At 37.6% G+C, this 72,089-nt stretch overlaps 3 protein-coding genes across 8 annotated transcripts in view; all 3 read right to left on the bottom strand.

Annotated features, from left to right (window-relative positions):
• RBP2 (retinol binding protein 2) overlaps positions 1–5,570 on the bottom strand; it is a 9,789-nt gene extending 4,219 nt beyond the window's left edge. Inside the window, exons 1-2 of the mRNA XM_042821188.1 lie at positions 5,442–5,570; positions 1,127–1,305 (exon numbers count right to left, since the gene is read on the bottom strand). Coding sequence (XP_042677122.1) covers positions 1,127–1,305; positions 5,442–5,514 — 252 coding nt within the window. The 5' untranslated portion in view covers positions 5,515–5,570. The remainder of the gene's footprint in view (positions 1–1,126; positions 1,306–5,441) is intronic.
• Positions 5,571–19,359: 13,789 nt separating this feature from the next.
• RBP1 (retinol binding protein 1) lies at positions 19,360–38,408 on the bottom strand. The gene is made up of 4 exons (XM_042821105.1): positions 37,454–38,408; positions 35,714–35,892; positions 23,535–23,636; positions 19,360–19,931 (listed from the first exon to the last, which is right to left on the bottom strand). Exons 1-4 carry the CDS (start codon positions 37,524–37,526, stop codon positions 19,878–19,880), a joined length of 408 nt encoding a protein of 135 aa, XP_042677039.1. The 5' UTR covers positions 37,527–38,408; the 3' UTR covers positions 19,360–19,877.
• On the bottom strand, positions 35,804–64,220 carry NMNAT3 (nicotinamide nucleotide adenylyltransferase 3). 6 transcript variants are annotated; one of them, XR_006169215.1, is made up of 7 exons: positions 64,135–64,220; positions 63,413–63,619; positions 48,257–48,440; positions 45,107–45,216; positions 41,626–42,014; positions 38,982–39,093; positions 35,824–35,892 (listed from the first exon to the last, which is right to left on the bottom strand). XR_006169215.1 is itself a non-coding variant. In XM_042821102.1 (6 exons), the coding sequence occupies exons 1-6, from the start codon at positions 64,148–64,150 to the stop codon at positions 35,887–35,889; spliced, it is 912 nt and encodes a 303-aa protein (XP_042677036.1). In that variant the 5' UTR covers positions 64,151–64,220; the 3' UTR covers positions 35,804–35,886. The 6 variants fall into 6 exon arrangements, 4 of the variants coding, with proteins under 4 accessions (XP_042677036.1, XP_042677035.1, XP_042677038.1 ...); XM_042821102.1 differs by lacking the exon at positions 38,982–39,093 and having other exon boundaries at positions 35,804–35,892; XR_006169214.1 differs by lacking the exon at positions 38,982–39,093 and having other exon boundaries at positions 41,194–42,014.
• Positions 64,221–72,089: the final 7,869 nt, after the last annotated feature.

Raw genomic sequence — 72,089 nt, 5'->3', positions numbered from 1 at the left:
AGATAATGAGGCAAAGGACAGCATCATTTTGAGAATAGCAGGAGAGATGTGAGCTGAGAGAAAAATGAAACTATGATAATTGTCAGATGAGTTGATAGAGCTAGATTCAGGGAGTGATAGCCAAGATAGGCAATTGATGCAAGATTTTCAAGACACTGAATGGGTGAGAAGCTGTCACCCTTTCTACCTTTGAAAATATTGCTTCTGTATTTTAGGGGTGAGAAGAGAATAAAACAGAAGTAGTATCAATACAGAAACATGAAGCTGAATTCAGTAAATGAATTTAATCAGTGATTATACTTTTTTTCCTCACTAACTTTCCTGACATGGTCTGGTCTGAAGGCCACACAAGAATTTCTAGCTGAATCTGTTGTAAGAGGTAGGAGATGTGCCAATACACAATATGGTCCTTGATCCAAACATCACTTGTCCGCTCACTGAAGGCGTCTGAAGGTATGTCCAGAGTTTCCTCTGGGAACCTCGAGCACGAATCTTTAAGAAATTAAAGCTTGCATTACAAGGCCTTCTTGCCTGTGGCTGTCTGTAGGCCTGCGTTTGCGTCTGTATCAATAATAACATGGGCTCACATTTTCTTCTTATCTCTTCTAAAAGCTCACGTCTAATAGCTGAGTGTAGGCTTCCTTTAAATAGTATTCACATTTTAAACTGTCCACTTGAGGCTGAGCAGCATAAATCCAGTATAAACCTACTGATTCAGAGCTTAAAATGTTTATGCAGAGAAGATCCTAAAATTAGAATGATAGATTTACAATCTATTTAAGGAGATTACACAGGTAAAAATAAACTTATTTTGTTACTTTCTAAATAAACAAAGGCACATCAGAGAAAACCTGAAAAAATCCCCTATTAGGAAAAACATGTAGTTAAAGACTACCCTCATTTACGTGAGCATCCATCCCGATTATTTTGTGTAAGTGATTGGAGCAGGAAAGGAATCTCAAGACACAAACTGTTTCTGCTTCATAAAAATCCTCAAGTATCTGTAAAGTTTTGGTGATTTCCCCCCGCCACCACCCCCCCTTTTTTTTAACCATATTCAGCTGGTTTTTGGAGCTGCTACGGCTGATACTGACTGTAGTGTAAAGAGAAATGAGACAGTGTGTACCTTAACCACCCGGTTATCGAGTCCTTTGGTATGTTCTTCAAACTCCACTCCCACAGTGTAGTTCAGCTCATAGTTTCTCAAAGTACTGAGTGTTTTTGTTTTAAAATTATCTCCATCTTGAATAATCTCCTTTGTTTGTTTCAAGTGTTTTGCAACTTTACGAGTTGCAAAATCAATGTCTGATAAAAAACAGAAAAGAAAGCATTGCACAGAAAATTCCAACTTTTGTTACCAAAAATAAAAGAAAACAACTTTTGTATTTATGCACTGTAAAAATAATATTGTGTTTAATGGTCAGTTAATTCCACAAATGACCTCTTTACCTGCAGTATTTGCAAAGAAAAAGATCATTCAAAAAAACCGACAGCTTCCATTTTCAGGACTTCCAGCTTCAGGATCTTCTACTGATTTTACATATTAAGAGAGTGTCTGTGGGAATATTGTAAGCAGGACTACAACAACCACCAGTTAATATATGCTGGTTTCTTAAATCTTCTGAATCTCCAGATCTTTTGGAGATGAAATAACAAGACATATTCTTTTTTTGGCTTCAATCACGCATGAAGCTATGGGATACTAGGAGTGCCCTTAGCATCTCATGCTTGAGAGCCCTTCCTTCTTCTATGTCTGCTGTATAAATTATGTAGCTCTTGGGCGTGTGAGGCTATTGATATGAATTCTGCAGTGTCACAAATTTTGGCCACTCCTGAAAGATTGTTCTCAGGACAACATGCCTTTTCAGAAAATGAGCATGTTAGTAGAAAATAAGCATGTAGTCACACTCATTTTGGATATTAGCATGATATTTTTACAGGGAACCTATAATCTGTGGGAGCATACAAGAAATTCATTTTAAAAATTGCAAAAATGTTTCTAATGAATAAAAAAGAAACAGACAAATGATTGGCTTGTCCATTGTGGTTAAACAGCAAAGAGACAAATTAATGGCAGTTAGGTGTTAGAGGAATAGCAATTGAAAGTCAAAAGTCAAATAGTATCAAACTACAGCATTGGACAGTTCATCTTTAATATTCTGTAAACAGTTAATGCGGTCCTGATCTTGACATCCTTATTTTGTTCATGATGTGGACTAACTTCTTAATATAAGCAACGGAATACACTGAAAGTAACTGAAAGAACAGTATATATTATGAGCATGACAGTTTGTCCCAGATGATCCACCTCTTGCCAGCTGCATTACCATCTGCAATAAATATTTCTGACCAGCTGGCAATGAATCTTAATATAGTGCTATATGCAAATGAAATAATCTCACATGTTTCTGAAAGTTACTGAAAAATGGTTTTGGCTTGCTATCCATCCCATAGTAGATCTGCATGTGAGTTAATCATTGTCAGCTCAGCAATGCAACTAATGGAGTCCTTTCTCTTTGGGTAGATTCCCTATACTACTTGTGATGTACTAATTGAGTTGAGTGAGAGGTTTGGCTTAAGAAACAATGTGACTTTTCTAACATGGGGAATAATGTTTAGTATTTATAACCAGACTTCTCGGGTATATTTTATCTGCTATGGCGGATTAAAAGTGTCTCTGTGTCTGATTTATAACCAGGTAACATAAAATTTAGGTCTCTCTGTGGGAAAAAAAATGTCTAGACTTCTAAGGAAATGCTATTTCTGACTAATATATTAGTCTTGTAGCTCCTGGAGAAAAACTGGGAGATTTTATTAAAGCATGGTTTTCATAACTGCATGTTGAACAATGCAAGCAATAAAGATGATATATTGTTCTATTATAGTAGATTAAAACACTTTGTAATGTGTTTATGATAAAAGCAAAATTTCTGGCTTAAAGGGCAAACCTATTCTTTAATTAAAGTACAGAAATACCTATGTATTAATTATAAGGATGGATGAGGTTTTTTAAAAAAAACCCTTGGTGTGCTTTGAACCTTAGCACTTTTATACTCAAGTATCAACCACGTGCAAAACTGGGAGAAACAGAGCAGAAGAACGACTTCTCCGTCCTTCCATGTCATTTCCTTTCCCTGACCACAAGTTAATGTAGGACACATTCTGAGAATCACCTATAGCCATATGCATCTTTGTACTGTTTTTTTTTCCTTTTTTTTTCCTATCCCACTAATTTAGTGGCAGTTTGTCACTAGTAAATGTATAATACATGTGTGTATGTATACACACCAAAAATTATAACATATGCATGAGGAGCAAGGTTCAGACAATCAGTGCAAATTCCTTCTCCATCCCACCAATTGCCGATGTTCTTGCTGTGAAAGTATTTTGAAAATTTTGTCAGAAAGTTCATTCTCTCTCCATTGGAATTTGTACAGAGCAGGCAACAAATCAAGGGACTTTCCAGGAAAGATAAATCTGTTTTGCATTCTTCATTCTAACCCATTCTTTCTCCTTTGTCTTAGGCTATTGAGAGTGTCAAGTGCTTTTAATCTTGTTTCCACATTGTGTGAAGTCAGCTTTCCAGGACTGGATATCTGGTAGTTATCCTAAGGTCAATCACAGTGTAGGCATTGAGAATTGTTGGATGTGAGGTTTTTTTTAAAGATATCACTAACTGATTTCCTAATGTGTTACACTACTTTCCTAACAAACATATTATCTTGATATTATCTTGACTTGTGGAAGATAGCTGTACAGATTTTGAACCACTGCTTCTTTGGATAATCAAGACCTTTAGCAGTAGCTATTTTTGTGTCCGAGCAAGCAAATTCTCTGAATATCCAGTAAATTAACTCAACAGCTTTTTGGAAAAAGTAGAAGGAAGCTGTAAGTCTGATCTTAACTTCTGATGAAAAGCACTTGAACTGAAAAAACTCTTATTTATCAGCATAACTCTTTGTGGTGTCAGCTACAGTAAAAATGAGAGTAAGAGGAAGATCGAATTCTGAACAGAAGATACAAATCGGTGGCCATTAGATAGAAAACAGTGAGACAACATCTGAGAACGGGAAGAACAAAGGCACAATTGGGACAGTGAGGGCTATTAACTGTGAACATAAAAATAAACTTTAATTTTGTCATGTACTAATTTAGCCAGTCAGTGTTCTACAATCTAGGTTAGATGAGTCAGCTCCAGTGATTCTTCTTCTAAGTATTATTGACATCATGAGTGATAAAGAAGCAATGATCTTCTGTGGCATTCATCTGTGGTGTATTAAAGCCAGGAGAAGATTTCTGGTTCTAAAAATCGCACTTCTTGTAATTCTTGTAATTGTAATTACAAATTGTAATTGTAAATCTTGCAATTCTTGTGCATGTGTAAATTCAACTTCCATATTTTTTGCAGCTTTTTGAAATGCAGCCATGTTACTGCAATGGTAGAAGGAAGACTGATCTTTCAGTGCCAATCCAATATCTACTGAAGAAATTCATCAGAACTGTATTATTTTATCTACAATTTCTTCTTTTTAGGAAATTAAAGATCTACATCTCTGCTGACCTTAGTAGAGGAAGAATTTTCTGCACACTACTTGCATAATCATAATGACCTGGAGCAAAATCAAGGTTTTATCTTGATGAGAATAAAAATACCTGAAAGACGACTTATACTGAAAATAATAGGTGAATCAAAAGAAGACATTTCTTTCAAAAATCTTTCTCACTGTCATGGCAAAAACTGAGTAGGTGTGGGAAAAATAACATAGACTACAAGCAACATAGACTTTATATAGAGTGACAAGAATATTACTTGCTGTCAGTTAATAGTGCTTTGGTATTCCAGCATCTACAAAGTGTGCTTAGTATCCTGTACAGTGGATACACAAACTGTAGCCATCAGATCTCTAACAGTAAAGGAGCTAAAGAATAGTACCTGAAAGTTGTGTAAGGAGCAGGACAGTTCTTTGCACATGTACAATTTATTGTTGCCATCAGTGGTGGTGGCCAAGTGCAATTTAACTTTTGTAATCATCTTCAGCTGATCCCATGACCTCAGTCTCCTTGCTGCGTAAGCATGATTCCCATAAAAACTCCCGGAAGAATCTGCCCATTCCAGCTCTTTTGCTATGCAGCTGCCACATGCACTTCCCACTAGTTCAAAATGCTAATTAAATACTAAACACAACTGCTGCTTTAATGATATGGGATCTATCTGTTTGCTTATTTTAATTTCAATACAGAGCAATATACTTGGCTACAATCTTCTCTTTCTTATATGCCAAGGTCACTGTAGTTGCACGTATGTTACAATTGCTTGATTTCTAATGTGATTGACATAAATCCTTAGGCCAGAAGACACAATACAAAAATAAAAGTTTTCTTATTAATTTTTAGAAAGATTTTACTTATAAAGAAAATGTAGTTAATATTTTTCATTTTACCTAATGCAACCATGTAGCCTTCAAAGTTCTCATTGGATTCCATTTCCCAAGTCCCATTGTAATCAGCAGGCATGGTGGCAAGAGCTTAAAACCAACTTCAGATTGAAAAGTGAGGCTGGAAACAGAACCTGTTAGGAGAATGCTTTATAAACCTTTTCATATCTTATTTTTTTAAGGCTTATGGGTTTCTAGATAATACAGTTTAAGGGTCAGAGTGATAACCCTAGAAAACTTCGCTTTTATTAACAAAGTTCAGTTTGTCTGCTTTGCTGGCAGACAAGGATCACTTTCTGAAATACTGGATATGGTTTTACAGTGACCTTTGTAAAGAACTACTAGCTATTATGGGGTACCTTTGAAATATATTAAACATAGTGGCAAATTGTACAACACAGCTAAAGTTCCCAAAGGTGAGTTCTATTTTTCGGTTCCTTTCTAGGTGTCATATTTCCATGTGAAGAATAAGCCTTACAGATCTGACAGACCCAGAACTCCCATTTAAAACTGATGGAACTTTTGAATGTGAACACGTGCAAGAAAGAACAAAAAAGGGGATATTTCTGTTGAAAATATATCTGCTTTCCTTTGATTTTTGAAATATTTTTCTACCAAGAGCTTCACTTACACCAACTTCAATTTAACACAGTTCTTGAGGATCTAGTTTATAAATATATCCATATATAAAAATATATCCATATGTATAAATAAATCCAAGTAAATCATAATTGGTGCTGGTCATATACTACAAATCTTTGTTTTGAAACATAGCGCTTTGTGTTAGGAAGGTATTTTTCATCCAGCAGCACTGTGTTATTGTGGGGAAAAGCACAGATGACAGTTGTGCAAATATTCAGAATGTGTCTGCCTAGAAAATATGAATGTGCAGTAGAACTTTACCAGAGAGTCATGGGATCATTCAGGTTGGAAAAGACCTCTAGGGTCCCCTGGTCCAACCGTCCCCCAGTCAATATCGCCCGCTAAACCATGTCCCTAAGTACCACATCTGCACGCTCCTTACACAGCTCCAGGGACAGAGATTCTACCATTTCCCTGGGCAGCCTATTCCAGTGCCTAATGCTATGTGCATTCCTAGATGATACTCTGTGTTATGCAGAAAGTAATTTCAAATTCTGAGTTCTCAAAACATTGCTCCACCAGGATATTATGTAATATTTATGCAATAGGCTTGTCTTTACCTATCTCCATCTACTTTCTTTCTTAGTCCACACATTGCATCAACCTGTTTAAATACATTTTCATTATTTATGCATTTTACCTGTATAATAAAATGTCTCTTAAAAACAAGGAATAGGTAGGCTATTGTTCCTTACTCAATCACTCAAAATCAACTGTATGAGCAACATCAGTTGCTTTGTGCACGTGCATGATCATCTCTAAGTGCATTACAACACTATTGCTCCAGCTGGAAGTTATTCCCTCCTTCAGTACACTAAAGAGTGTTCAATTTATAAGAAGACACTCTGTGTTTTACCTTTTATCACCAGTTGCCTACTGGTGGATGTATAAGGAATTAATCAGACAGAATGTGTACATTTGCCTTACAAAAGTAGAGTATGTAGAAGCTCATGGTGATAGATTTTATGTACTGACTGATTTTAGCTCTGAAGTAGTTTGCTTCCTCAAGTCATTTTGTTAAGATGCAGAAGTGAGTGGAACTGTGTCATGTGATCATCAGCAGTTACCATCTTTTAAAACTACTGAAGAATCTAGTAGTAGAACTACTAGGTCTGCAGCTGTAGATGTGCAAAGCTAGGCACATTTAGAGGAAACAAATTATGAGATGAGAACATCCTGTAAATATAAGGTCCTAATTAATTAACAGCATAAACACATAATTGTGTAAGTTTTCACAGTAGTGCTTTGTTTATGTCCATCCCTTATTATTAATTTAAGTGTACATATTTTTTCCTGTGTGTGCATTTTGTAAACTCTCTGCTTGGATCTCTTTCAGCACACGGTTATTCAACAGCCTTGAAATAGCTCTTTTGAGCTTTTTTCACATAAAGAAGCAGCCAGCCTATGGGCAGCCAATTTAATTAATCAAGGAAACATTGAAGTAGGAAATTAATAAAACATAATGTATTAAATTGACAGAGCTCTGTGATGCTTCATGAGCATTTTGCTAAGATCCACAAAGAGAATGTTTAGTCTAGGAATCAATACCTTGATAGGCAGTAAAACCCTTATTACATTTAAATGCCTGCTAAAATCATATAAGACTGATAGATAGTTTTTTTTAATTCCCATGTGGATAATTTAAGCCTGTAGATCACTCATTCACTGTATCCATAGTGTTCTTTTGGGATTTTGCCTTGCCAGCTATACTGACCTGTCTCTTGTCACATACTAGCTTTAAAATTTTGACATACTGTTCACGTAAAGCTAGAAACAATTATTTTTGCTTTGTGTTTATTGCTAAAGTTTGATGAAAACTCTACATACTTAAAGAAAAGATATACATAGAGAAAAACTCACAAAATGGCAAAACATTCCATTCCTGTGCCATCAGTATATGCCTGGGGAAGTGAAAAAGTGTCTTCTCCTAATCTTCATGATGATCATGTTCTCATACCTCTTCCTTGCAAGATCAAGATTAAAATCTATTGGCACACAGTGTACAGCATGTAATGAGACCTGAGAGTGGAAGGAATTAAGTGTCTTTTTTCAAGTTTTCTAATATCTCTGTTAAAAGCAAAAGCTCTGGGCTCATAGCTTGTGTCAGGTTTCAAACCAGGAATAAGTTTTAGAGCCAAGTAATAAGATCTCAGAAATGAAGCAGTGTCAAGAAAAGTCGAAATATTGTATTGTAAAAGCTTGAGTAACTTTTCCAGTTTGTGAATGAAGAAATGAAGATGGCTTTTCTCGTTTCTGTCCTACAGCTTAATATTGGTAAGTGGCAGTTTGAAACAAAACTGCTCATAAAATGAGCCTGAGCTGGCAAGATTGAAAAGGCCTAAATCTTGTGTCTATGGAATGAGTGAGCAGTCATGAAACCATGGCTAACACTGGCCTCCAGATTCCTCTCATGATACTTGAGGCCTGCCTGCAAGAGAAATCCTATGTATTTGAACAAAGTTCAGCCTTCTTGTTATCTTGTCCTTGGGCAGTAAACCACTATTAGGAGAACTATATCAGGAACAGAGGCTACTAGCCAAACAATTTTTCTCTGTAAACTTCTGGGCATGGCATTTCATAATGTCACTAGTGATCATGATACTAAGTTTGGTAGTAAGAAGAAATCACCCAGTGAATGCTGCCTGCTTGAAAACACACTTCAGTAAGAAATTCATTATGAAAAAATATGTCAATGAGAAAAAATAGCCAACCTTAAAGCTTACCTTGATTTTCAAAATAAATGAGAAATACTGAATTTGTTTTCTATTTAATTCTACTTATCAGTTATTCAGTGTTGTCTACCCATAGGTCTCAAGGGAGCAGGTAAAAATCATTTGTGTTATAAAATCAGAGAAACTCAAGGAGCAGTGTGGTTTGGTCAAGGTCGTGAAATAAGCCACTCGATACAGCGAGTTATAAGGCACAATCATTTGTTTTATCCATTAAAGCATGCTTCTTCCTGAGCTAAGTTTAATGTAGATTGAAAGCATGAACCCAGCCTAAGTGCTTTGTCACTGACAAAGCCTAAATCTTCTCTTGAAAGATTTTTTCAACATCTGAATTCCTTGCATGAGCCATGCATTCATATATCTAACTGTAATCTATTACTTAATTGTATTTATTCTATGGTGAAGTTTTGTAATTGCAACTGCCACTTCTTATCTTCATCAGATAAAGGTTGCATTACTCAGACATTGAACTGGAATACTGGTTTATGGCTTTTGAATTAGAAGAATCTACAGATACCAGTGTGTTTTGTTTTCTTTGATGCTTCTATGACAAGCATAATTCAGCTAAGAAACTGTGTATCCCCTTTAGTGTGTTCATTTTAATGCAGGGTCTCCTCTATTAGCATAACATTTTGCCCAGCAGAAATATTTCTATTACCTCATCTGGAGAACACTTTAGAGAGATACTTTCATATACCTTAAACATCAACTTTTGACATACCTCATAACTGGTATAATCTCATGCTGGGAAGATTTGTAGTATATAATCCCATTTTGTTTAAAGTTCTAGAGTCCACATAAAGAGATAAAGCCATGTCAGATGTTGCAATTAGTATACAGTTTTGCATTCACAGTAGCCATTTAGAACAAGATTAAAGCCATTCTTTTATGATCACCTGGACATAAGACAGTTAAGATAAATTATGCCAAGGTATATTAATGAAAACATATAACATAAAACATTTTGCCACTTTGCTTCCTTTTACTTTTTTTTTTTTCCTACCAGCATATAGTATTTACAGAACTGTTATCCTAGTCCTAAAAAAATTACTAGAAAGCGGAATGTGCCTGCTTCCTGAATGCTTTCTGAGAGATCTTTGCCATAAATCAGTTTTATGGCTTCAGTAAAAAAAAAAATCTATCTGTGCCAGTAACCCAGAAGGAAAACTCTCTTCCAGGGAACTGAACGTTATTACCCTGTGTTGTCACATATCTCTTAGAATTTTGGCGTAAGTCTTTATTTCCTGTTGGTTAAGGGATTTTCTGTGTTGTAAATCTCATACATTTTGTTCAGAGTGCTGTGTGGTGACTCTTTTCTACTTGCCTCTCTGGCTCCACAACAACACTCCTGCTGAGACAAAGATTCTGGCTTCGTTCTAGCATATCCTGTTTGAGAAATGAAGCCAGCATGTAATTCCCTGATGAATGAATTCCCTCATGAGTTCTGGAATTAATTTTAACATAATCCAGCTTAGTAATAGAGGTGTTTACATGGCTGTCTGTCCCTGCGATGATTTTCTGGCTTTAGGTTGCAGATGTTTGACAGAAAAAGCATTTAAGATGGAAATTTACAGTCATAATTAAAAAAAAACAAAACCCAAAACATGTAATTTACGAAATCAAAGTATTGTCTGATGTAGTTAAATGAATCAGTGTACTCTGTGCTAATAAGATGTAAGTGCAACATACTTGAGACTGCAGGATGGATCTCTAAGCATATATATAGTCACCTTAAGGCAACTGGTGGTATGCCACAGAATGTGCCTTGGGGTGCATTGCCAAAACTAAGATTCCTCCCAGACAGCTGCAGGACAGGGCTTTAGTGGTAGACATGCCACGTGGTTCAGGAATTGGATGCATATGCTTGCATGCACATAGAAGCAGGGGAAGGTTCATTTATGTCTGCATAGTTCAGTTACATTGCCGCCTGTTGTCTACACTGAAACAGGGAATTGATAAATAAGGAATAATAAATAAATAAATAAATAATACAATAATAATAATAATAATAAAAAAATAAATAATAATAATAATAAATAAATAAAATAAATAATATTTTCAGCAAAAAGTACCAAGTGAGTTGAGTTTAATGTTGAAGATGATACAAATGAAAATAAGATTTCTTAAAATGTGTATTTTAGAAAAAAATTTGTAGATGAAGTTGTAGATACTGAGATTCATATACATATACATTTAAATATACTACTGAGTGTGAGCCTGTCTTTCACTGGAAGAGTAAAAGAAAAGGGGAAAGGAATTGAATAGATGATATTAAAATGCAAAATTGAAACCTGAGTATAATCTCAGAGGAGGAATGGATTCCCCAGTCATTCAGCCGTAATCTCAATGATAACACTTCTCTATTTTATACATGAACAGCAAGTTAATAAATTGATTGGGAAAGTTATTTTAAGAGAGTATTTGAAAGTAAATTTTTCAAATTCCATTTAAAGTTTCTTAGGAATGGTAAAAAGCATATCAGTGAGGTTTTTAATATACCAACCGGGTTTAGCCTGGAAAGGAAAGAAAGAAAAAAGAAAGAATCCTTATTGATGGACATCACAATTTATTTTTATCTGTCATCCATTATATAATTGGTACAACAGCTTGCCTAGAATGCTGCAAAAAAGATAGCTTAAGGAAGCTGAATGCAGAAGGCAGAATAACCATGCCTTCCTGAAACTGTCCAATACTTTGTAATTGACAGCAAAAGGAAGGTACACACACTGGTTTTCAAAGATTTTACCCACTTGACTCTTTTGGACTGTATTTGAAATTTTCATTATTAGTTGTTCATCTTCACTCTGACTGCATACCTGATGGGAATTTCCACAGGTGATCTGAGATTGTAGCAAAGAAAGGACAGTATGGAAACGAGTATATTTTTTCCATGAGCATAAATGAAAGTGGTGTAAGTACAGTGCCAGCTTTGTCCCCATGGTGACGACACTGAAAAAAACAGCTTGAGTTGGAAATATTCCCACAAGACCCTTACACTGCAGAGTGTCTCAGAAATCAGTGTGATTAATACACCTGTGGTATAAGTAATCTGTGGCATCAAGTATGAATCAATGAGTCTACATATTATATATGCATTAACTGCAAACATTTTTTTTCCTGATATTTTATTGTAATTTCCTGAGCCATGCCAAAGGTGAGACCATGACAAAATACTACTGTTCGTTTCCTGTAAGTTGAGATTTCAATACACAAAATCTCTGCAATTGTGAGCTATTGTTTCTATTCATAGAAAACCTGAAGTGAGTAGCATTCAGTCTCATGAGATAGAAGTCCTTGCATCATTCAGACTACGCTTAGCATTCCAGTGAGCTTAATGATCTCTCTTACAAATACAGAAAGGGATGGATGTTGTTACGATACACTGCATAGATGTGTGTTGTGGTATTGCTCGAGAAATGCGTAATTACATTTTATCACAAAACTTGCATACTGTGGCAGCTAAAGTTCCCAGTGCAACCTGAATTTAGTTAAAAAACCTTAGCCAGAGATCACTGATAGCATATGAAGTCTGTACCTGTGGATTTCTAGGTCCTGCTGCCAAACTGGGACCAATGTCCCACACTATTATGTTTGGATGCAGTGATCTTGAGGGTCTTTCCAAACTAAATGTTCCCATGTCTTTGTGATTTACAACCGTGGATGAACTCCTTTGTTAAAATTAGATGTATTTTGTATATATTGTAAAAATGTATATCTGAGTAGTATTTTTTAACTTACAAAGCATAAATAAAAGACTTTGTTGTAAGTTATATGTCTATTAGAATGATGTTGATCATCATTTTTTGTTGCTAGTAAAAGACAGCTGCATCAGGGAAAAGAGTGCGTTGGTTGTCAGAGTATTGTGTTGTTGGTTCCCAGTTGAAAGATGATCATCTTGGGGAGTGCTGCCTGAATTAACTCTGCTATCGAGAGATTGCAGATAGAGAGGCACTTAAGGTAGAAAAGCATACCAGTATTGCCTTTTATAGCAATATTCAGTTTGAAGGGGAAAAATCTCTTTTCCTACTTGTTACTAATTATAAAACTACATCTTCAGCAAGCAGTGTTAAAGATTCAAATAGTGCTGTGATGTAACACATACAGTAGCAAAGTACAAAGCGATTGGAAGGCAGCAGAGGCCTATTAACGGGCAATCGTATATTGCTTTATGCCTGTCCTACTGGAACACTCTCATTGCCTCTGAAGGCTGATTTGCTATCTCTGTTCAACAGCTTATCCTTCCATCATGTGAGTAAAGGTTACATTACTGCGTGGCATTCAGATGTATCTGCAGTTTCAAAGGAAACACCATAGCACTGTAAGAGCCTTTTATATAGTGTCTGTTACACAAATACTCATTAGACTGAGTGTAATGGGATGCTTTGAAAGTTCAGATTTAACGAAAGCAGCCCCAAATAATTCTTCCTTCCCTCATTGATACATCTTTCATTAGTCTGACCATGCAGGCAGCTGAGCAATCTGCCTTTTGTCTAGCCAGCAAATGTGCGTAACTTTTTCTCCTTTTTGTCTGCAATTAGCATTGTGTTTGATATCAAGGTAGAAAGCTCAGTATCCTGCAGAACTCCATTCAGGTTTATTTGTGATGTGGACAGTGCAATGATCTTAGGTGTCTGATTAAAGTAAAAGAGTTTGCATTAAACCTGAGCGTGCAGATACTACTTTTCAAATCCTAAGTGCGATTAGAGGTGGTTTTGCTGTCTTTTCAAGGAAAAAAATAAGGGAAAAAAATGTTATTTCAGAAGGTACTTTCTTTGCAAATAGATAAAATCATTAGCAAATAAGCACTGAACTGGCACATGGCTACAGCATTACATGGATATACTTTCTGGAAAAAGGGCATGCTTGAACCAGAAAGGAAAAGAATATGAAGAAAGGGTGATCTTTTTGCTTTGCCCAGGCTGTTTCATAGAGTTTTTTATTTTTTATTATTTGTCCTATGTAATATAGGTAGGTATTGCACAACAACTCATAATAGACCCCCAAAATGTTGAAGCGAGTCCAGGAAGAGTTATAGAGAAACACCTCCAACAATAAGAGCCCTTTTCTGTGGATATCTATTACCTTCATTTTTAACATTGAATTATACAGACATTTTTAAAGGGAAGAATAATCAGGTGAGGTAAGAAATCTGCCATCCTGCAAGAAACTCTGCAGAAGGCAGCGATTTTCAGACTGAATCTTTGACCTGCATCCTTCTTCCATTACAGACAACATGCTGGTGTTCTCCTGTGATCCCAAGACAACATGGTCTTTGCCATTCCTCTCATTACTGATCAAAGTAAATAAGCTTTTGATGTTCCATCTACGGAATACATATATCAAGCAGGCTTGTCTTCTGAATTATACCAGGAATTCTTCTTGGAATTCATTTCTCAGAACAAAGAATATATATATCAATTTAGAGCATCTTACTTGATTCTGCATTGCCTGGTCTCGGCACCATGCTAGTGATTTCTTCAGCTCACTCCCAGTTGCTGCAGCAATCCTAAATTATACTTCTGCAAAACCTCTTGTCCATTATCTCCAAATGCAGTGGATGTGCTCCATCTGTGGGCCTTTCGTTGCCTTACATGCGTCTTCCCCAGTGCAGGGAAAAGGCTGAGGGTTGCTGTGCAGCGGATGAGCAACATCTTATGAGACAGCCTGTTTGAAGGAATCTTGCTAAAGGCCACTTGTTAGTAGCAGCTTGTTTTTTTAGTTATAGTCTCTCCTTGTTATACAAGCAGCCCAGGGTCTTCAGCCATTATGCTTCTCCGAAGAGAAGAACTGTAGAGAACCTTTGGTCAGCTCTGTTACTGAAAACTGTTCTAAAGCACGATGAAATGTAGATGATTATTTTGTTGTGATGAAGAACTACGTCATTTGTTTTCACTGACTTCAAACTTTTCATTTGCTTCCACTTCTCCACAATTTGGTCATTCCTTCAGATCTGTAACGTCTGATGAGGGAATGTGGTTAGCCCCAAATGAAATGTTTGTTTTTATGCTAAATCACATTAACTTACATAGGGGGAATATGTAACTGAGAAGGCATTTAGCTGTTCCTGAAGTTACACAAACTGCAGTGGGAAGTGCTGCATGGCAGCATGCTACAGAGGGAGAGCATTTTTCAGAGCATTGTATGGCTGAGGAGGGAAAAAGGCTGCCCTAAATTATCCACGTGACGTTCAAACAAATTAGGTATTTATTGCCCATTAACTTCAACCTACAGTTAGCACCTGGCAGGGTTTTTGAGCAATGTTTAGCAGATTAAATGCCTACCTGTCGCTTTAGTCACCAAAATACTTTTGGAAATACTGTCAAAAATATCAGACATCATGTTGGGAACTGGAAACAAAAATGGAACTTTGTGTCACGAGATGCTTCAAATGTTCATGAGGCAGACACTGTATGAGAAAAATATGTTATAGAGCGTTGTACGTATGTTGCAAAAAAACATTCTGTGAAATAACCCTGCTTGTAGGTTTTTGGGATGGAGACACCTTGCTTTTCATTGCCCAAAAACTGAGAAAGATTTTTTTCTTTTGTACGATGACAATTAAAGAGCTGGAGCCGTACTACTTGGAGATTTTTTTTGCTGAAGATCTCTGGTATTCTGCTTATTTTCTATTTTGCTCGTCAGGGAATGAGTCATCTGCTCCTGCATCATTTACGGCAGCGTGAAATGTAGCTTGCAGACCTTATTTGTCTAGCTCCTAAGTCAGCCCCCATGTCTGAGATTGGTTTCAAGAAACCTAACAAAATTAGCACAATGTGTCACTGCTGCGGTGTTGTGAAAATCTGTTATGTGTTTTGTGCTGTTTCTTAGGTACAAGAAGTCTAAAACTCATGAGTAAATCTTTCAGAATTCTTTCAGAGAGTGATCTGTAAGCAGCTCTCGGAAACTGAGTATGTCTCTGTGTTTAGGTCTGAGCTACCTGAACGTACGTGTCAGAAAAGAAGACCAGTGATGACTGGCTTTCTAGCTGGTGGGATTTCAAGGATTAACGCAGTGGCCTTTAAGGATTGTCCCCAGTGATCGGCTGTTTCTAATGAGCACTGCTGTCAGTGAGACAGTGGAGAGGACTAACTACATTGCAGTGAGCTACGCTGTCGTACCTGAAAACTGGTGTCTGGAGGAGCTGCTGTGTTTGAGTAAGGGCTTTGCTACATTACTCTAAAATACATAAAAGGTGCTGTTCTCCCTCTTTCCAAAAATAAACTTGGAAATGTCAGCATCAAGAATGACAGCATATTTCTTGACAAGATGAGTGAAAGACCACAGTTATTTCACAGAAGTACTACTGAAATGTGTTAACTTCTTTAACAAGTCCAGCTGGAGAGAAGTGTTAGAAGCTGTAATGGTTATGGATAGTAAGCATCAGTGTCTCTGTAAGAAAAGATAAATTGAATCATGCTGATTTAGAATTAAAGCAGGAAAGTGATGAACTGCTGTAAGTCTTGTTGCACTTGACTGAATGTGAAATTTCAGCTCATCCCATATGCAATGCTTTAAACCTAAAAACTGAAAATGGTGACTCCATAGCATTGTAAGTGTCTATTTTTATATAGCAAGGACACTGACTAAAAAATGGCTGGGAACATCAAGAGAGAGAGGGACCTTTCAGTTTAAATTCCATTACAATTTTGCATTACCTCCTCTGCTTTTCTTATGTTTTATCTCTGCACTTCTGTGATGCTGCTTTGTGTAGCCTAAAGGGGAGGGGAAAGAAAGGAAGTGAAACTGTTGCATAAAAGCTTTTAATATGATTCCACAATGCTGATAAAAGCATTTTTAAGAACTACACATCTTTAAAGATTACTACTGGTATCGATATCATGCTGTATGTATTTCTACACATGCACAATCAAGTTCTAAATGTTATCTACTCTGTGATTGTGCACCCATAGCTAATTGCTCATGCTTCTGTTACAATCTTGAACTCTCAATTAACTGAACATTCAAATAAACTATTTTAAATTTGAAACATTCTTATCACAATATTGGCTTTTTAATTGGCTAAACATTAGAACAGTGTTGTACCAATTGGCACAACTAGATGTTCTCTGGCTATGTAAATTACTGTTACTCAATAACCACATGCTTTTTTCTTTCTTTACCTGCTATAATAAGAATATGACTCTTGAAAGAGAATTTCATTCTTTGGAGTAGAAACTTGATCTTCAGGCAGACTGGTTGAAGGAACTAAAAAGCTATGCTGCTCAAGCGTCCAGTGTGGATGCTGTTGGCATCAATACAGAGAAGAGTGCATGCTTTGTTGATAAATCACAGGATACTGAAGGAATTCTCCTTTTCTGTGCTTTTTTGCTAGACAGGAGTCAATTACTTAAATAAACATTTGCTTTGAGGTTGAAAATTGTCTTGAAGTACCAATAGTAACAGCACAGAGGTACTATTCTAAGAGGAAGTGTTTTACTAATAGAAGATGAATGGCCATGAATCCTTTACGTGATTACAAGTGATATTGTCCAAGAAACAACACAAGACAATACATGCTAGGAAAGTTTTATCAATGTTGTGCTGCAGAACTCTTTTGCTTTACTATCCACATAGAAAATTTAATATATTGGAGTCAATTAAATGATAGGCATTGATGAAAGTGGATGTATCTCCTGGAATGCACCTTTCATGCTATGCTAGTGGATTGGTACTCTCTACTGCTCCATCTCATATAAGAGACTCTTTAGAAATCTAACACACCTTGTTCTATGGAATTTGCCATTCTGGCAGCTCATTTTAAAATAAAAATGTTTCACAGATCATTCAAAGCAATTATTTTCCATCTTTCACAGTTATATGAATGCAGACTGCAATCTTAGCTCTTATTTCTGTTGTGGTTTCTATGAACGGATTAGACTAGAAGAAATGCTGTTAGCCCATGTGTTTCAGTTGAGTGTTTCTGAGTGGCTTGAATTGAAATGGGAGTCTTCTGATGCTTTAAAAAAGACTTCTAGGAATAAAAACATTCAAATTTATACTCTGGAATCAATGTAGTGACTCTGATCCGGCTAGAGCAATTATCTCACCATAACACTAGGGGTACAGAAATCTGAGGGTTGTGGCAGAAACAGGGAATGGTGATTTTGTATCTCTTGCAGTACAAGAATTAGGAGTCATTACGTGATAACAGAAGGCAGCAGGTTCAAGCGAACAGAGAGATTTCTTAAACAACTGTTTGCTAAATATTTGCATTGATCTCAAAAATGACTTGAGATTTTTATGAAAGAAAAATATGGTGAAGGTTATTAAATAGTGAGATAGCAGCTTCTGGCTTGAGCCACAGAATCAGAAAAGACTGGGAGAACAGTGTGGTGTAATCTTAGTCAAAGTGCGTGGAAATCACAAAGGTTGCTGTACTGCAGCTGTGTCACTACAGTATAGATCTTATATATCTGAAGATTAAATTCTTTAATGACATTAAAGGTATTTCATAATTAATACCACACATTCCATATTATTACTTAATATTAAAACTACGTTTTCAGATAATGCAATCTAATTTGTATTCCTTTGTCTGTGTAAAACATTTTGGCAGCTATTAAGAAATCCTGGATTTCTAAAATAAGAATATAAAATATTTAACATATATGAAATAAAAATTTACCAGCCCTTTCTTAGGCTTACATGTATTTTGTACAGGTCTGATTAGATTTTTTCTCACATCAATTATTTAATCTTCAAGTACCAAAATACTTATTTTATGCTCATATTTGCACCCAGTAAAATCAGTGTGTATATTTTGACTTGTTCAAATTAAACAGAAAAAAACACAACAATTTCCAAATGAAATATATACATTACACAGGTTACAATATTAGATACTACATAATCAACGTATTCAAAAAATATTCTCCTGCTGTTAAGAGAGCATCCCATTTCCTCTGCAAATCATGTTACTATAAAGAGTTTCAGTTCTCTACCTGATCCTCTGCATTTGCTTTATAGTTGTAGAATCCTTCTGAATCTTCTTTGGTATTATGCAAGTCATACTCCTTAATCATTTCATGTTCTGATCCTACATCCTGACTTAGTGCTTTTCATGTTTTTCTTCTGTAATGGGAGGGGTAGATGAGATGGTGAATAATCACAGAAACCACGAATAAAACAGCTGAGGATCACATTAAATGATTATTGCTATCCTAAGTCAAAAACAGGTGAAGAGAAGTAAAAGACTCAGAAGTGCCCTTTCGAAGAGGAGCCTCCTAAATTCACGGACATCTTACTACTTAAACCTGTAAGAATGTTTAGTATAAAGTAGTAGGTCAGTGCTTTTCTATATGCTGCACGAGAAGATGAGCTCAATGATGGGTACTAATAAAATCTGAAAATGATATTGTACAAAGCAACGTTAGCTATCTCTTTTGTATGTGAGTACAATTACATAGTTACTAGCAATAACCTTACTGTCAGCTTCATCAGAAAGAGGAAGAAAGCAAATAGTCAGTCACTGGCTAAAGCATTTGGAAAAGAATTGCCTCTTGGCCATAATTCTGTAATTGCTGTTTTTCCAGATTATTGATCCATAACTTTACTTAATTTAAAAAATCAAATCTTCCATTTTGGTGGAATACTTTCACTGAAGTACTGCTCCATTGGAGCTGGTGGTAAAATTCTCACTGGCTTCAGAGAGATGAGGATTTCTGGTCTGCCACATACTGCAGTCCTCATTCACTTCCCTACAACAATTCATAGCCTGAAAACAAGATTACATTAAGGCCCCTTGTTAAAGCTACAGAAAGGAGATTTTTCACTGCAAGTAAAATATCTGCTCACATGGCTTTAACTCCAGTATCTTGTTTTTTATCAAACAGTCTCAGTTTTTGTGTGGTCAAGAATTATGGTGCGCACCCATTTATAGTGTTTAGTAACTTTAATAGAGTTTTATTTGCAATTATTTCTTTAAAATAATTTGTTAAAAATATTTTTGACTATACAGTTCTAATGTAATCTTCATCTGTATTAACTCTCATCATTGATGATGTTCATCACTAGTGCTTGGAGACTTGGTGGCAAGTTTACTTGCTTCTTCACTTCTGTGTCAGCAGTAGGCTCACTGTACCTTCTTAAAGACCTGCTTGCATTTGACTCCGCACACTCTTATTTCCTAGGGAGAGAAAATAATTTTAAAATTACATCTTTTACATATTACATGTGCATTATATATTCATGGGTATGTCCAGCTTAATTTCAATATATTATCAAATTAGATTGTATAGCTTGTACATATTTTAGCCTATTTTTAATCCTAATAGTACAACTTGGTTTGGGCTTATTGTCTGGAGAAAGGTGGAGTAAGAGAAGTTACTTTGGGATCTCTGATCTTAGAAGACCAAATGTGTTCCAGGGGCATTATTGTTCATTTGTGTGTGCACTGCGTAGGTCTTTAAAATGAGCATTCTGTACTTTGGACATATAAACAAAGTATTTGGGATGGATTTAAGTAACAAATTCTGAGTCTGTATGTTGATGATCTGTAGATCAAACTTACAAACCCAGAAATCAGCCAAAAGTCCATTCTAGCAACCCAGTGGTCATGGGTAGGATGGGGCAGGTAATTGCATACAGAAGAGTTGAGCTAGGTCTATAAACCACAGCACAGCAGTGAGCTTTGGCTGAACTTCACCATATTGATGCCTAATGCTGCCTGCTGGTCTTCTGTCTTCCATAACAGGTTTTAAAAAATCTTTGCTTGTTAACTAATCTAACTGCTCATAAGAATGTACATTGATTTATGAGACCTACTGTTGTTCACCTAACATCACTGAAAATGCAGTTTAATCTTCTCTATTACTGCAACTGTTGAGGTTACACCTGAGTTGCACAGACTTTGTGGGAATTTGTGGAGCTGCTGACTGGTTTTCCTGGAAGAAGAAAATTGGTGGAACTTCTTAAGGAACGTATAGACAAAGATTATATATGACATAGCAGAAGGACTGTACTTCCTATTTCAAGATAAGACTTAAATAAAGTTGTCAGAATATTTTGAGGAATTTAGGAGGTATAGTTAACTGGGAAGTTGTGCATGTTTCCTTATATTTCTTTATAAACTTTAAAATGACTTATTAAGAAGAGCTTACACTGGGTCAATAACCTTATTCACATGTGTTACCAGTCTGTTGTAAGAGAAGGTGTTTCATGATGAATTGATGAAACAAGCAGACTGGTATTGTGATTTTAGTTGGAACTGTTTTTGTTCACTGTGTATATAGGGAACCCAAAAGAAAGAGTGTGCAGTAAGTCCAAAGAGATCTGCTGACAGAGATAAAAACCTGCAGAGCAGAAGCAATCAATACAATAGAAAATGGCAATAAAACTCAAAAGGAAATGGAGAATGGTCAAATAAGTCACTCACATAAAACAGAATCCAAGGAGGAAAAAGAACTACAAAGTACAGACCATAGATTGAAATGGTAAAAATAGGAGGTGATAAACTACTAAGGGATGTGGTGCTACTTTCTACAGAACCATGGAAGGAATTAAATTAACACTTGGCTCATTGTGTAAAGTTCAATAGCATCATAAAACTATCGAAGTATCAATTTTTTAGAGGTAACTGCCCATTGTATCAAAGTACTTTCAGGAGCACAGGGCCCAGTAATCTTGGCTGATCAAAAGATACTAAATGGAACTATTTCACTGCATACGTAATGGAGAGAGTTATATTAATGAGGATTCAGAGGAATAAAGAGGACATAATTTGAAGTTCATGAAACATAAAATGTGATAAAATATTGGGGACTGGCTTCTAAAATATTTGGGTACTTCTTTTGCATGAAGTAACTTTGTACTGGCTTTTGGGTGCATGACGGACAGCTCGCAGTAAATTGTACAAGTGTCAGTTAGTGCATGGATACCTGACTGTGCTGGCAGCTACGACACTTCTCTTCACAGCCTTTTAAAGCAAAAGCATCAGATCAGTCAGGTTACGTCAGGGTACCTAAGATGGCACTGGACAGCAGTGGCACTTGCACCAGAGTCTGAATTTATGACTTCTCAGATATGACTCTTGACAGCTTTAAGCACAGAAAATGGCCTGGCCTGCAGGTTTGTGGCCGGGTTGTATGGCTAGCGTATAAGTCAGAGTAAGGACAGCAGAAGTTTAGACTTTAAAAAAAAAGGCATTGGGAGTAGTAAATGGGAAGAAAGAATGATTGCAGGGAGATAAGAACCTGAACCTGACAAAATGGAGGCCAAAGAAATCCGAGAGCAGCTAGTGCCATTGCTTCATGTGGGTTAAATGCAGCAAGGAAAAAGCTGAGCTTCAGGGCCAGACACAGCATGGCTAATTGCAACCTGCCTGCAAACAGAGATTCTGAAAAGGCTGCTGGTTGGGGTCACAGTACCAAGTGCTTTTTATCTGGGAGATAGTGTGGAACTTCTGTAGTGTCCACATGCAGATTGAGGGGATGTTTTGTTCTGGTTTAATCAGTATTCCATATGACATCTTGCAGCAGGATACTGGGTGCAGAGGCACAGTGCACTCTGGAGCTGTACTTCCTTTATGCTCTTTAGCACTTTACATGAGTTCCAACTCTCCAAGAAAACTGTTATTCCCAGGAACCTCCACAGTTCCCCAGGTGACGTCCAATTCCAGGTGACAGGGAAGAGGCTCTTCCAAGTTCCAGCAGTGATGGCAGCCTTCCTCTCTCCCATTTGAGTTATTAATTGAATCTGTCTTGTTATTATCTTACATTCTTTCACCATCTGTAGTAAATCTGTAATCTCTCCTATCTTGGACCATTTTTCTTTTCTTTTCCTCGAAAGGAGGCGGAAGGGGCTCCCTTCTCCTCTTGCACTTGAAACTGTGACATATATACACAGGAAATTCTGCAGTCTCATTTTCATTGCTTCACCTCTACTTCTGTTGAGGCCATGACTGCAACTATAAATTCACTTCCATCCCTACCTGCATTACATCAAGTGTGTAGTCCAGATGGTAAGGTTTATTACATACATTCCTTCTCCAAACTTGTTTCTGGGACTTCCACTATTTCTTACTTGGTAATAAGAGGCTTAGGGTACTTCTGCAAAGATTTCATCTATAACAGTTCCTGATTTGGATATTTAGAAAATATTAATTTGGAGTGTTGAATGCTAAAACTACCGACCACAAGAATGAATCAAAAGTTAGATTTATTTTCTCAGCAGGAAGAGTGCATTTTATCCAAAGTAATGAGAGAGTGAGTATGCCATGAAGAGCTATGTAAAGAAAGAACGGGCATCTTCTTTCAGATCCTGTTAACTTGGAAAGATGGAAATGGTGATCAGAGAGAACATGGCATTTCAGAAGCCTAATTGCTGTTTCAGTTCTCTGGGCTATAGTGCAGTTTGGGCTGTAACTATTTTAAAAGAAGAATGGTATATTTTCCCCTTATGGCTTATCGTTAGGTGTGTAATTTTACAAGCTCCAATATTGTGTATTTCACAGAGTGTACAAGGACCATTCTGCTAAATGGTTTCCTCAGTGTAAACATTTCAAACCGGTATGTCTGAACAGACAGTTATCAGAAAGAGTACTGCTTTGAAACGAGGCAATTTTTGTAAGGGACTTGAGAGAATAATGGTACCAAATTAAATTACTACTTTAGAAGCAAGTCAAATACAGCACCAACACTTAAATATGTCAAAGAATGCCAAGATAACACAGCACTACATCTTGTTTCAGTAAATGAAAGGATGGCACTTAGTACCCATTGTATGATCTTACCAGGTGCATTTCATCTCCTTCAATCCACTGAGTCCAACCACGATCTTCTTTTTCTCCTTTCTGTACACAAAGTAGCTTATCTCCATCCCAAGAAACTGTGGTCTAAGAAAATGGGCATGTTCAGCATTACTGCAGTATTTCATGATATTTTGATTAGTTTCCTTAAAGAAAAGCTACTCTCTAATATAATAGACTAACAAATCTTATAAGAAGAATAATTGTAGAGCATTGTAGTAATTAGGTTAATTACAAAAGAAATTTGCTTAAAGAGCAAGTTGCTTCCCAACTGCCTGTCAAAACCTGCAAGGGTGAGATAAAGCTGTTTAACTGCAAGAAAAACAATCAGACAAAAATCATTATGTAAGAGTGCACTTCTTTTCCCCGCTGACAAATACAACAGCAGAAGGGATGTACAGCCTAGCACTGTATTCATAAGAAGAGCTGAAAACTTGAGATTCAGGTCTTTTTCCACCACAAGGACTGCTCAGCTGATCTACCTGAACACAGAGCCCACTGACTGGCAGCTCCAGTTATACAAGAAAGACTTGTAAATAGTGGGCTTTTTTTCCCCCCATATCTTAATCTGTCTTATGTCATTGAGCAGAGTAGTGTGGAAGTATCAGTAAATTGATAACATTGCCAGTATCCTGTTTTGTTTAGTTGGAGCAGTAATTGAGCCAGGACTGGTAGAATACCAGTTAAGGTGTTGCAGGATGTAGCGCAGCGCTTTCCTGAGTACCTGCACTGCCTTCAGTAGCTCAACAGAAGTTAATAAAATTACTTGAATATGAGAGTCCATCCTTCCACTTTGTTACTGTGGCAAGTCTTTATCCACAGTATGCTTTTCACTTCTCTCTAAGGTAAAAACAGGAACATTCTGTAGAATTTTTGTAGTGGAAAAGGAAAGACTAGTGGCAGTTTGTGCTGCATTACGATAGCTTAGCATAGATGCTAGCACACTGCTTTCAAACCAGCTTGAATGAAATGAATCTGAGGACTAGCTATAGATTCACTGTCTACCTCGTGTAAGTGTTCAGGCCACTGCCTGTATAAGCAGCCCAATATGGATAAATTGTGATCTATTTAATTAAAGGAAAACAATGCATCCATCCTGCATGGTTTCTAAGAAAAGAAGCCATCCTACATTTTTCATTCTATGAATTAAAGTAAGTTCAACATTGAAGAACTATGCAGACCTATTTATTTAATTTGTGTATGTCACAAGCAATTAATTCTTAAACGATAACCATGATAGTATGATAGCCACCCATCTATAAATGAGTACAGCCAGAATTCTCCACCCATGGGAAGCTTTAGGCTAAACAAGCATGGAAAAATGAATCACCAGAAAGAGTGCCAGCAAAGATAATCGTAGGCAAGGCATTAGGAGTGATCCAATATAATCTATTTGCACCATGTGGGGTTTCTTAAGAATCACAGAATGGCCTGGGTTGAAAAGGACCACAGTGCTCATCCAGTTCCAACCCCCTGCTGTGTGCAGGGTCACCAACCAGCAGCCCAGGCTGCCCAGAGCCACATCCAGCCTGGCCTTGAATACCTGCAGGGATGGGGCATCCACAGCCTCCTTGGGCAACCTGTGCCAGTGCCTCACCACCCTCTGTATGAAAAACATCCTCCTAATATCCAACCTAAACCTCCCCTGTCTTATTTTACAACCATTCCCCCTTGTCCTATCACTATCCACCCTTGTCAACAGCCATTCCCCCTCCTGTTTATTTATATGCTCCTTTCAAATACTGGAAGGCCACAATAAGGTCTCCCTGCAGCCTTCTCTTCTCCAAGCTAAACAAGCCCAGTTCCCTCAACCTTTCCTTGTAGGAGAGGTGCTCCAGCCCTCTGATCATCTTAGTGGCCCTCCTCTGGACACATTCCAAGAGTTCCACAGAAGCCTTATTTGTCCTCACTAAAAATCTCTCTGATTTGTAAAATGCAGTGGCAGTTTTTTCTGTTCAGTCATGTAAAATAATGCATTTAAACCTAGTAGCAGATAACATAAAAATGCCATCTCCTTTCAAGGTTTAAAATGCTAATGCAGGGGGAAACAACACACAGCAGCAAAGCTGTACTTAAGACAGCCCGTGTGGTTGCCATTGTTAGTATCAGTTTATGTATCTATTTTGAATCTACAGATATCCAGTTGGAAAGTAGAAGATAACAAATAACACTAAGTTTATATCTCAAGGCTTTCTGATGATTCTAAACCATGAATATATCAGAAAATAAACTTTATTTCTGCCAGGGACCTACAGATGCAAGAGGTACTGGGAAATGAGTCATTTGCATATGCAGATTTTCTTAGTAGCAGTACTTATTTCTATCCATTAAGCACTAACTTAATCATAGATAAATTGTTAGATTAGCTGTAAAGTTAAATTTTGTACCATTACATGCGAGTTCCAAGGCAATATACCATCATAAAATCAGATCCAATGTTATTAGACCCACTCACATGCAAAGTCAGTTATTGTGGAAGTTTCTAGTTTTGATACTTCGCTATCTTAGTAGACCTGGGGACACTAGAGAAATGTTTGTGGCAACTCAAAGAACTTTTTCAGCCTCTAAGACTTTTAAAAACATTTTCATCTCAGAAAACACTTTTTTCTCCTTGTTGCTGTTTGGTTTTTCTAATCAAGATTAGACACTGCTTTTGGTGATCCAGTGACAACCACATGGAATAAAATATCACTGACCACTACCCATGCCATTTTATCAGAATTCCCAGATGTTATCCTTTTTCTTCCTTTCTCACAAATATAACTACTGATGGGATGTGAGGATGCCATACAGTTTCTGATTTTTGTATTTGCTATGAAGGTTATAAAGGACAGAATATATTATATGGCAAAAGAACACATTATCTTCTTTGTTAGCAGAAACAACTGCTTCATGACAATAAGATTAATTGGTAGGATTTTTATATTTTCTTTCTTTAGGTGATATTCTAAATTCTGATATAAGACCCAAATAACACAAAAGACAGAAATTTCTCTTTTAAGTCAGATCAAAGAGGAATAGTAAGTTCTTCAATTCCAAATATCTCTGAGGTTGGAATTGTTATGGCTATTGTAAGTGCACTGTTTGCTGCAAATAATCTACCCTTTCCCAGCAACAAAGACAGCAATACTTACCTTATTTTCAAATATTTGAGCCAGAACATAACAACATCCCAGAAAAATTAGTAAATATCAGCCCTTTTGTTGTAAATAACAATTATTTTAGAGCTTTCCTTTAGGCACAGACACTCCTTCCTTTGTGTATATGGAATATTTTTTCACTGACTACTGACTGGGAGAAACACTGTAGCTCCAAAAACGTAGGTTTTCTTTTGTGTTCATAACTGCTAATATGCTGTTCCTATTTTAAGTGAGAAAATAAACTATTTATGTATTCCCCACCACTTTTGACATTCTCCACAGAGTCCCTTTAAATTCCCACATTAACTTAACAACAGCATAATAGCAGCATAAAGAAAAAGATGTCTAGAAGAAAAGAAGAATGGTAGGGAGATAACGTAGGCAATTAAGATCTACGAACAGGCGGTGCTTGGATTCTCTTATGCCTTCAAATTCTGTATTAAGCTGATTTTTCTCTAAAGAGAGATTTAGATCAGATGTCAGGGGGAAGTTCTTTACTGAGAAAGTGGTTCGGCGCTGGAATAGGTTGCCCAGAGAGGTTGCGGATGCCTTGTCCATGGAGGTTTTTAAGGCCAGCTGGATGAGACCCCAGGCAATCTGATCTAGTATTAGATCAAGTGGCAATAGCAGCAGTGAAATCTTGTCAAGTTACACTAGGTAATACTTCCAGCTTCTAGTGCTAAGGCACGTTGACCTACAGCCAGATATACTGAATTGTGTAATTTACTGAAATATTCATCAAACAAACTGATTTATCAGAAAAATCTGCATTGTCAAATTGCATAAACATTTGATGTTGGCAATGCACAGCGTTTCTCATTCCCACGTTGGCTGTTCCTTATGTGCTAGCTTGTGTGCTGTGCAGCTGAAGACACCTAGTGTATTTTACGGGTGAATGAAATACAATTTTCTCCTTAAGTAGCCAATGAACATTTTCTGCTGAAGCTACATAGATTTTTGACGTACTACATTTACAAATATGAATTGCAGCTACTATCTTTCATCAAAAATGTTATTGATTTCCCATCTTTCGGAGAAACACAGCAGTACAGTTTCCATTTTTCTTCTGCTTCCCTTCACAGTGTTGTCTCTATATTACAGCGCAGTAAACGACCGCAGTGCCCTAGGACTGCATGATCCAATCCATGCTCTGTCTCAATTCAGTAATTCTGTGCTTATGGGAATTACTAGTCATTTTACAACTGTAATTATGATTTAGGAAAAAATTAAACCATGAAAAGCAATTGTTTAGATCAGATAGATACAGGAAAATCCACTTTGAGATGTGTCCTTTGTTTCCAACTAACACCAAATAAAATATTCTAGAATTTTCAGTCAAGCACTGCAGTGTATCCAATTAGATAGTAATTAGATGCTCAAGGTAAGGCTTTTTCACCTGAACTATCAAAGTGATATAAAAACATCTGGTAAGCAGTTGTCAGGTAAAATATTCATCAACTGAAGCGTTGATGGAATAAACTCACGTTGATATCAGAACCACTATAATGCAATGGTGAAAACACATTCATTAGCATCACAGTCACTACCTGTGACCTTCTGCATAGGAGGCGTACTCTACATTGCTAACAGGAGGGCAACAACTACATTAAGCATTTGTCACCTCTCCAGCAACTCCTTTGATGTCACCAAATCTATAGCTGGTAGGTTGTAGACATAAAATACTGAGAAAAGAGCACACTCAAGCAAAAAAATACAGATGCTTTTCTGTTGCTCTTTCAATTCCACAGCTGAAATTAGGCAAAATTAGTTTTTTAAGAAAAGTCTGATCCAGAAATACCGGGAACACGTAGAAAAATCAAGTCGAAGAATGAAATCCATAGGTAATTTTTCAAAGAGCCTCAAGTTAAATGAGATATCTACCATAACATTTTAGATATTCTAGAGTCAAAAAATAAATCTGTGATAAAGACATTCAGTTAATTTCTAATATTACTTAAACCAATCTTCTGCCTTCTTACAATTATTTTTTTGAAGTGATTTTTTTTTTATTTAGGTCCATGTTTACAGTAGCTGTTTTCATGGACTTCTGAGGCAAACCTTACTAAGTTGAGTAATTTCCTTGCTCCTTCTCTACATGTGCTATGACAAATTGCAGCTAATTTCAGTAAGTTTAGACTGTAACAGCCAGAATTGATTTGAAGTTATAAGGATCCACAGCAGTTAAGCAATACTTCCATAAAGAAGATTTTTTTGAGTTTTGATAGCTTTGAGAAAAAAAGACCTACTGAACTAAACACTCGGAGTCAGGAAATTCCAGTCACCTTCAGCAAGATGGAATTGCACAAGTGCCAGGAGGATTTGCCACATGGGAAGACAGAGTAATAGCTCTGGATTCTGGCTTTGACTGTCTGGCTCCAATATGATCTGCAGCAGCACTTCACTTGTAAGAAAGCTGCTGTACTCTTCCACCACAGCCCACTCATTCTCAAACTCAGCCCATTTTTTTTTTCCATAGACAGTTGTTTGCAAACCAGTTGAAAGGCTAGGCAGGGTCATATGAGGTTTTAGTTATGGCGGTCCAGACTTCATTGAGCCTTTGTAGACTACAATCTTAATTCTGAATCCTCCTGCTCAGACCAATTTTGGTAATTGAGAAGGAACGCTCAGAGATGTGGGACAGTTCAGACTGGAGAAGACAGAGGAGATCTTATCAACGCTCATAAGCACGGCGGGGAGGAGAAGTGAAGTGGATGGGACCACACACTTTTCAGCAATGCTCAGTGACAGGATAAAGGGCAACAGGCACAAACTGAAGCATAGGAGGTTTCACCTTCTCAGAGGCTTACAGAGCACCAGAACAAGCTGCCCATAGAGGTGGTAGGGGTCTCCTTCTCTGGAGAAATTCAAAACCTGCATGGACATCTTCCTGTATAAGCTATTCTACTGGACCTGCTTTAGCAGTGGAGTTGGACTAGATAATCTCTAGAGATCCCCTCCAACCCCCGTGATTCTGTGAGTGCATGAACCACCACACTACAGAGTGAAAATCCTGAAAGATGCAATAATAGAGATGTATCACCAAGAACATCAAGATAAGGTCTCTATCTGGCAACCCAGTATTATGGCTGGTTTTTTTTTTCAGTTGTCCTGATTCTTGACTGCGTTCTGGCTCTGATTTACTGTGTTTCAGTACAAAGTAGCAATATGCTGGAAAATGTAAGCAGCTGCCAATAAGGTCACTACTATATTTAAGAACTTAAATGGAAAGAGACTGTTTCGATAAGGAACTATCGGTACATGTGGTCAATAGGTTCCAAAGTACAAATTGTTTGAAGATCCAGCTGATCTTAAAATTTGATTCAGAAATATGAATGGCCCACGACCCATTACTCCTCCTACCTTAAGTTCTAATTAAATTAAGATACTCAATTTTTCTTTTCTACATAAAAGCAGCTTAGGATTACGAAGATAAACTGCTACAAAGGAGAAGCCTGACAATCTGAAAAAACTGCAGAAGCATTTCTTAATTGTCAGGATCACTTATCTGTTGAGAGAAATAAACTGCTTGTTTGTTCTGTTCATCATCATCCCATGAATTCCAGTCACTCTTCCCAAAATCTAACAAATTATTCTGTTAGTATTGAAAATTAAGAAGTGAAGTTATTGTAGTATTATACCTCAAAGATCCATTTGAAATAAGGGTTCACTTAACGTAACGTCTTCCAAAGAGACAGATCTCAAAAAACATAATATGTGGGCTTATTTTGTCTCTACTACACAAAAACATCTATTAAACATTCTCCAACAGAAAAATGAGTGATAGGATTCTTGGACTTTATTGCAATATATCGTTTCTAGAGAGAGACTATACGTGTTTAGCTATCCTGTAGCTAGGGAGGATGCTAAAGCCTTTATCAATCTTTCGCTCGCATACCAACTTCAGTTGAACCCTGTAAAAGCAGCTATAAATCTAACCTCCCATTTAATCATTCCTGCTTTAAGCCAAGCAGCAACAGAAACTTCCAGAGTTAACTAATAGGAAAACACTGGTAGCACAAAACAGAACATTTCTCAGCTTTTTGTGGGGCTGGCACATGTGACATATCATAATGGGTATCTATAACTATAGAACTCTGAAATGTGTTTGTGTGCCATTACAAACTTACAAGCTCAGATCACTGAAAGACAAGCTGGTTAAAATGTGGGCATTCTGTACCTGACTGATAAGCTTAGTGAAATTCACTGTAATAAAAAAAAAAAAAAAAAAAAAAGACACTTCTAGAAGTGTTGCTTTGGTGACTGTCAGCATCTCCATTCCTAGCAAACAGAACTGCAATGACAAGTTTTAGATCAAAGGGTAAGCAACTGTCAGTGTCAGAACTTAAAATGTTCAAATTGCTTATTTTGAATCCTTGCTCATAGGAGCAGAGAGGGAAAGGGAGAGACATTCCAGGCTTTGGAGGAGTGGAATAAGCATTCTGGTTAGCACATGGTGTTTTATTTCTTAGGAATGGTTAGGTTTTTTGTTATTGAAATAAAACTGTAAGAATCTTAAAAAATGGGATGACTTCTGATATCCTATATCAGAAGGATATATCAGCAGAAAAAGAGTAGAAAACAAATCTAATTCACTTTGTGCAAGGATCAGAATTGACCCTAAGACATTTATTAAATTAACGTGCATAACTGATTTGCTCTCTGCATAAGCTTAGCAAGAAGCAGTTGTGCATAACAGTAATGGTTTTTCATTCAAAAAGGAGTTAGGCAAGTCAGGTTCTCAGGTTTTCATCAGATTATTTCTGCTTGCACACTGCATTACATGCACCTGGAGAACTGTAGGAGACAGTGAAGCTGAAATGCTAAGCCCACTCAAAACCATCCTGCCCACAGAGCTTTCAGAACGTTAGCAGTAATTTTGTGAGTAACTAGCTCAAAGCCTACAGTTAGTCTCAGGTAGTAGAAATGAATCTAGCACTGCAACATTTGAAGTTAATGACATCTTAATGTGTATGACAAAATATTCTAGAGATCTCATCTGACATCATGTCACAAATGTGCTGAGCATATCACTTACTGCTAATAGGCAGTAATGCCAAAAAAGGCCTGCAATGTGAAACAGACAAAAACAAGGAAAAAAGAGAAGAAATAGCTCCTCTCTACTTAGGCACAGAGACTGAACCGGAGTTTGAGAGAGCCTGAGACAGATCCAAGGCTGGATCTCTGCTCGCTAGAGCCCCAGAGAGGTTGACTGGAGAACTGTTCTTCCTCACCTGGAGCCAGGAGTTTGTAAAAGGTCAGAAACACAAAACTACCTGAAAGCTACTTCCTCTGAATTAAAACCCCTTAAAGTCAGAGATTAGCCCAGTAAGAAGCTGGGGATAATACTGCAGAGAAAGGGAGCAGAATATTTGAGAGAAGTCTAGAGTATACACATATATACAAAGACATCTCCCATCAATTACCATTCTAGAACAAAGCTTTTTCCAATATAGTAAATGAGAAAATACTTACAAGCCCAAATCAACAAATTGAAGTAATTTTTAAAAAAGAAAGTGACACCATTCATAGAGGTATAGAAATGAAAGCGTTGAATCACAGGGATCAAGTAAAGACACATTGCTGACCTTGCATCTTACTTAAGAAAAAATTCATTTTGCATCTTCTCATTCTATGCTGACTCCCCACCAAAATTCCAAGTGTCCGAGTGCTTGCTTTTTCTAACAGCAAAGTATTCATTGCAATGCCTACTCTAAACTAGATTAACAGCTGTGAATTCCATTTCTGGTATTAAAGGAACCCTGCTGAAATAACAGTTTAAGAAAGTTTAATGAGCCATGTAATTTGAATAGCACTTTTTTCTGACCTTGCAACAGTATAAATCAAATTATGCCTTGAGTACCTTAAGTTCACTACATTTTTTCCTGAATACAAACTAGGCAGGACTCATTTCTTGCTTGGAATACAGGGAATATCAACAGTCTTTTTGGCAGCACTTTGCCTATCATTAGTGCTCTCTCCTAACTGGACAGCTATCGTAATGCTTGGTTTTAGGAAACAGAAATTTTATGTTCTAAAGCAAGTCCTCACTTTCCCAGATAAACAGAATCATAGAAGTATTGATATCACTACCCTTTAAGAAAATGAAACCATCCAAAAACGTGCTGCAGACAAGAAAGTGATGGTTAAAGATGGAAAAAAAAAAACCAACCCAAAACTGCTAAGGATTATCCATCTGAATTATCTCAGAAAAGCTTCCAGCAGAAACTAAGTGACCAGCAATGATAAGGAAAACAACCTTAAGTGAAATGAAGAAAGGCAGCCTACACTGTCATAAGACTTGTTATTGTCATACCTTTGCCTTTCTTCTAAATTTAGACTCAAAAGCTGGCCAGCTTTTACTCATTGCACACTATTGATTTTGAAATATTGTAATTACTTGGAGATTCAAAGACGTGTTTTACAACTGAACGGTGGACAAAATTTTAGAGACATACACAGGAAGACTGAACCTGTCCACTGTGCTTTTATTTTTACTGATGTTAACCCTACTTAGATGACTCTAGCTTCTTCCTGTTGGATCTGTTATACAGAGTAACGTTTAATATGTAATTTGTTGTATCCATGTTACTTTGTACTTGTTTTGTGTTGAGCTGCTTGTTACTGAGGAGAGAACCAGCCCAGCAATGTGCTCAGTTCACAATATAAATAACAGTAAATGACTCAAACTCTCCCATTAGATAGACTGAACATTAATGATTATGCCATTTATGGCATGTAGATTCATAAGAATCAGAAAAGGTTGGAAAGGACAAGATCATCTAGTCCAACTGTTCTCCCATTGCTTCTAAAAGCCACTGAACCATACATCATAGCTCCTATGTACAAGGAAAGGAAACATCAAAAACCACATTCATCCTTCACTCTTATGGTGGCTTTCCTCATACCACAAATCAAGGAGTATTCCAGTATTTATCAGCTCAGCTCCATAACACTCCTTTCACAAGGCATCTGTCCATATGGAGTTGTTCCTTTGCTTAAAACTGCAAATCTTTGCTGACATTTTGGTTGCTAGACTTGGACTGAAGCTGCATCTCAAGAACAACTTCTTGTCTTTCTTTGGAAAAGCTGAGGTTTCATAAAAATGCCTTTTATGAGAGAATTGAACTATTGCGTAAGATACATTACAGGCAATGATTAGATTGACCTTACAGAGCTGAAGTTGGTATCTTCTGATGTGGGAGACCACAAAGAGATACGAGAGACTTCTGAAAGCTTTTCTGAAGTTGCATGCCTAAGTCATACTTAACAAAGAAACTAATTGTTAGTATTAGCGTGACCACAACTTTTTTTTTCCCCCAAGGCAAATCGATGCTGATACATCCTGTTTACAACTCTGAGTGATTTTGCAAACCACCAATAGATACATTTTTTAAAGAACAGTTAGAAGTAAACTAGATTCTATTCCAAATCTAATAACTGCTGTAAATGACTGGAATAGTCTCTTATTTCATCCTTTTCATTCGATATTTTACATTCTTTCTTATTACTCAATTTAGAAATGTCAAGTAGAGAATACTGGCCTATTACAAATAGCGAAATGTTTCAGAGAACCAAGAGTTACATGTTTTACCTGCTCTGCATTTCAGAAGCAGGACTGGGCAGGGGCCACATTTTCATGTCTTCCAAATTCTATTTTTTTTTTATTTTTTTTTTTTTTTAAGCACAGTGGTTGCCTGATAGAGCTTGTGAGAACTCATTGAAGGCACATGCTAGCAAAATTACTTCATTCTGCCAGCTAAAGGATGTTTTAGTTGGGAGTTTAATGGTCCTTAAGTATAGGTAGTGCTTAGCTGGAGATAATTCTGTACACATGCATATCAGTAGTTCACTGAATTAAACAATGGGAACTTTGCATATTTTTAGCCCTTAAGCAGATAAGTTGACCATTGCTATCTTTGAAAGCACTTTAGCCAAGAAAATCTAAGACCTTCTTCAGGTTCATATTTGCTCAATGGATCTGGTCTGTATCTCAAATGAAGAGCCTTCCAGGAGTCATGTGATATTGGGCCCTTCCCTTTACACACATACACTTCACCTTTCTGCAGTTTTTTTTTTTTTTCTGTTTCATGCTCTTACGCTCTATAAGAAGGAGTACAGAGGGATTAGTTGAGAACCTTCCTTGCTGCTCACCTGCCCCTTTTTTCCCCTATTCTTCCAGGTCATTCCCTTTCCTGCCATTTACAGAGCGAAAGCACGTTAGTCTAGTGTTAGAGAATAACATGCTGCATAGATGTACATCTTTCTAAGACTGGAATCCTATTTATTTTATTTTGTATTACTTCTCTATATTCCCTGCTGAAATAATTTTCTTTTACTTATCTTCACTGTGGGATATCACAGGCATTATGCTCTCAAACACAAAAGAAAATGTCCAGCTGTATATATGTGAAGAACTTGGTATTCTCAAGTTCTCCCTGTTAACGGGTATTTATCAATCAACTATCAATTAACGGGTATTTATCAATAAGCTGGAAAATATTGTCTCTTTGGCAGGCAAACAGAGCTCATAATGCAGAGACCTCAGAGCTAGCTTATTGATTGTGAAGATTTGTTCCAGTTAGGCTAATGAACACATCGCTCTACCACATACACCCAGGAAGGAACAAGCACAGAAAAACAGCTTTTGAGCACCTGACCATTGTTTCAGATGGGGAAGGATATCTGGCCCTGAAACGAGTTGATTTCTTCTACTGCAAAGCATCTGTCAGTAAAGAGATTCTGAAAATCTAAATGCAGATGTCTTCCAGACTAACAAATATTCCAGAATAACTGAGAACATTGAAGCTACTATTCATTAATTGCTAGAACTTTGTCATGATTCTGATTACAATTATATTCCATTAATGTAAAGGCATGCTAAAAGCCATGCACATCTCAAACTGAGAAGTACAAATACAGTTTTAGGAGTAGCCACAAAAAAAGAAAAGGCTCATAGATGTAGTCTATGCAAAGCCTTAATAGCCTTGTTTTTATTTCGTCAGTTGTTACAGTTCTAATTCTTACCATGCATTTGCGATCATCCACCCCAGCTAAATCCTCTTCAAACTCCTTTCCTACATCAAATTCCATGATGTAGTTTCTAAAAGTGCTTAGCGTTTTAATAATCATATGATCTCCATTCTGAAAGATTTCTTTGTCAGGTTTTAGCAAGTTTGCTATTTTTCTTACAGCAACATTTACATCTGAAAAAGAAAAAGAGAGTTACTTTAATACAGAAACATCTACCAGAAAAAGAGACTTGTACTCTGGGGAGAGATTAGGTGAAGGTAAGTGTCCAGATATTTCAGGCCAGCTTGTTAAAAAAAAAAGTCTACAGCCCAGTTCTGTTGCCTATATTTGTGCCTTGTTTTGCTACTTGTATTTGACAGTTAATAAGGGTACTAGAATTTCTGCAGGAGTAGTAGCTTTTTATGTACTTCATCACACGCAAACACACAAAACCGCCTCAAGTACATTACCATCTCTGTAGCACGCAAAACTTTCACTATCTCAAATTATCACAGAATCACAGAATCACAGAACTGTAGGGGTTGGAAGGGACCTCCAGAGATCATCGAGTCCAACCCCCCTGCCAAAGCAGGTTCCCTACAGCAGGTCGCACAGGTAGGCATCCAGGCAGGTCTTGAACATCTCCAGAGGAGGAGACTCCACCACCTCCCTGGGCAGCCTGTTCCAGTGCTCCATCACCTCACTGTAAAGAAGTTCTTGTGCGCATTTGTGCAGAACTTCCTATGCTCCAGTTTCTGTCCGTTTCCCCTTGTCCTGTCTCCACTCACCACTGAAAACAGTCTGGCCTCGCCATTCTGCCCCCCACACCTTAGATATTTATAGACCTGGATCAGGTCCCCTCTCAGTCTCCTTTTCTCAAGGCTGAACAGACCCAGTTCACTCAGCCTTTCCTCATAGGAGAGATGCTCCAGGCCCTTCACCATCTTCGTGGCCCTCCGCTGGACTCTTTCCAAGAGATCCTTGTCTTTTTTGTACTGGGGAGCCCAGAACTGGACACAGTGCTCCAGATGAGGTCTTACCAGGGCAGAGTAGAGGGGGAGGATCACCTCCTTCGACCTGCTGGCCACGCTCTTTTTAATGCACCCCAGTAAGCCATTGGCCTTTTTGGCCACAAGGGCACACTGCTGGCTCATGGCCAACCTGTCATCCACCAGGACACCCAGGTCCCTCTCCGCAGAGCTCCCCTCCAGCAGCTCATCCCCCAACCTGTACTGGTGCATGGAATTATTCCTCCCCAGATGCAAGACTCTACACTTGCTTTTGTTAAACCTCATCCGGTTTTTTTCTGCCCAGCTCTCCAGCCTATCCAGGTCTTGCTGAATGGCAACACAGCCTTCAGGCGTGTCAGCCAATCCTCCCAACTTCGTATCATCAGCAAACTTGCTGAGGGTGGCCATTATCCCCTCATCAAGGTCATTGATGAAGATGTTGAACAAGACCGGACCCAGTACAGACCCCTGGACCCAGTACAGACCCCTTATTATATTTGGGTTTTAAATTTAAAGTCTGCAACTTACCTCTTTCAGCTATGTAGTTTAGTCACTACACTTGGAAACTCCATGATGTCAAAAAGTGGACTGCTTAAGAGAATTTTGCACAGAGCAATTCTTAGTTCCTGAAGAAATTATTTCTCACAAAAATGCTTTATGACCATACAAGTAGAATAGATTCATGAGAGGATTAGGATAGTCTGCATTTATTGATCACTTATAAGAAACATAAAGGGAACCTTACCCAGTGCTTTGAGATACTCCTCAAAATTGTCATTGCTGATCATTTTCCAGTAACCATTGAAATCTGCAGGCATCCCTACTCCAGGTAATTGTCAAAATCAGCCTCAGGTTCTGCACCTTACAGCTCACTGCCTTTCTTTGTGGCAAATCTGAACTCTGGTTTCTTTTATCTGGTTTTTACACCACGTAGCTATGCAAGTCCTTCTAATCCGATTATTGCTGAAGTGTTGCCTTTAAATCCTTCCACAAGGCTGAACCTCTGAGATTTCTACTGACAGCAGGATGACTTGATTTAAACAGAATGAAACATTCATATTCCCTGTAACTTCTGTAAAGCTACTGGAAATCTGGAAATTCATTTTAACCATAACAACTCTTCTTTTTTAATGCCACTAAGAAACAAGATTCTTTAAATGGCTTTAGTTTAGGTTAGTAGCCAAGGCTATACAAATGTATACCTTGTGTGCTTTTTTAAGGGATATCCTACTTCTTAGAGTACATCCATCTATTTTATGCCTTCTTTATGGAAAAGAAGGCCTAAGACCTCTCATACAGCAATTTGTGTCTGCACTAACTTATTCCGTGAGCTCCTTAATTCTGCCTGTTGAGTTGTTTGGGCAGCTGAGGATTCAAAAAGGGGCATTTAGACATAAGCAGCAGTGGTTAGTTCCATACGTGAATAAATACTGCATCACAACAGAATGCACACTCTCAGTTAATTTAAGCAACACTGGAGCAAAGAAGCAGCACTTCATAGACATTAACTTCTCACATGCCTTTACAGCAATAATTTGTTTCCTAAATAAATAACGTATATATATTTTTTAAATAATACTACTAAGTGATTGAAAACAAGAAACCCTTAAAGCTAAAAAAACTGCATTCTGTTTTAAGGTGGAAAGCTGTAATGGGATGGAAAATGCTGCGATTATAGCAGGGTGGCAAAGTCTTTGGCTGCAGCAAATGACAACAGACCCATGTGCAGCAGCTGCAAATGCAGAAATGAAGGAAAAGAGCTGCTCACCTTTGGAAAGCCTCAGGTAGGCAAGGATCTCTAGCAAGAAATGCCTCACCTCTACTGCCAACCCTTAGATGAAGTCTGGAAAGGGGTGGACCCTGGCTCCATTCTTCTGGTCGCTCAGGTACATTGCATGCACCTGCCTTTCTTTTCAGGTGCTCAATCATAGTTTCAGGCTCTGACTTAGCATTTCCTCTACATAAGGGTAAGAGCAATCACAAATTTTGAAGCAAAAAACTCAAACAAATTACTTGTATATTACATCCAGTGCTTCCAAAAGTTAGAGTCAAACAATATAAGACATACGTAAGCAACAAATCCCACTAGACTAGGAGAGAAAATTCTTATCTACAAAGACATTGAAATGCCACAGGTTTGTGATTTTAGCAGAAAGTATCTATCATATAACAGAAATCTGTGTTGGCAATATAAAGGTACCTAACTAACGTGACCTGCAGGAAGCAAGGGAACATTTGCTTTATAGGAGATTCAAAAAGCATTATTGCTTTACCTTTGTGTACAAACACAAAAGTACAGAAGAAATTAGGCTGTCTTCTTACACCCTTTTAAGTTTGAAGCCTGAAGATCTCTATTCACTTTGCAGTAAGCAGCTCTCTTCCTTGCTGTAAAGAAGAGATAGAAGCACAACCTAACATTTTAGCTGACATCAATATGCAACAACTATCTTATAACTCACATTTTTTCCTTGTGGAGCTACTTCAGGGAAAGGGTACTGATAGTTTTATTTTAAGGGAAAACACTGAGAATTCAGAATAAGAGCACAGAACTCCTATTCAGTTCAATTACTCCCATGTAAGATACCCTTCTGCAGGGAGCTGAACAAATGTCGTGTTGGTAGATACAACCACTGTGCATTCCAAAATACTAACTATACTGTATTGTTTTAGGGTGCTTTAGCCTCCACACATTACTTCATTACAACCTTATTTCACATCTAATGATTTAGAAAAGTAATTGCCAACTATAAAGATGGAGTATCTTACTCTTACCGAGCTACATTAACTGAATTCTGCACAATCCCAGAGTATGGATGGAGTGAGCAATTATTTAAGGACAAACTTCCTCCTTTGCCATCTTTTAAAATCCACTTCCAAAACACAGGCTTACCAAACATGGATAGCTATTGTAGATGCTGAGATTAGAAAGCTAATATCCTTATAGAACCAATGGAAGAAAGGAGGGCTTGTCCAAGACTGGCCAAGTAGGAGCCTGACTTGAATAACCTGAAGTACACATTGAAAGAATTTCCCTTCCACAAATAAGATGCCTTGAACCAAGCTGTGTATGCCCCCTTGTTTACATCTTTATCCAGTACAGAGAAATCCTACATGAGCAGAGTTCTTTATTTCAAAGGGATAATATCCAAGTAGTTCCAGTACATTAGACCAGAAGTCCTTGAAGTCTGTATGCTGATTTCAGCAGTGCAAGTTATGACACTTCCCAAACGTACTTATCTATATTTTATTAATTCTGAGCCAAATGTGTACTCTTAGGTTAGAAAACAATTTGCATTTTAGTGGCAATACAGAAAATGTCAAGTGCTGGCACTCATTCAGTGTGAAGTAGTAGCAGCTACTCTCTTTCAGACAAGTGAGTAGCTAGTTTTCCATATCTGTTGAATCTACTCTTTCTAGTATATCATGGTTTTATGCAGTCCTGTTTAAGTAAAATAAGAAGCTACATGAGGCCCACAGTCAGGCCTTTGCCTGTTTTCCTTCCTCTTTCCCGAGTGTAAGAAAAACCAAAGGTAGAGCAATCCTCCAGAGCTTGCTGTTAACTCACAGGATAGCTGAAGGCATCCTGTTAAAAAGTGAGTGAGACAGAATCAAATTAGGCAACCTACCCACAAGAGAATAGATTTGTCTGGCTAGCATTTGCATCCAAATACTAAGAAAGTCTCTTAGGTATTTCATGTTTTCTATCATGCCTTTTCAAATGGTACAGGTTGAGCTCCATACCACTATTATCAAAGTACCCTCTATTTTGGAACAAGACCTGTATTTTTTTCCATTTTACTTGTTTACTAAAACATTATGCTGAATTAATAGTTTTCTTTACAAATAGATGTACCTAGACCAAGTAACATTTTTGAGAATTACTTATTGTAACTGATTGTGAAACAAAAAAAATGTTTTGGCTTCTTTAGTTTGGTAATACCTTTCCATATCATTCAAAAGTGAAGTCACCGGTAGAAAAAGACAAGGTATATGTTTTATATGACACGAATTTGATCTATGAAAAATTGGATGCATTTTAATATTACTTGGGAAGGCGGCCATTTTTAGCTTTTGGTGTTATGCTTTTGTTGCTTTTCAGAGGTTTTTCTTTCTTCCTTTTATTTTGTATTGCTATACATCCAAAAATGCAGCAAGAAAGCATTACATTTATCAGTGGAAAACAACTACATTTTGATTTACCTCACAATGTGACCAAGAACATCAGAAACTTTTTTTTTTTACTGCTTAAAAAGAGGGTTAATGTTCTACAGTCCTCTAGGACACATGATCAACAAGGCTCTGGAATAGATAATATGCTATAGACTCCAGATCAGAGAAACAAAGAAATCCACGTAGTGCGACAGAGACTGTCTTTCATTTGTAAATCAGGAGGCTTAAAACTGATATGAATGGTGCATTAATTTTTAAAGCACTTGCTTTATTTCAACTTATCCTATCTGCCAAACAAATGCACTTGTAGCTTACCTTACACTCTTTAGAAACAGAAATTTGGGGTCCTAAGTCTACATTTAGGAGTTTGGTTTTTTTTTTTATTTTTAAGGAAAATAGGGAAGTTGCTGTTCATTTCAATTTGCTGCTTCAGAACAATAAGACATCTTCATCCTTAAACTGTCCATAAGATTAAGGAATTCCAAATATAGAAAGCACTATGTTCAACCTTTAAATATGACTGAAGATTATCATTTATTGCTAAAACCTTATTTCCGTCTTTATGGTATTCAACTGACTGTGCTGATTTTATGAAGAAAAAAATTAAAACACCATAAACTCAGGAAGTTTTGGGCTGATATATTTCCCCCTTATCAAAAAGAAACATCTTTCAAGAGCTTCTCATGAAGAAAAGGTCACGTCTGTCCATTTCACAAACTATGGGCATCTGTCATTCAGCGGGCTTACCGCTGTGTTATGCAACTTCAGAGGCTGAAGCAAGTCACCTTCATTCTTCCGCTCACTTTCTTCTGTGTAGATATTATGGTAAGCAATGTAGGCTATGACAGAATCTGGTATGAGGTATTTTACACTTAATCCTCTACACAAGGCGTGGCGTATCTGTGTTGAACTGATTTCATTCTGAATCCATTCTTCCACTAGAAAGATATTGTGCTGAAATTTAGTTAGAAGTTCTGATTCATTGATGTACTGAGCAGGATCAGAGCCAGCACGGCTTACACAGACCAAACCAAACTGTTCTAAGATTTCTTGGATGTGCTCTTTCTTCCAGAGATTGGGTGTCTGAAACGTACGTAGAAAATCAGCCCCACAGAGCAGCTTTAGTTCCGGTGTAACTAGAAAGACAAGAAGAAATAAGGGATTTCTATTCTTGCTCAGTTTTATTGGAAAATCAGAAAAATTATACTTACAATTTTTTTACTATCATCAAATATTTATCTTTTACTACAATTTTCCTTCAAAAGGCTACAGGAATGATTTAGCTTGGGTTTGATGTGTCTGGTAATTAATTACCCTACCTACTTCATCACTCAAAGCTGCACTAAAGGAGAAAATGATTCCTCTTCTCAACCAATCTGAGAAGGGCAAGGAACAAACAGAAGAGTCATTTTGGCATAAAAGACCAGGCAACAAGGGAGTTAAATGCCAAAATAACGTCCATACTTCCAATAGCTGATGAATGATCAGAAAATGATAGGATTCATATAACAGTAGATTCAATCCCATGTAGAAACCCAAAAGGAAAAGCCCTACATAAACTAGAATCTAATTTAAGAGATTTTAAGCTCTACGAAAAGAATTTCCACACCTGTGCCAACAAGAATGTGTCTTTGGCCCTTTAAGGACACTTTGCTAAGTAACAATCTGGGGACAAAGACCAAACAGCTGCTCTTCATTTCTTTTTAGAAAAGTACTATAGCCTTAATTTCAGGATATTGCATGTCTTAAACCAGGGAAATTTTTGCTGTTTTTTCTTTATCAGCATAGCTCAATCAAGAATGGTGAGCAGTGCTGTACAGGGGGAAGGAGGATATAAGCTGAAGTGGAAAAAAAATCAAAGTACCTGGACTTAAGAATGAGCAACGTCTAAGGACAACTGCTGTTGGATTGCACCAAGGAAAATGATTTGAAAGGTGACAGCAAAGCTTGCCATGCGAACCAACTAAGACTTGAGGTGCAGAGAAATCAATATTAAATGAAAGGAAGACAGTTAACCATCTCTTGTAATTAGGAAAATATTGCATGCAAAGCTATACTTCATGAAACAAGGTGGAATAGCAAATCTTACCAGAGCAACATATGAAGAGCGAAGAGGAGCTTTTAACAAACATTAGATACATATAAATATATATATGAAGTCTATTCAAAGCAATTTGTAATACAGTGGTTTCATTTGAACGCTTAGCCATTGTTTACACTAGTTAGTATGCTACTTTTGAATAAGAACAAAGATTGAACGCTCAAGTGAAGATATGGACATCTAACACCTAATTCCTTCAGTAAGGCTATCCACATTTTATGTTCCCATAACAAAATTTTCAGAACAGAGGTGAAGTCTGAGCTCTTTGGGGACTTTTCCAGGGTACTGTAGGCATTATAGGCTATCACAGCATACAGGAATAACCAGAAGAAACTAGTTTTAGTTGTTTCTAATATTTAGAGCTCAGATATTGAAAAATACAATGAAAAAGTCCAAGTCCTATGTTGTTTTGAATGGATAGCATCAATAAGTTAGTCTAAATTTAAAAAGCCATAAGAAGCGTTCTGTACATGTCCTTAATGAGCCTTTTTATGTGCAATACGTACTGAAATTACCTGATTTTTGTATATGGAAAAATAATGAGTCAGCACCATACAAGGGAATCTTGTAGTTCAGCAAGAAAATATTTAGTAGAAAAATAGTATGCCATGGAATTTTGCACCATGAAATTCAACCTGATCTTTGCAAAAGCTTCATTTATATAGGAGAACCTTCCTGCAAACTCCAGAGAAAAGCCTGATTCAACAGATTTCACTGATCCCTCACGTGGCATTATAGAAGAGTTTTTGTGATAGAGGAAACAGGGTGACAGTTACCTGCCATTAGAAAGTCTGTGCTAACCAACACATTTTTGAGAAAGAAGAAACTGTACCCCATTCTGGAGTTTTCAGTAGCACTCCATCTTTCCCTCCAGCCCATCGCAAGCAACCAGAGAAAGTGGAAAAATCTGTTCCATTCCTTTTCAGTGGTGTGTTTTACATAACCAAGCCCATATTGTGGCTTAGTCTGACAAAGTGCTGCAGGCAGAAAAGGAAAGCAGCAACAGGTTGCAGGACTTCTTTCTGTTCACACTAACAGATTGTTCCCTGGAAATAGCTGTCAGGTAGAATACAAATAGAAAAAAATCCAGGCACTGTGCTCTAGACAGGGAGATCTATTTCATGCCAGTCCTTCTTCTCACTCAGCTTTTGCTGTACCTTTTGTTTTTGACGTCAGAAAAAACCCTATGCTGATGACTGATTGATTCTAAACCAAGAAACTTAACAGGAAAGACAGATCTGTTTGAACTTCGTAAGGTTTTTTTTAAAAAACAGAAAATGCTACAAAACTCAAAAAGCTAAAGAAAATAATACCCAGAAATTTTATATAATGGAGAATCAAAATAGTCTTATGTACTTTTACACTAATTTTCCTCAGTGTGGTAAGGAGGAAAACGTGACTTACACTTGTCAACAATAATTCCATCAGGCAAGATTCAGCTGCTGCCTGAACACCAGATTTTCTCTTCCATCTCTAATGCTACAGCAGCCCATACTTTAAAAACTTAAATGTAACCACAAGTAACAAATAGATTATTCAAGTCCAAGTATTACAACACTAAAGGTGTAGTTTAAAACATCAGAGATCCACCCATACTTTAAGTAAGTTAGGGAACCAGATAAAATAAGAAAGCCAAAGCAGACTTCACAGAATTTGTCATAAGTCTAATGTCAGAGAAGCTTTTCTATCTAGAAATGTAGTTAGGAAAACAAAACAAAATCAGTGCATTAGGATCACTGGTATTGCAGCCATATACTTAGTAAACTGTATAGCAATGACAAATAATCCCTATAGCAACGTTCTTTATTAATATACTCCATATTGCAAAACAGCAGGGTCACAGCATACATCTGACACAGCTAAAGAGACGCTTATAAAACCAAAAATTAATACAAACCCCAAATAAATCTTCTTGTTGGGGAAGAGTTGTGGAAATCTCCTTATTACGTGGCATTTACTACAAAGTAACAACACAAGCAGTCATGCAGGAGTAGCTTGTTCTTGGCAGGTAGCCTCAACCACCCCAATCATAAGAACTTCACAGCTACCATGTTAAATTTCATCCAGTTCCATAAAGTTACTTTGTTTTAATGCTGAAGTAGATTTTGCTTACATTTATGAACCAACCTGAGCACTGGGAAGAAATGAAATTTCCTGTAGATCTTTCTGTGGGCTGTTTGTTTTTCACAAATTCCTTCTTGGACTGGAGCAGTCTGACTGACTCATTGTAATGGTGCCTGCATGAAAAATAAAGGCTTCTGTGTGAGATAATCCTCTCAGAGATGCACAAAGCGATTACCTGGCACTTTCAGATTCAAGAACACAGCCTGCTTTTATGCACTTTGGATCTGAATACAGTTTGTTTAAAAAAAAAAAAAATAAAAAAAAAAATCACTATATTTGTTCTACCATGAAGTAGAAGTGTCATTAAATTTTGCACAATCCATGAGCAATCTATGTAATGACATTCTGGTTTCCAATTTGTTTTTGAAATTCTACCCTTACGGAAATTTTTATAGCAACATTGAATTTAAAGCACTGTGTAGGTTTGTGCTTGAAAACACATTAAATCACACTTGAATCACTGTACTTAATTTATTAAATACGACTCCTCAGAAACAGTATTTCTGTAACACATGCTCTTTAAAAGCATTCAGGAGGAAGTACTGTTGTTCTTCCATCCTCTTCTCCACAAGAAATACATTTCCTGAGTTTCAACTGTATGCTTTAAATTAATCACAATTCAAAGAAACTCAAATTACACAGCTCAAGATTTTTGCACACTTAGTATGCTTCTTAATTCACTGAACTGAGGTTCACGAGGATCCTTTCATCAGTTTTTCCAAGTTTCACTTTACTCTTTTGCTGCTCCAAATCCTTGGTGTCCCTCTGTGTACTGTCACCCTGTGGTAGTGGCACCTTCTTACATTCTTAGGGCAAGCACCAATTTTACATCCATACATCTCCACTCTCTTCAAATCAGCAAAGCTTTGCCTGTGTAAAACAGGCCCTGGCTTGCCCTGTCATAAGCCATGCTTATGCAATGCTCACGTTAATTGGCACAGCCAAGGACTCTCACTGGCATCACATCTGCCTAGTATTTACACATCCAAAGTGACTGTGAGGTCTTAAACAGCTGTACCAAAACACAGCCTGTGGGCTCTAGAGTACAGCTCTGTCCTTAACTCTGTCCAAATTCAGAATGCGTACAAAACTGTGGATATCTTCTGAATGTCTGGCCTAAGGAATTAATTTAGTGATTTTAAGTGTACATTCTTCAAATCACACTTGGAGCCACAGAAATAATTTCCAATTATGCCAAGAATATACAGCTAGCCAGGCTGCATAATTATCCGCAGTCATTTTTGTTGCTCAGCCATTGGCTAAGGGAACTGAATAGACAAGGGGTGTGGGACATATGGCAGGAGAAAGTAGGTAGCAGTAGCTTGGCCTGAGCCTTCCTACATTTCTATTTTTAATCCTGCCTTCTTGTAAACAGGCTGATGCTATGTATAGTCAAGTACACTAACTTCATGTCATGGATTGACATTCTTGGGCCTCGATTCAAAACCCAGATTTTTTGGCAAGGAACTCACTGCAGGACTCACAGCACAAGCAATGCAAAATCTTAACTGCCAAAAGGTCTGTTCAGCAGGCGTTTCAAATGCTGAGGTGGGGAGAATTATGTTATTTGAAAGAGATATCAAGAAGGACAAGCCAATCTGTCAGTTTATCAAGCATTTTCTGAAGTCTGTGTGAAACTTTCAGTTTCTATATAATTAAATCACAAGCACAACTCAGCAGAACTTGTTGGGCAAGACATAGTATGAATTAACTTGGAATTCAAAAAATGACTGTCTATCTTTACTGCAATTACATTTGCACTACAAGAGGAGTGAGTGCAGTTCTTTGCATATTAAAAATACTCTTCCTTGCCTAGGAATATTCAGCCATGGCAGCTGGTGAGGAAATAGCTCTATCATGCTACCTTTCATTGTTTTAAGAAAACAAAACAAAACAGCCTAGGGACAGCCTCCAAAATTTTCACACTCACCTAAAGTAACAGGCAACAAATGATGCTTCCACAAGCGGGATACAGCTCTGGTGCTTAAAATTCTTTTGTGCCAAAACTATTTGTTAGTCTCTGCAAAGTCCAAAGATTTTGATGGAGAGTGACAGTTTCATCACACTTAGAAGTAGTACTTAGGAAGAGGCCATTCATGACTACTTTCAGAACACAAAGTTCTGCTGAAGTGTACAATTCAAAACACTGGTAACAGGAGGCGTTTTAAGAAATTATACGAGCGTGACAGTTATAGCATAAGACCCAATCTCTTAGCCATGCCATTTCATTAACGTACTGCTTCTCTAATCTGAGCTTTGTCCCTGGAATAAGTTCTGTTTTCTCTGTTTCCAGTCAGAAAGTAAGGTAAAAGTGTGGGCAGGAATGAGAACTAATTAATGCTTCTTACAGGATGCTTCCTTTCCTGAAGAATGCTTTCTTGAAGTCTTTTACTTTTTCACAGTACATATGTTTCCAAAGGTGGTCAGCAAAGGAAGTTTGTTTTTATACCTTGCCACATATTGCATGTGTTATCAAGATAAAGCTTATAGAAAAAAAAAGTGCATTTCAAGGCAGGTTTCAGGCAAGTTCCTTCATTTTTCCTTCTAGCACAGTAGTAGCAAACTCACTCATTTTGAAGAGCAATTACGGACTTGGGTTTAACATGACATTAGAGTTGATAAGAAATTTTAATCAAGTGTGAACAGATAAACCTGTAGGCATAATATTGCCAAGACAGCTAACCTAGAATTAGCTATCTTAATACATTGTTTGTAAACTCCTGTAATTTTGAATTAAGATACCTAGTTAGAGAGTTAAAACCACAGAAGTAACATGAGAGTCAAGCACTCTGCATGCCGAACCCTTTAAATGACTGCAGTTTTGCAGGGCCCGTTCTTGTTAAAGGCTTCCAACACAGCATCTACTGACTTAGCAAAAGAGCAGTACTTGGGGGTATAGTGTTGGTCTGGGCAAAGCCTATCTGCTTTGCTCTAGGAAATGAAAGACTCAAATGGGGAAATAATGATTAGGACATCCCTTCTAAAGGAAAGGGACATGAATTTTTCACTGCCATCTCCTAAGAGGTGATACCATAAACAGACATGTTCTGCTTTGCTTGGATGTTTTATATGAACAAATTCCGTGCATTGATCTGACAGGCTCAGATTTCTAGCAGTCAGACATTCATAACAAAGAAAAAACAGTTCAGTTACCTTAACACTTTTACTGTCTCTGTCCATGACTCCTGCTCAGTCTCCCATGGATCAACTCGAATCCAATCAGATGTCTCCAGTGCTAATTTGGCCATTGCTATCCGATGCCTTGCTGAAACCAAGCCTTTCTTTCCATAGACATCATTGACAGGAGACATTATGCCTTCAATCACTTGGTATCTTCCTTCCAGAAAGGAAAAGAATAGTCATATAGTCATCGATGAGCATTTTGAAAATTTAGAATGGATGGAATATCAAGAGCTCTTCTAATGTAATCTCTTCTTAAAAGCATGCTTAACTTCAAAGTTACAGGGAGCTGTGAACAACCAGATTTAAGTCATGTTTCTAATAAGAAAACAGCAATTTAAAAGAATTGAAAAACAAGCTGGCTGTTTCTCTGAGCTAGGACTACCAATGTGTTTATTCTAGACAAAATAAAAGGGGAGGTAAACATGCAATTTTAAAGCAAGCAGAGACATTTATAATTTGTGTTACAAACTATCCAAATTGCTGGGTAGAATGAAATTCCATATTCCAATAATTGTAGCAGTACAGCTTTTAGGCAGCCAGAATAATGGATGACTTAACTGACCAATGCTTCGTTCTTAAGTGCCTGCTGCTTGTTATTTATCAAAATCATTGTGCCTCTCCATAGCACTAAAGCAATAATTACAGCATACTGTGATGTAATTAATGCAAGTCAGACAAATAAGATGATTCAAAAACAAAGGTGGACTAATGGGATTTAAGATTAGAAATCTATCATCCAAACATCAGCTGAGCTGACACTAAAAACCCCTTGTATCTCACAGCGTTAATTAAATTTGAAAACGACTATTTTTTCCCACTGTTCTAAAGTAGACATTCATACAAACTGTTACAACTCGCATTTCTGGGTTTCTCTCAGAAAACAAAACTAGAAAAATGTAATTTTAATAAATCAGAGAAATAAAGTACTGATAAGAGTTGCATCCCTTAAACTGTGAGAAGGGAAGAGGTGTTTCAAACAAACAGAAATGGAATGGAGGATTTCTAACACAACACATACATTTTAAAGAACCACCATACATATGGTACTCAAGTATCTTTTTATTTTTTTTTTTTTAATTCCTGTTTCAGCAAAGAAACTCAGAATGCAACAAGTTCCCTCTAGTCCTCCATAATGAAAATGATTGCCCTGGACTCAATTTTTTAAATTAGGACATGATAATTCAGTATTTTTAAATTAAAAATTACAAATTAATTTTCCTAAAATAGGGATACAATTTTCAAAAGAAGGGAGATGAAATTTAAAGAAGAACATTAAATTCCAATAGGATTTACAGGCCTGTCTCCTATGAAAATGACAGCCTAACCCATCCTTTGTTTTAAAAGCATTTTCAGTATAGGCAAAGTGGTCAATAGAGTAAGGTAAGAAATGAAACCAACGGAATGAGAAAAACCACAAGACGGCTAACACTTCAGGTACTGGAAATCAGACAGTAAGAGCTTGAGGTGATTGAAAATCCAGCTCTATCCAAGCAGAACACACGAGAATCTACAACCTACAAATACAGGTGCACAGCCCCAAATTACTGACTCTGGTAACTTGTGTCCTCTTCTGTAATTCAAGAGTTCACATGTTCAAATATGTGCTTGAATCTTGGCAGCACACAAAGAACAAATCATTAAGTTCCGCCACCTTCTTGCTTGCCCCATAAATCATTCCAGGCAGTTTCAAACTTCCCTTGAGTCAGAATTACCTTCACATTGTACTTCTTCTGAATGCTATCAATTGCATTCAATTGTGAATTCTGTCTTATTGCCTGTTCTGATGTTTAATTAAAACCTATTGTTAAAGCTACACATCAAAGTACAATTAACTACAAATAACAGATTAGATGAGAACAATTTGTTCCTTCCAGGGTTCAAGAACCTTATTTCTTTGGGGCCTAGTTGTCCCCCATATATGCATACATACATGTTTCACTGACAGTTTAAAGTAGGAGCGCATGAAGACTTCAGATAATTATGCTGTATGCATTTGCCTTCTGAGCTTTAAAGGACTCTTGGTGTTTCCATTATTGTATTTAAGCAAACTTATTGTTCCCCACACACAGTTTTACTGTTAGAAATTTTATCTTCTCTTTTAACAGGGTTTTACATTGCTAGAGTTTCTCTACTAAATAGATAAGGGTAAATGTTTTTTGAAGATGGACTATGAAACAATGTCATCACCCATCTTCCTCTCAGCATCATACAAAAAAATCCATGACAAGCTAGGAAGCTCTACAGCTCCATGGTGTTATCCTATTCAATAGCAGGAATGACCCCACTACTCTTCTTCCTTTTGTCACCTCCGGAGCAGGCTGCAACAGGTCAGTCTTACAGCATTGCTTTATCTCATTCCTCTCCCAAAATGCTACTAAAGGCAGCACTGTTTTAGCATTAACAGTTTTTGTAAATTTCATTCCCTGCTGCATACTTCCTGCAAAATTTAGCCTCTTGCTTTTCTACAGCTAAGAATCAGACCAATCCATTTAGCCATTCATTAGTTACATCAAATTAACTGCCCAAGTCTTCAGGGTAAGACTTCAGATTTACAGGACACCACTATAAACAGGCAGTGCCAACATATAGTCACAAGGAATTCATGCTAACTTTACTGTGTGTAAGATCTTATGCTTTCATATGACTGAAAACAGCAGATGAATCATTTATTTTAATATCCCTCTCAAAACTGCAAAACTTTACAAATTTCACTGATGTAGGCCTACATAAAATTATCATGGACTATTACTAATCTCATCTCTAGGCTGCAATGAAACTCCTTATTCTGTTTACACTTTATAATAGGAAAAGAACAGGCTTGCTGTTAGTATTTGTGATATTGTTTAACAACTCAAAACCAGGAAATAGATACATTTTCACTTTCTGCATACATAGATGTTAAAGACCATACAGATCTCAGCCTATTCTTAAGCTGACAGATTTTCACTCATTACTTATCTAAACATAAGCCAAACCAAACTCTCTGGGCTTGGCTTTTCTTCCAACTCCCCCCTGCAGTCTGCCCAGCTTCCTTAACAGCACTGAACTCAAGACTGACAACTGACTGGTCCACCAGTGTGAAGAGAATTCAACCTCAGTGCTCTTGGTCACAGAGGTATGTAGGTATGCCTGGAAAATAGAGCAGCTGCAAGAAGCAGAAAAGCTCAGAAAAACCACACATTCAGATTCAACCAACTTAAAAAATGTCTCACCCAGCAGAATATCCTAAGTCATTCTACTCAATTCTACTTAACACAGTTTACAATTGCTTGTATGAACTTAATGGCATGATTATTTGTGCTGTAAATTCCCTTGGACTGAGGTTAACCATTCCTAGTTTTCACTAGTAAGGGGATTCTTCAAGTCCATTAAGACATCGATGGATACTGATCAGAAGTAGCATGAACAATTGCATGATGCAGGGCTGCACATTTTTGGTACAGAGTTCTGAAGGTTGGCCCTTCAGAAATTAGCATTTTCTCTGCTTCATTAGGCCTACATTACCCACATATCTAAGAACAAAATGAGTCTGATAAGCAGTTTGAATTTTACCACTGTATTTACAAAACATCAAATACATAAAGCAAATCACTGTTAAGGCCTGCTTTGTGACAAAAACGGCAGCTATTTCAAAATGCAGTAGAGTGATGTTAAAACTTAGCATCAAGTGCTGAAAATAATTGGTCGCACATTGAAGCCATCTAAAAATGCAAAAATACCTTACATTAAAGCTTGAATTTCTTTACTAAAAACCAGACATTTACATTTCAGAATATGATTAATTGGATTGTTTAATTTCTTTCATCTATCTTCTGTGAGTACACACACATTAAAATCACATAATACAATTCTGTATCGAAGTAATAGTAATGGTTTTCCTTAAAATCACAAGAGATAGCAATTACCCTCCCAGAACTCTGACTATTAACATCAGGAAAACACAATAAAAAGCTTTCTAATTTTCCCATTAAAATCACAATATTAGCTTTATTTATAGATTATAATTAACTGGGGAGGGATGTCTAACATCTTTGTTCTGATGCCATGAAGCACAGGAAAATGAAAAGAAAGCATCAAATGACTAGATACAAGAAACCCCATATAAGACTTTTTCAAAACTGTTTACAGATAAACATCAAAAGGATATACTCCTATGCTTACCTTCCCTTCACATGTATGTAGATATTGCCAAGCATGAAAAAAAGGAAAGAAAATAGCAAGACTTTACTTTGTTCAGTAACCTTCTATGAAGAGAATTCAACAGAAGGAAAATCAAAGGGGTAAGCAATTTAGCTGTCATTGCACTGAAAGTCAAAGTAAACAACAAATACATCAGAACAATAACAGACAATCTTTTATGATAGCTCTTCATAGGATGGATGGCTTTACCTTCACCACTTCAAAGTGCTTAAAGATGCATTCACTGAAATAGATGAGGTGTGCAAAGATCGTAGTGACAGATGCCACAGGAGTAACTAGAGAAATATATATCATATCCACCTGGCTGTGTGAACAACAGGGCCTGAAGATGCACATTCACCCCACAGTTGGACAGCTGCTCTCAAACACTGAGACTTCAGTTACTCCGCCTGGGGACGTACAGTGATCAGTCCTTGAACAAATGCTGTACATCACACTTAAAATAAGCATTTTATTTCAAGACCTCAAAATACTACTTAGAGTTCACTGAATTTGGACCACATCACACAGCTTACTGTCATCCACAAACTTGCTGAAGCTGCACTCGATCCCACTGTCAACACTGCTGATGCAAGTATTAAAGAGTATTGGTCTCACTGCAGACCTTAGGGACACCACTCATTATTACTCTCCATGCAAACATTAAGCCATTACAATGAGTATGATCTCACAGCCAGTTTCTCATCCACTGAACACTCATTCATATCTTTCTAATTCAGAGTCTAAAGGGCTTTGTGTGAAAGCCCTTACTGAAATCCAGATAGATTATATCAGTGGCTCTTCCTTTGCCCACTGATGAAGTTGTGCCATCCTAGAAGGCTCCTTCATAGGTCAGGCAGGACATGTCTCTGGTTGTCTTGCATCACCCTCCTGTCTTCCACGTACCTTAATACAACTTCCAGAAGGACCCGCTCCTGGATTTTCCCTGATACAGCAATGAGACCAACAAGCCTGTAGTTCCCCAAGTCATCTTTCCCACCACCTTTCTCAGGTTCCTATTGCACCAACTTCCTAGGAAACTCTCTGTCAGGTTCCAATAAGCATGATTCGCTTCAAATCAATTTCAGATGCGTATGCTTCAGCAGTCAGAAGGAAGATAAAAGTATTAGCAATAAAGACGTTACCAAGCACAGAGCACAACACCCCTCCATAGCTTTTCTCATTTTTGCTAAGTTCCTGGTGTTACCCACTTTTCTCCTTTGTTGCTGAAACTCTCTAGTCATCTGAAATCTAACTTTTCTTATCTCATTCCTAAAGACATTATTTTGCCAGAGGAAATAAGTTGTTTGTCTTAGAGAGGATGGATAATGAATAATTAAGTTTTCAATTCTCCTGTTTCACCTAGTTGTCAAAACTTCTTTGACATCACATAAAGATGAAATAAAAAATGTTTATTTCCAGTTTCAAAGCTATTAAAATCTTCCACAAAATTGTCTATCCCATCTGATTCTAAAACTGCTGATAAAACTTACAGTTCCGTTGTATGGGTGTTCATGCCTCTTTAAATTTAGTGCTACAATTTCAATATAAAATATGCCCCAAACGTTTCACATTGAATCATCAATAAAGAAATTAAAATTAAGCTATCTGTAGATTTACATCTTAGCTATACCAAGCACTAAAAGTGTCTTCCCCTCCACAGCAAAACACCATGTGCTCGTAACAACTCCTTACTGACCTGTTTGATGCAGGTGATCTCTAGCCAGCTCAAATAAACGCATATGCATATTTGTGATGGGGTTAAAGGAGCCACAAGCTAGAAGAATGAGAGGTATCCTGCTCTTCATTGACATGAAGATACTGAAACTTCACCCTAAAGAAAAAACAGTATAAAGTAAAAGACAAACTTGACTAAGTACAGTCTTCCCATCATTCCTCACAACAAAAGCAGGTCTCTTTTCAGAATCATGTACTCTTGACACACTGGTAAAGTATCAAATGTTCAGTTAGCTGTGTCATCACAACACAAAGAAATTAGCTCAAAAATGCAGTTTTTTTTCCACACTAATTAAAATTTTATTCTCTATATACAGAAATAGCTAGAAACTATTTCTAGAAATTCATGTATTATTATTATGAAGAACCGTGAGGTTTTGACTTCTCTTTATTTTTAACCTGTTTTTGTCAGGAAACAACTCCTCATACTGTCCCTCTGTCAGCTTCCTATTAATAACTTTAAAACCTGTAGGCCTGTCAAAAGCAAATTTTTAATTTTTATTTTAAAAATAAGTTGGAACTGGTGCAACATATGGCAAAAACCCACATGCAACACCAAACCTACAGGTCTGGCTTCCTCAGAGGTAGGCAGACAGCCAGCCCGCACATACTTTATTAGCAGCTGCCTGTATGGTTTCTTCATTGGATGGCAGACAAGTGACAGCTCAATGATAGGGAGCAGAAGCTATAACTGTTATACACGGGACACTAAAAATCTATGGATATGGAGAATGGGTGGGGAGAAATGCTTGAACTGAAAATAATCTTTATACATTCTAGCTAACTTCAGTCATCTCAATACCAAAGCAGTAGAAATCAATTTTAGTCACTCTGCTTAGCACTACTTGCTTAATTCTATTTACAGAAATGATTCCAGTGGTTATGTCCTACATACATATCTGCAATTATGATTTTTAGGTGTGCTCTCATTTCCTCACATTTGAGCTTAGCATACATATCCAACAGCACTATTCCAAGTCCTTGTATTCCCTTATTTTTTTCCCCCTTTTTTTAATCTTATAATTTGAAAACAGTGGTTAAAAGAAAGCCACACTGAAGCTTCATAGCCACAAATTCTATCAGATGATTTATAGAATTTATTTTAGTATTTAAATCTGCAGACTAGGACTGCATTCCAGGTACAGAGCAACAGTTTTCAATATTTTCACACTTGAAGTGTTAGCAGTTAGAAATTTTTTTCGTAAAGAAAACTACTTGAAGCATGTGCTAAGATTTCATTACCTAGTACTAAGTGCACATTAAGATTTCCCCCATCCCCTTTTTACTCATTTCTCATACCTCCTATAATCCTGAGGATATACCATAGGCAAGAAGACCACGGCTGGAGAGCCATTAGAAGCTAACAGCAGTGTGATGGCCTGCAATTGCAGTAGCTGTAGGAAGCACATTGTGCAGCTCTGCGTCCCTCTGCCTTGGTTTACTAACCCTGTCGAGGCACTAACAAACTCATGCACAAAGGCTGCCTGCAGTCTTTATAGGTTCCTTATTCAAAAGGAAACTGAAACCAAACTCAAAAGTGCTCTTTGCTCAGTGCCAGCAATTCAGTAAATCTATCATAATTTTATTATGAATGACTTGGTTTTTTTAACCTGTTTCAAGGAAGAAAGATACCTGATTGACTGAAAAATAAGTTGAAAAATTTTTTAAGCGTTCTTTCCTGTTTGGCTGACATGTAGTTTATGCTTCCTCTGCACTGCTTTCCTTGGCCATGTTGAAAGTTATAAACTCAAAGATGTTTTTTTTTTTTTGTTTGCTTTCAAAGCAGCTCTTTATTCTATACACTTTTTTCTCACCTGAAAAAGATACCTTCAATTGTTGGATTTCAGCTCCTATTTAAAAAAAAAAAAAAAAAAAAAAAAAAAAAAAAAAAAAAAAAAAAAAAATCAAACAGAAAACAAGCTAAGAGGTATTCCAAAATATATTTATATGGAAACAGAAGTACAAATAATAATCAAAAAGACAACGCTGTTATTCCCAGTACCCCTATGCAGTATATCCTAATTTACTCAGCAGGTACAGTGTAGCTTTTAAGATCTCAAAGAAACCTTTCAGGTTCAGCTGCTCTTTCCTGGGTTGCCAATTCAAAATAAGTAAACCTGGGCCTAGAACACTATCAGGTATGGATCATCCCAAGCTGTAAAGGCTGAAAAGCTGAATTCCCAAGAAAATGTTCTGGGTACCTCTCTTCTGTTAGACTGAGGAAAAAAAAGGATGTCTGGCAAGGAATTCCAGCTGGAGTGAACACTCCTGTATTTTGAAGATCGTGTCCGAGTCTGTTTTAAGATATCAGCTCCCTACGCAACCATAAATAGAGTATACCATTAAGAAAGAGAACAGAGGTTACACAACTCCCCCATTCTGCTACTTATTCTTGTTCATAGAATTGCCAGTATGTTCTCTGGCTTCTTTGTAGCTAGTAATGTATGCCTCATGCCAAAAGTAAATGAGGTGTCTCCCTACAGACAGGTATCTATTAGCTACAGACTAGTGAACCTAAAGCGTCTTATACAAAAGCAGATAAAAACAATCTAAATCAACTCATTGCTCAGAAAACAGTCCAGATTCAGTGTTGAGACAAGCTGACCCCTCCCAACATAAAACGGGGCAAAGATGGATTTTGTAGTAACAGAGCTAACCCCCATTAGTACATGCCTTGGAACCTTCCATGGTGAGAACCCAGCAGCAATGCAACATTTGCCTAGTGAAAAATCACCATTACCATTCACAAGAATTAGATAAAGCACGAGTAGCATATTAATTTACTGAGCATTTAAAGTAATTGAAGCATCTCCCCCATGTGAACAAGAATGTACACATACTAAAATACATAGGAACAAACAATCCATAGATTTTTTAGCTTAATTCCTAGAAAAAAAATTAAACGTAGAAGAAAAATTAAACATTACAATATGCTCCTAACCAGTTTACGCCCTATAATGCAGTAGCAGTTACATTAAGTGGGAGAACACCTCTGTATCCCTAGCATTACAAACACCTCCAAACGTTAAAGTCAAAGTCACATGTATTTCATAGGCTGCCACTGAAAAACATTGTAAGTCCTAGAATACGACAAAACTACTTCCACCAAATTAATTACAATTCCAGACATTATCATGAGGACTATCAATAATCATACACTGAAAAAAGGTTGACTCACGTAACTGGTGATGAGGACCTCTGGCTACAGAGCACTCCTCAAGAAGAGATCTCCATACAGGAAACGCTCTCCCTCCAGGCTAGCCCTTAAATGAGCCCAGGAAGGAGTGGATCTGGGATCCATGGGATTTCCAGTCACATGGGAAGCACAGGTAAGTTGTTTGCACCTGTGCTTCCTTGGCCAGCCACTCCCTTCACCAGGTGCTCAATCATCAGTTCAGGCCATGACCTAACAGTTCCCCTACACCCATTGACTGACTTCCTCAGCTGAATACAAACCACAAACAAGTAGGTGATTGTGCTGTCACCAGGTGTTTCTTCAGTGTGCATATTGTGCCAGGGGAATATGTTTGTCGTTATAAAAGTAATTAATTAAACTACTGCTGAGTACTTGGATAAGTTGTCTTCCCTTGCCGAAGAGCCTTCAGACTGAAAAACAGTGTTTAGTAGCAGCAGTAAAAACCTGTGTCAATTTCAGTATGCAAAAACTGATTTATACCTATTAGTTGCTGTACATGTTTGCAAAAAGCAGCCCAGCTGTCATATCACTGATGTACTTAGTTAAATAATTAATCATTCATTAATTTGTTCTCCAGCAATTGTCCCTACGTAATGCATCTTCCATTAGTCGTGCCCTGCAAAACATGGTTGCTCATAAGAGTTTGCTCTTATTGTAGCGCCCAAGCCTAGCTGAAACATGAAATACTTTTGAGAAAGTACATGGATAATTCAGTTGTTCTACTTCTGTGGTAATTCTGATGAAATAAATACTAATTAGGTCAAGTATGTACCTTGCTTTCTAACAGGAAAAAAAGAACATGGAAAACACATAATATCTGTAGATTGGAAAGGGAAGAAAGGACAGAATGTACCATATCAAATTGGATTGCAACCAAGAAGGCAAGTTTTCTCTTAGGGATCTTGATAACTAAACTTTAGGAGTGCTTCAATGTCGTGGTGCTATAAATCAGCAGAAAGAACAATTATTCAGCACTTGTAGAAGTCAGGTTCTCTTTTCTGCTCTTCCACTTCTGTAACTGTGAAAAAGGAAATAGAATTGAACTGTTCCAGAGGCTGTCTCTGGCTTCATGCATACCAAAATTAAAGTGACCTTATTTGTAGATACCTACTTTGTGCCTCATCCTCATATTAATTATTAGATCAGTGATAAATTATTGCTTCTGTGTACAAGTTAAATGTCCCATAATCATTACAAAAATAATCTCAGAAATCCTCTGAGGATGACTAATTGAACAAAGGAATCACTTTTGTACTTACAATCATTCTTGCATCAAAATGCTCTACATCCCCAGAAACTGAAGTGAATATAGGAGGAAGAAAAAAAAAAAAAAAAAAAAAAAAAAAAAAAAGAGCACCAACCACTACAAACCTCAATTATACCACAAACTCAGAAAAGATCAGGTAGTACTTATTCTGAACAAATTCTAGTACTGGTATTGCCCCTACTTTAAATAAATGTACCTTATGCATTACAAGGAGCAAGACATTGTTGTGCACGTGCCATTTTAGGCCTTGACTTTCCTGTCTGATCCAAGACAGCTGTGTGCTTCCCTAGTACATTTAGACATTGATTAAGCACAGGCTCCAGAGGAGGAATTCTAGCAAATCTTCCAAAAACTACTTTGTTTCACATCATTTTCTTTCTAGCATGCTATTACTGAGTTTACAAGGCAGCATTGTTACTACATCAAGTTCATTATTAAAAAAAAAATTAAGATCTCCCTCTTGCTAATATTAATAATTTTTGTTTATTTCTTTTTAAATGCTTGGATTTTAAGAGTTAAGCCTCCCACAGTCTTTATTTGCTATAACTTCCAAAGTCCCATATTCCAAAAGCAGAAATAGCAAACCGTGTGGTAACTTTCTGTATCGGTTGGGTACTCAGTACTGGGCAGACCAGTTTCAAGTCTTCATTTTGTTGAGAAAAGGGGCAGACAATCACAGAGATAACTCACATTTGTAACCTTCCACCATAATAACACTTGTGCTTTTGAACTGCCTTCAAGTGATCAATGACTTGCTGCCACTTTGCTTAAAACCAGCAAGGTTTCAGCAGTCAGCTTTGCTACTCAAGTGCTTGCCGCTTTAGCGCCATGTCTGTGTGTGCCTCAAAACATTAAACCAAAGTCCAAGCACCTGAAATCCCCTAAAAAATAATAAAAAAAAAACCACACAAAAACAACCCTTCCACTATCCTGTATTTCAGAATTCTGTATTTACAAAGCATTAGTGAAAAATGTCTGCTAAAGAAACAGATATAAGACTGAGCTGCACAAGCATTTTTAAAAATTTTTACTGATAAAACACTTTTATAATTGTCTATTCTACTCTGCAGCAAGATCTCATCTTCTGTTTTCAAGAATTTCGAAACATTTAATAGAATGCTTGGGAACAGGTCATTTAACATCACATTTAATCAAGCAGAAGTAGTATGCTATTTTTTTTTTTTTTTGAGTCTGTTTAGTTTTTTTAAACCAATTCTTGTTTTAAGAAACCACTACACTTGATTTTTGCAAAGAATGAATAAATTTTATAAATACATCTCCCGCCATTTCAGCTTCCCTCCTGACATGACAGACGCTGCCTTTTGTCGTATTTCTGATTAGTGAAACATTACACAGCTTTTGTCACCTTTGCTGTCTTCAAAAGTCAAAAATAATGGAAGCAAGAAAAAGCACAGCTTTGACGAGACAGCGCGAAGGTTTTGCTTTTAATGACCAAACGGAGGACTCAAAGAATAAGGCTCAAAGAAGACAATTAACAGGTTCGCATTTCCTGCAGCAGCTGTCTGGCTCCTGGTGAGCTCTTGTGATTCAGGGCTGCACACGCTCCGCCCTGAGAACATGTCCCAGTAGCCTTGGCCAAACTGATGCCTTCTTTCTACATGGTAGTTGCTATGGTATTGCCTGCAGTGTAGAAAACTTTCAACAATATGGCACACCATGCAGTTATACATAAAAGGGCAGATAGCTTCAAATGAGGAACCCTCACTTAAGCAATGCAATAGATTATATGATGGAAAAAACTTCAAATTTTCATTAAAAAATTTCTGCAAGTTCTTATTCTATTGCTTATGTTCCTCAGTACATCAATAATAGATGACGTTACAGATGACCACAGTTAAATTCTGCTGAAAGTCATTAATTAGAGCCATATCCGATTAATTATCAGAAGCACAATGGAGTGCTGAGCAGAGCAGTCTGATTCATGAGCTGTTAAATTAGTAAACTGGAGGAAAAGACACTGATACGTGCACACTGTGAGGCGGGCTCACCCTTGAGGTAAGATTTCTGTAAAGAGCAGAAAGAAACTGAATTTCAGCACAGGATGAAAGTGTTATCTCCTCCTGTGAGGGCAAATCTAGACTAATTTATATAAAATTTAGATTTGAACAAGTTCAAAGCTGCTCATATCCTTTCTTTCATGGGGTCACATCGTTATCTCGTATAAATTTATGTAGCTGCACTGAGCCCAGCTGAGTTACAATAGGTGACGCTAAGGATGTTATGGTTGTAAGACATTCTCAAAATGAGAAAAAAGTACATTTTACCAGGTAACTAAAATCACAGAAGACCATATTACACAAATAATCCTTAAAAATACGATCAGGTACCTGAGATTTTTCTCGTGCTGTTACTATTGGGAGCCATTGCTATAACAGAAGTTAGTCCATTCTCTACGCTCCCAAGATGTACTTTTGCTGAAAGCAGTCCTCCATAGCAGTGACATACATACCTACACATCCACCCTTTCCACTTTAATAATGATGATAACATAAATATCTGGGTAAGAGAAAAAATGAAAAATGTATAATATAGGGTGGTGTTTTGTTTGCTTATCAGAAAGTTACTCACCCCAGCCAAGAATAATTTTACAAGGTGGCTATAAATATTATTCACAGTTTGATATGACACGCTAATCCTCTAAAATTGGCTTTTTCAGGGCCACATGATAGATCACATAATTGTTAAATTCCAGTGACTCAGGTGTATTGCATTTCTTTGACTTTCATTGAAGGACCATTAAGAAATTACGTGGTGGGATACATGATTTTTGATCATATTCAGCATTATCCAAAAGATGAAGTTTTCCCTTTCAATCTCCATATTAGAGTTGTGCAAAAATGAAAGCCTCATCTCCATTTCTAAATCAGCTTCAAAGAAACCCCCGAAACTAACCAACTCCAAGCTTGCTGCAGGATTCACCACAGCAACAGCATATGCAACTTGACAGAAATCATCTTTTCTTCCCCCTTCACATATCCGTGAAAAGGACCCAAAGCACACAAAATATTGTCTTTAGAGGTGTATGGCATTCTTGTGCTTAAACAGAGGATAGGCTTAATTTTCAAATACTCACCATTTTTCCTTCTGCTTCGTGCAAGCAGTAACTTCCCCAGCAAAATGCAGGGATCAAAAAGCTATCAAATTCTTAAGCCATTTGAATGAAAAGCATTACATACATTTCTTACAGTAACATATGAATTTGCCTAGTAACACCGAGGACTTGGCATGGCAATGAAGCTGTTTAAGTAAATGGTTCCTAGGCACAGGATTTCACATGGCTTCTTGTCTTTATATTTCTATTAGTTAATCAATTTAGAATTTCTACTTGCTTCTACAGTCAGAGAGTTCAAACCAAATAGACAAAAGCATGTGATTTGTTATCACTCAAAATGCTTTGCTTGCTCCTGAGAATATTTCATCTTTCATTTGGTATGTAACCAAAGAAAGAATTGGCATTCTGGATCCACTGGGCTGGACAGACCACTACTCTGACATTATGGCATTTCTTAGGGCTTTTGAGATCTGCATAATGCTCTATAAGCCTAACGGCTAGTTTCTTAGTTTCTATCTTAGTAGTAAGAAAAACGCAGAATGCTTGGTGGAAAGCAAGGCTTCTGCAGCTTCTTCAGTAATGCATTACAGTAAACCAATACAGGGAAACATCAGGCTGCGAAGTCGCTCTGGAGATCTGGCAGCCTCAGGGCAGCAGCACCCTGCAGCCGCGGGGCGGGCAGCTTCCCCCAGCTGCTCCAATCTGCCCTGCCAAATGCTGCAGTTGGTGCTCAAGCATCTTATAAAATAAGACCTTAGAAATCATCACTGCAATTATGTGATTTATCTCATTAAAGTACTTTAAAAGGCAGAACCTCAAATAGTTCCAGTTCGCCTTTGACAGGACTGTCACTTTGTGCTCTCAGTGCCCCTTGGACACCACTGGGCTTTCCCAGAGTCTTTCACAAATTCTTCTAGACCATCTGAGTGCTAATTAGCTAACTGAACCTAGGCTAAATTCTACAATTTTTCTAAGTTTAAAGCCATGAAGTTAGTTTACTGTTAGAACTGTGTGATCTGACCAGTCCTAAACTACAGCTACTAATGATCAGGGATGAACTGATTGCGCACTGTATTGCACAGAGCTTAAGGAAAACAAACACAGCCATGCCATGGCCCGATGCCTGCTGAAGTCTTTGAATAATGCAACGCCAGGGATCATTTATAAATCCAAACACCAGCTGCTGCGTGAGAGGGGAGATGGCCTCAGAGACTGAAGGAGGGGAGACAGAACGGTTACACAGTGAAAGCTAGGGATTGAAATACGCCTGTGTAACCACAGACATCCTTGTCTGCTTTAACTCACCGACACTCTATGAAGCGTTTGGGGAAAAAAAAAAAGCCGAAGTTCATTTATCAGCTTTAATTACCGTTCTAAATATCCTTATGTAAAATATACGGATGTGTATTGCTCCTATATTCTTCGGGAGCAGCGCCGTACTTTCAGTGCCGAGCAGATCAGCTCCACGCTCAGGCACGTAACAAACACGTCCCGCCGTCCTGGTGGAGCCGCCCCGGTTCCAGCACGGAGGAGCGGCCATTTCCCAACCCCCCTCGCCGCGCGGGGCACTCTGGGCTCCCGGCCCCTGCCTGGCCCCGCAGGAGTCGCGCAGCGTTGCCGCTGCCCCCCAGCCCCGGCCGCCCGTTCGCACCGCGCCCGCGGCTCGGCCCTTACCGCGCGCGGCCGGCTGCTGTTGTTGAAGCTCCTGCGGTCCCTGCGGCGCCGCGTCCCGCGGTTGGCAGCCCGCTGCTGTTCCTGCTTGTAAGGAGGAGCGGAGCGCTGCTGGCCGCGGCTGGCACCAGCGAGGTGGCGAGGTCGGGTTGCAGCCGAAACGTCGGTGCGTTCCGGTGGCTTCGCTGGGGCTCCAGGACTTAAAGGGAGCTTGTAAACAGGAGGGAGATCGACTTTCTATACCGTCTGATAGCGACAGAGCAAGGAGGGATGGTTTTAAATTAAAGTAAGGAAGGTTTAGGTTAGATGTTAGAAGAAGATGGTTTGGCATTGGCACAGGCTGCCCAGAGAGGATGCCACATCTGCAGATGTGCTCAAGGTCAGGTTGGATGGGGCCTCAGGTCTGATCTGGTGGATGGAAACCCTGCCCACAGCAAACAGTTGAAGTGAGGTGGTCTTGAATGACCCTTCCAACACAAGCCATTCTGTGATTATAAGAGCACAGATCTGCAGTGGTGCTAGAGTCTTTAAGTGTATTGGGAATGAAAATATTAAGATCTCCAAATTATTAACATGCAGTGATTAACAAGACCAGGCTTTGGCCTGGCTTTGACCCACCAATTTGGCTGGCTGCAGCAGTGCTGGTATATGATATTAGCACTAGCAAAATAAATGCTATCATATCCTGCATCTTGTTCACATAGAAGTGAAGAGGCAGCACTTACCAAGAAGGAATGGCATCCCTGTTTTGGTGGGGGAAGATGAGCACAGCTTGTCCTTCTTTTTTGGTGAGTCGGTGGTGCACAGACTTTGACTTTCTCGTCTTTGTGCATTGCTTTGTATGTCACATCCTTCTCCCCCACCAGCTATCAAGTATTTTGCAAGTATCCTTGCACAGTGGGAAGTCCAGAGAGTTTAAAGTCATGTTACTTTTTCTGCTTATCAGCAATAAGAAAACAAGTATCTCAAGATGCCAGAACGTCACTAGTTGTGTAATCTACCCCAAAACTTCTAATTACCACAACATTAACAGGAAGCACAAATGCTTACTCGATATATAGTAAAATGTATGGGATTGTGGAATGAATTTTAAATTTGCTCTTTGAAATGTGCATGCAAAAGGTAACACTTCACTGCTGCACTGAGGACAGAAACTGCCCTTCAGGTCTGTGTCTGACCTTGCCTAATGCTGCCTCGGGGGTGGTTTCAGCATTTGGAACTTTTACTTGTGACTGGAAGCAGAGTATGTATTCTTAGGCACCACTTTTGCAAGTCTGAAGACATAAATTAGATTCCCCAGGCAAGGCACAAGCTTAAAAAATGTAGTTAAGTACAGAAAGTGTTTTGTCTGTTGCTTTAAAGCATATATAAATTCTGATGTTTCCAGGCCTTTCTTCCTAATGCTAAATCTACAACATTATAGAAACATTAATTCTCCCAACTTCCTTTGAGGGAGAAAAAAGCTAGTTAAAAAAACTTCATAAAGCTGACATCCCAGAGCAAAATTGATCATTTATTTCTGCTGAGCAGGCTTACTGAACATATAAAGCTTATTCTAAACAAGAACAGCTAGAATTAAAACCTCCTCTTTGTATATTTTAAATTACTTTTATATATTTAGGGAATAAATAAGACTTCCTATAAGGGGAAACATTGTGCTTCGTTTACAAAAAAAGAAAAAAGAAAATCAATCTGAAGATTAAATCTTGTACATTAAGCTTGAAAACTGAGGGCAAGCACCCAAGTTAACACCGTTAGTGCAGCAGCTCTGATGGCAGTGCTAACTGTGCTTGCTGAGGAGCTTCACCATTTCTGATGCAGACTGTCATAGTTGTTAAAATAAACATTTCTTTGTTGTCTTTGAACATAAGTTTCCCATTTCTAATTTTAGAAGCTGTTTAATAAATAGAATGCTTCCTGAACTGAGCTGTATCTGGAATAATTTGCTGATGGTAAGCATAGACACCAGTAGGCCTGATCCTAATTGTGTTCTCTACTGCACCCTCCTGTCATCAAATGAATTGCAAACAGTTCCTGAAGTGTCTGGATATGAAAGAGATTATACGGGAAAGAGAAGAGTGTCAGGCAGGAAGATGTGCAAGAGCAGAAGCATTTGCATGCTGCCCTGTAAAGGAACAACAAACAACCACAGAAAGTTTCAAGTCAGTTATGGAATATGAACTAATTAAGACCTATTTTTCAGCAGTTAAATTAAGACAAAGTTACCACTACAAAATCATGTTGTGTTCTGACAGTTACTCAAAGATAATAGATCCCACTCTTTATTACACTGGTGTGTTCCCACAGGTTTCAATTCTGGTCTGCCTCCTGTGGGAGTTTGAAGAAACCCTACCATCCTGTTACTATCCCATTAGTGTGAAGTTGGAATGCTCACATCTAGGTGTAAAATTGTGATTATGAAATCCCAAGCCAAAGTTGCTCCAGATGCTATGAATCAGCTTCTCTACCAGAATTTGGCATTAGCTGCAGCTCTTGAGACAGAAAGCTCCCAGGGCCTTACATAAGATGTGCATGCATCAAGGCTGTAGAATTAGGCCTTGTAATTGTAAAACCTGCCCAAAGAGCAGCACAGCAAGTCAGCGTAATCTGCTGGTTCTTGGCATCTCAGCCTTACTGATGTGTATTTCAGTGCAGAAAAAAATCAGTTGGGAAGAGATGGAGAAGAGAAACATGAGAGAAATGTTCATTAACCTTTACCCTCCATAATGGCATTGGAAAGCATTAGCTTCAAGTCTTGGCTTGGACAACAAGGCAATCATTCACTCAGCTTAATCTATGAAGTAAATACTCAAACTTTTATATTACTTAAACGCTGCAGTTACAGCTAGTTTGAACATTACATCAAATACTACAAATAGGGTGGACAAGATGATGTTTACTTGCTGTAAGTGGAATCATTCTGTTACTTGATTGCTATTAGAATTGAAGGCAAACATTAGTAAATCAATTTTTTCTGAGGCAGACAGTGGAAATCAGAAGGCTAAAATGCAGTACAGAAACAAAGCAAAGCAGACTCCAGTGTACTGTAGTTCTCTGGAGCTGCAGAAGATAAATGAGCAGAGGTAAAGAACAGGGCAGCACACCATGCTTTATTTGAAAGCCAAGAAAAAATACAACTTAAAAGGGCTCAAACAACAGTCATAAAACTTGACTTAGCTGCACAAAAGCCTTATCTGAAAGATAAAAACACTGAAAGGCAGAGAAATAAAAATTTCTCTCAAGTTTTAGGCTTCACAATGATAAAAGCATTTTTTTGGGCTCAGGTGAACTAGACGGAACATTGTGCTTGGGTCATTTCTTTTTACTATTAGAGAACATTGTGTATTTTTAGTTGTTTGCAATTGTTTGTGCCTTTTTCCCTCTTCTCTCTCTAATCCTCTTATGTTAGTAAAATTCTGTTATTATACATCAGTTGTTTCTTGGTAGGACTTCAGGTTTGCCATTGGTTTCACCTTTTGTTTTTGGTCATTTTTCTTCCTTGCAGTTTAAGCTTCAGCAAAATTAAAGTAGCTCATTGTGTTTGCATAATGTTTCAGATATCATTACAAATTGTCTTCCCAGAATGGTATTATTGGCTGATAGAATCTCAGCAATGGGATTATGGCAGTGTAGTCATTCCAAAAAAAGGGCAAAATATTATGCGGAAATAACATCTATGCAGAGAATTAGCACGAGCTTTTCAGTGCAAAAAATTTAGTGTTTTCTTTCCAGAGGATTTTAAAAAGGCATTGGGGACCTTTCTTTACATTCTCACAGGATATGAAGTATCTGTTGATGTATGCTAGTTTGCTACTGTATTTTTCCTCTGTAACGTGTGGATATTTTTAATTGCTGCATTGGAAGCCACAGCATCATACTTACTAAACGTTGACCTTTCTTTATATAAAGTCTCTAAACCACTGGAAATTTGGTATCTGGTAGATCTACTAAACCAAAAATGCAAGTAATGCTTCTATTAGAAAGAACACATTCTTGTTCAGCTGACGTGTTGGTGTTAACTCAGAATAGACTGAAACAAAAAACACTTTTGCTTTAACATGTTTCCGCTTAGTAAAGTTATCATACAGGGAAGGGGCTGTAACGCTCTACATCGGCAAACCAACAAAGAATTTCTCATTGTGAAGCAGTTTGCCATTAGTACTGGGTGCCTCCCTGCATGTTATGGCCTAGCAGATGTTACTGTGCTGAGAGGCTGCAGGAAGAGGAGATAGGAAACTGATATGAAAGCCGCAGTCAGACAAGGTCAGTTTCCCACTGCAGCAGAAGCTCCAACAGTAACAACATTCTAAGAGAATACACTTAAGCTTTAGAACCGTTTACCATCAGCAAACCAAAATAAGCATTAATATACACATCAGTGAGAGAGTTACAATTAGACAGAACAATATAAAAGGAAAGGCACTACAACAAAGATACAAGGGCAGAAGAGCTAGCATATAGAAAGGTACTAAAAAGGAAAACAAAAAGATTACTCACCCATATCAGAAGATTCTCAGCTTCTAAAGAAAAGCTTCATAAGGAGAATTCTCCAGAAAAAAACAAACAAACAAACAAAACAAAACCCAGAGGCAGTCAGCCCTTAAATGGGTCTAAGAGAGGCACAGCCAAGCTGCATCCCTTCCAGTCACGCAGCTGAATTACCTTCACCTGTGCTCCCAGGGCTGAAGAGTCCTTTCCCCAGGTGCTCAATTAGTGATTCAGGCCATGATTCAACAGTTACCGTACAGATAGTAACTTGCATCTTTGCTTTCTTAACCCGAGCAGAGCCATTCTAGCTTTACACTGGTGTACCTGAGAGGAAGAGCAGTGCTTTGAGCACCAAGATTCTGTGTGAGGCACAAAAACAGTCCTCTAATGAATGGAATATTTTAAACTAAATTATTTCTAGTTAAAATGAATCATTAGTAAAAGTGGAAGTATATCACAGTGGCATATTTGTTCAGATAAAGTTTTGATTATATAGTGCTTGTTTGTCACTTATGTAAGTAAGGTAAAGAGAAAACAAAACAAATTAATAGAAAACTTGCATTTTCATAAAATTGGAAATCGTACTGTAGAGAAATGTGAAGTCATGGCCTGAAGCAGTGATTGAGCACCTGGTGGAAGGCAGGGCCAAGCCAGGAGAGCTCAGGTGCATGCAGTGTACCTGAGTGACTAGAAAGGGTGGAGCCAGCATCTAGCCCTTCCCTGATCTCATTTAAGGGTTGGCAGTGGAGGTAAGAGTATTTTGCTGGAGACCTCTGCATACCCTTCTGATGGTAAATGGCTTTTTTGTTTTGTTTCTGTGCCTGTAGCTGTTGCATTTGGGCAAATGCTCACTTACTGAAACTTAGGACTTTGTTGCTGCTCTTTCTATCACATTGCACTTACACAATTCCTTTTTACAATTTCAGTGAGAGGACTTTGTAGTTTTTCACTACGGTGTAAAGAACTTTTTGAAAACCTTGCAAGTCTTTGCTGTTACTCATCTGAGCAATAGGCTTTTTGTTTCTTCACTCCAACCTATGTGGGTAATCCAGATCTTGGTTTCTGCTGTTATAGCCTCGTGTGTTTGTTGAATACGTTTGCTGTCGCTTTTTAAGAACAAACTATAGATACAGAATTTTTTCTCAAAGAAGCCTTTCTTTGTTCTCCTGTCTTTCTGGCATTTGTAGAAATTGAGGAAGCCTTTGTCTGTTATTTATCAAACTTCTGGTAGCACACCAGAGTTCTTGTACTCAAGCAAGCAAGAACATCTCAATTGGTCAGTAGTGTGCTTCTAGTGTTTGGAGTAAACACACCAATATTGCTGTTTTTGCAACAACATCCTTTCTGTGCACACAGTGATCATACTCATGCTTGTTAAAAGCCATTGAGTTTCAGTAGTAGCAGAAAGTGTTATGCAGGTGTTGCTCAGCTTCAGTGCTTTTCTGTCAGTCAGATGCCTTTCCTGTGTTGCTAATGTTGCCATCCTTCTCATAGTCCCAGTCGTCACTGCTGCACAACATGGTTTTAATTAAAAGGTGTGATTAAATTTGTTTGTATTTGTATACTTTTAAAAACAGCAAGCATTGTACCTCAAAGAAAATATTAAATGTGTTGATTTACTTAAATGTGTCACACTTACCCTTTTTTAATGTAGTTCTCTTTATTGATTTATGTTATCATTTTGTCAGGTAAGGATATCTCTCAGCCCTCAGTCTAAATTTCAATGGTTTGGCTGGAAGATTAATTAAACTGTTTTATATAAGCTTGAAAATGATATGATGAGGTGTAAATATAATGCTCAAAATCTTGATTTTAGTATAATTTAATATAAAGAATCTTCAAAAAAGCAGTACTGTGCAGCTCAAAGCATCAAGGCTCTCATTTATCTTTATTGTTTCTCATTTAAGCCCAGATCCGCGGTTACATGCCAGATGGCAACTGCAGAGGAGTTTCAAGTTATAGCTGCAGTAGATGAAGATAAGTGCCTCTTGAGAAAGGGAAAGCCAGATTGCATATTCCTTTCAATTGCACCTGATGACTTATTGCTAGTCACTAATTGGTTTGTCCATACAGAAGCAATTCAGAATCTGACTGCAGTGCCTGACTTTATCAGTAGTTCTCTCCTTCCTGCAGAGATCACTGATGAAATAAATCCTTACAGCAAATAATGTTTTATAGGAAGCTATGTGAAAAGCAGACCTAGAGTCTTTTCTCTTATTGTTACTGTCATGTAAGGAGCTTTTTTTTTTTCAGGAGAGATATAAAATTTTGTGTAACTGTCTCTGTTATAGTTGCAAATAACTGTCTGTGATCTGCTAACATTGAAAGGACAATGTATGCATTTTAGGAAGAGACAGATCTATGATCAGTGCATCTTTGCCATTGAGACAGATGTATTTTTAAAGAAAATCAGACAATCTTTTCTCCCATGTTCTCCCAGTGCATTTTCATTTTAGTCCTGGGTGAGACATTTAACGGAGAACCAAGAGAGAGAACTAAGAAAAGTAAAAGATAACTCAGGAATGAGAAACTGCTCTTTTATTTTCTCTACTGAGAAGCTATCAGCAATGAAACGCCTCTAGAGCTTTAGAAAAGCCTTATTGCTTTCATTGTTGTTGATGACAGACAAAGTCTGGGTAATGGTAGAGTGTATAGCCAACAATGTAATGAGCCCTTTAAAAGGTGAAGTATCCACTTAGAAGCCAGCATCCTTGGTAAAATGAGCTGTTAGTATTTTCTAACTAATGCAGAGCCTGCATTGTCTCATGAAGTCTTCAAATGAAAAGCATTTTCCCTAGACATGTTTTCTAAATGTGGTAGCAACCGAGGTATTTGCAAACAGAAGAAAAACAGCTTTCTGTATTATGAATGCCTAGCAGTTGTCCTGAAGGAGGAGAAATATGAAGTCAGACTGCATAATTAATTCTTAATGTTCTGTGTCTCTGTTGTCTGGACTACAATTATACACAGATAGGCAATAGTGTGTGTGTGTGTGAAGGGGCACAACACTTTAGAGCTGTAGCATCATGTAAGTAGATGAAGAACATGAAATATACTTTTATGTAAACTGACGTAAAGTAAACCACTTGGAATCAATAATACTTCAACATATTCTCAAATGTGAGAAAGTTCAAATACTCTTAAGTACGACAGGGTCACATCACATCTAGAAAAGTGATTGAAGAGGTTACAAACACTTGAACAGAGATACCAATTGTGCCTTGTGACTTACTGCTGCTGAATCCTCTTTTCCTATTGAGGGCTTCATAAATAACACAAGGGATGATCACAGACACCAAATCACAAGCATCCAATCACGAATGGAGCAGTTTAACGCTTGGATGCAGTCAAACCAGTAATAATTAGGAAAACGGAAGTTAGGCATCTTCAAGATATAAGAAATTAGTGAATGTAGATATCTCGAGTCTTTTCTCTATGTGGGGTTCAGGCATAAATGATGATAGAGCAGTCCTACTACTGAATCTGGGCCAACATTTTGGCACATAACAAGACTTAAAATCCTTTCCATTTATGCAAAGGAATTTCTTTGCCACTTAGCAGCCACGCATAGGTGAAATGGCACTCAATTATCAGAACACAGCAGCTTCGTTGGTGTCTAAATGCCAGACGTGAAGGTATATATCACACTGAATACATGGGACATGTAGGTAGCCCCAGTTGTGTGGAGGAGGGTACGCTTGGAACTTCTGAGTAGGAGTTATTGTGGTAGTGTGCTCTTTTGAATCAGACTTTAGTAATAGTGATCTGGTGCTTGCATGAGGGCTTTGGAGGGCAGCTTTGGTAGTGATTTCTGCAATGACCTTGGCAAACTTTGATCTGCTTTAGTACAATGCCTCTTGAGATACACATACAGATTGATGGATAAAAATGTTCACAACTTTCCTTTCATCTTTCAGAAAATCTTTCATCTTTGTAGTCTGTAGCATTCTATAAACCCTCTGAGGAAAGGTAAATAACTGCGAAGTTAGGGAAGAAAGTCTGCTACAGTTTTAAGCATCTTGTGAGGCTAAAATTTTAGGATTGGGATGGATGGCTGGAAAGATGGAAAGAATTACAGTAAGCTTGTGAAGAGATGCTTGCAGTTGTCAGAGAATAGTTTCTAACAACGGTAACATAAAAGCATATTCTGTAATTATCACTGTGCTGGGGGAGGAGGGAGCGAGTGTTTTTA

Source organism: Centrocercus urophasianus, unplaced genomic scaffold (assembly GCF_019232065.1).
Source record: "Centrocercus urophasianus isolate 14NV4802_14NV808 unplaced genomic scaffold, USGS_Curo_1.0 seq_19, whole genome shotgun sequence".
NCBI lineage: Eukaryota > Metazoa > Chordata > Aves > Galliformes > Phasianidae > Centrocercus > Centrocercus urophasianus.
Note: the sequence above shows the minus strand (reverse complement) of the source record. Positions and strands in the feature narration are given on the sequence as shown.

Bases quoted from the DNA above. Each gene is read 5' to 3' on its own strand.
- RBP1 (XM_042821105.1), bottom strand. From the start codon at position 37,526: ATGCCTGCAGATTTCAATGGTTACTGGAAAATGATCAGCAATGACAAT. The intron at 35,893-37,453 runs GTAAGGTTCCCT...TTTCTTTTTCAG, and splicing joins GGAGTATCTCAAAGCACTGG to ATGTAAATGTTGCTGTAAGA. The intron at 19,932-23,534 runs GTAAGATCATAC...TTCTCTCCCTAG, and splicing joins AAGGAGATGAAATGCACCTG to GAAATAAGAGTGTGCGGAGT.
- NMNAT3 (XM_042821101.1), bottom strand. The intron at 48,441-63,412 runs GTAAGGGCCGAG...CCTTTCTGGAAG, and splicing joins ACAGCAGCCGGCCGCGCGCG to GAAGATACCAAGTGATTGAA. The intron at 39,094-41,625 runs GTAAGCCCGCTG...TCTTCTTTACAG, and splicing joins TGAAGTTGCATAACACAGCG to CAAGGAAGAGAGCTGCTTAC.